The sequence below is a fragment of the Empidonax traillii genome, unplaced genomic scaffold, assembly GCF_003031625.1.
Source record: "Empidonax traillii isolate 1590-97213 ecotype Southwest subspecies unplaced genomic scaffold, ASM303162v1 scaffold713:size524338, whole genome shotgun sequence".
Lineage (NCBI taxonomy): Eukaryota > Metazoa > Chordata > Aves > Passeriformes > Tyrannidae > Empidonax > Empidonax traillii.
Window position 1 is genome coordinate 131,920 of NW_020955906.1, and position 60,432 is coordinate 192,351.

The 60,432-nt window shown below is 36.4% G+C and overlaps 1 protein-coding gene across 1 annotated transcript; it reads right to left on the reverse strand.

Moving 5' to 3' along the window:
• Nucleotides 1-3,092: 3,092 nt before the first annotated feature.
• Nucleotides 3,093-22,265, reverse strand: ATP6V0D2 (ATPase H+ transporting V0 subunit d2). Its single transcript, XM_027900161.1, has 8 exons — nucleotides 22,016-22,265; nucleotides 16,000-16,171; nucleotides 14,577-14,755; nucleotides 11,835-11,914; nucleotides 9,913-9,990; nucleotides 6,449-6,625; nucleotides 5,001-5,078; nucleotides 3,093-3,522 (listed from the first exon to the last, which is right to left on the reverse strand). The coding sequence occupies exons 1-8, from the start codon at nucleotides 22,143-22,145 to the stop codon at nucleotides 3,361-3,363; spliced, it is 1,056 nt and encodes a 351-aa protein (XP_027755962.1). The 5' UTR covers nucleotides 22,146-22,265; the 3' UTR covers nucleotides 3,093-3,360.
• Nucleotides 22,266-60,432: the final 38,167 nt, after the last annotated feature.

The following is a 60,432-nucleotide window of genomic DNA, read 5'->3' on the forward strand; positions in this document are numbered from 1 at the left end:
TTTTTTTTTTTTTTTTTTTTTTTCCCTATGATTTATCTTAAATTATTTTACTATAGTCTTTGGAAAATCAATCTAGCTGTCCAGCATGTCACTGGACTTTGTCTTATTTCTTTTTAAACTGTTAGAGTTATATTCATTCTAACAGCTTTATAAATCTGATGCAAATCCAAATACTGGCCAGCTATCTCTCCATTCATATACTATGAATCTGCTGTTTAGGTTTAAAGTAGTTATTGAAAAGTTAAATATACTCTAACTCAGGCTTACTTAGTAAAACCAGAAGTCATCATATTGTCATGTGTGAAAGAAATTTAAGTTACACAATATTAGCTTCTTTAATAACCATAAATGTGCAGAATGAAACAAGTATGATACTGGCTTATTCCTTGTGTTTCCTGAAAGTCATGACGAATGGACAGAACAAGAAATAAGAGTCTACTCTTATTTCTCTAATATGATTAATTCTGTAAATTCTCTAATATGATTAATTCTGTAAATCTTCACTTCCTAACATAGACACCTAGTGCAGTAATTTGTGTAGGAAGGAGGGATTGGGCATGGGAAGTGCTTCAAACACTGCAGCCCAGTCCATCCACAGCTCTGTGCTGCTCAGCTCTCTGTGAGCAGATGGCAAATACATCAAGCCTGGGATAGAGCCAATGACAAGAAAGAAAGAAAGATTCCCAGCTCTCAGAGCTCACCAGAAGCTCATTCCTGGTCCTGCTCTCCACCTCTCATTGAACACACAGGACAAGGGGCATAGTCAACACAATCATACTGAACAGATTAATGTGGATAGGCTTAGCCATTAGAGTGTGAACATGAGTTCCTATTGTTTAAGAGGTAAAAGGGAGAACAAGAAAAGTAGCTCATTGCCTCATGCTCCCCTCTCTTACAAGTTGACATCATCATTAAGAAGTTAATGATGCTTGTGGTAATGATTCTGTGATCTGGACTTCCACTATAAGACCTTGTTAGAGATGATATATGGCCTTTATATATACATACATATATATGTATACGCATATATATATATATATGAGGAGAGAGAGAGGGAGACCAACATGAAGACTACTAACAAGGGCATAGTATAAATTGTATTAATTACAGAAAAAGCTAGGTGTTTGAGAAATTATAAGTTTCAAGTCCTAACTTGCTTAACCTTAAGTTGGCTATAATTAGGGCCTGGTACCTCCTGTCCTCATTTAGCAAATATCTAGAAATTGTTTTGAAAAAAGATCAACACTGATGCTGTCCTTTCCAAAGTATAAAGACAAGTTCTGCTGACAATACAGTCATGTAAGCTGCAATTCCTGCTCATTTCTTTCTGAGCCAACAGTATCCAGACTGTAGCAATAGCAGCTGCATATCTTCCCTGGCACAGAATGATTTAGGGTGGAGAACAGATTCTTTCCCCTTCAAATCACTTCAGAAAATTCTTGGCAGGAATCCAGCTGATTTGTTTTGTTCAGCTAAGGAGGCTTGATTTATCAGTACAGAAAAAGTATTCATGCACTGTGCTGAATTGTTTTAATTCAGTTTTTGTGTCACAGACCCGCTGACTTTGTTATTCTGCTCCCAACAATTTTTTAATGCGATTACTAAAAACTATAGAAAAAAAATCTGAAAATTTGTGACAATATAGTTCTATTTCTTTCTCCATTGTTTTTTTTTTTTAAAGTTTACGATGCAGTTTGTGATATAGGTATGAACTGGAAAGCATTGGTCACAAATTAGCCTGGGAAATGCAAATTAAGTAGTCCAACATAAAAGCAGTGCAAGGAAGCAACTACACATGCCAAAATGAAACTGCAATCCAGAAATCTTCAGTTCCTTTTTTAATTTTTAGTTAAATTTTCTAACTTCCTACTAAATTACTTCTAAAGGAAACTATGAACATATTTTTAAGTAATAATATAAGGTCCTCTGATATTCACAATACAGTAAATAGTAAAACTTCTCAATTGTGCATCAAATGAGTATGCAACGTTCTGGGATATAACCCTCTGATGACAGTTACCATTTAAGAAATGTAGTTTTAGCTATAAGAAACCACAAAGTTTTCTAGTTTTTTATGTATGAATGCATGTTCACATGTACGTATTATAGAGAGCTGTATTATGTCTCAGTTCTTAAAACCACGATACCTACATGTTTTCCATAAGTCCGAGGTGTTGACATCAGATATATTTTATTTTTTTGTCTACTCAGCAGGAAGTGGATTGTATTTCTGTATCATATTACTGAAGGAACAGTCAGCTGAAGACTGAAATTTGCTGTTGTGCAGCCTGAAACTGAGGAGTCATGCAGAAAGCCAAGGTGCGGCCTATTTAAAAGATAAAAGGGTAAATTCTTTGAATGAAATAGGAAGGCAAAATGTTGATATGGCTTTCAAAATACTTCCTTTTTCTTCAGCAGAATTAATCTTGTCCTGCTAAAATCTGGCTTCAACTCTTCACTCTATTTTTAGTTACTGATCTTAGCCAGGTCCTCAAATAGCTCAGAGCTGGTGTTGTTTGTGTCTGATGTAAAACTGATACAGACTTGGTTGGTATTTTCATTCATGTTTCGTAATCTTCCCTAGTGCATACATAAAGACTGTGTCTTTGATGTGCTGGGTGGAGATATTTGTGTTGCTGTGGAGTAGATCAGAGGCCCACTGTTTGACCCTTACAGTGCACATCATTTGATCATAAAGGAATACATGAAAACTTCTCAATGAAATTGGAATTACTTATGATCTTGTGCAGGGCTAAGAGTTGGGCTCCGTGATCCTTGTGGGTCCCTTCCAGCTTGGCATATTCTGTGATTCTGTGATTTACATTTAGTTGCAGAGAGGTGTTACAGTTAGGTAGGGTCAAGAAGTTCCCTCTTGAGACTTGTTAAGGGAAATCTCAGACTTTCCCTCTTATTTGTGTATTAACTCCTTCATACAATCTTGTGTGCCATGAAAAAGACCCTAAGTGTGAGATAGTAGTGGTTTAATTGGCCCTTTGAGAAAGCCATTAATTCAAAAATAAGCTATTAAAGAGCTTTTCAAATGTCATTGATACAAAGCTTGCTTCCACAAAAGAGAAAGAATATGTATTTAAGACTTTGCATGAAGTTTTTATTGATCAATTAAATTAAAATAGGAGAGTGGGGAACAAATCTACCAACAAAACTATTAATATTACCATGAATATTTCCTTATGAAGTACTCATATCTCTAATTACAAGATTTTTTTTTCCTATACTGGTATATATAGGGAGGCTCATTAATACAATTTAAAACATCTGGTAAGAGCTAACTTTTGAAAAAGGATTTTTCCTATATTCTAAGAAATTATGCATCTTTTCAGGCATTATAGATTCTAAGATTTAAAAAATGGGAATGTAGTTGTTAATTTTGGTTCTGTGTCTCTGAGAAATACATTCAGCAATCCATACAATATTCCTGCATTCTTGTTCCTTTAACTTCACATAGGCATAAAATACTCCAAAATGAAACTGGTTGTTGAATGCAAGCACATTCATCTTTACCTGCAGAAAAGAGGAAACACATGTTATGTTTTTATTGATTTCATTTGTTGATGATTTAGATGAGGGGATTTGGTTTACCATTAGTAAATTTGCAGATGACACCAAGCTGGGGGGGAGTGTCGACCTATGGGAAAGCAGGAGGGCTCTGCAGAGGGACCTGGACAGACTGGAGAGTTGGGCTGATTCCAATGGAATGAGGTTCAACAAGGCCAAGTGACAGGTCCTGCACTTTGGCCACAACAACCCCCTGCAGCGCTACAGGCTGGGCACAGAGTGGCTGGAGAGCAGCCAGGCAGAAAGGGACCTTGGATTTTGGATCGACAGGAAGCTGAACATGAGCCAGCAGTGTGCCCAGGTGGCCAAGAAGGCCAATGGCATCCTGGCCTGCATCAGGAACAGTGTGGCCAGCAGGACGAGGGAAGTGATCCTTGCCCTGTACTCTGCATTGGTGAGGCCACACCTGGAGTGCTGTGTCCAGTTCTGGGCCCCTCAGTTCAGGAAAGATGTTGAGGTGCTGGAGCAGGTCCAGAGAAGAGCAATGAGGCTGGTGAAGGGACTGGAACATAAGTCCTATAAGGAGAGGCTGAGGGAGCTGAGATTGTTTAGCCTGGAGAAGAGGAGGCTCAGGGGTGATCTCATCACTCTCTACAACTCCCTGAAAGGAGGCTGTAGCCAGGTGGAGGTTGGTCTCTTTTCCCAGGCAACTATCAGTAAGACAAGAGGGCATGGTCTCAAGCTCTGCCAGGGGAGGTTTAGGTTGGATATTAGGAAGAAATTCTTTACGGAGAGGGTAATCAGGCATTGGAATGGGTTGCCCGGGGAGGTGGTGGATTCTCTGTCGCTGGAGGTTTTTAAGAAGAGACTGGATGTGGCACTTAGTGCCGCAGTCTAGTAACTGTGGTGGTAGTGGATCAAGGGTTGGACTTGATTATCTCAGAGGTCCTTTCCAACCCGTCTGATTCTATGATTCTAGGATAAAATATCAAAGAAAGCAAATGTGATTTTTTATGGTAGATTTTCTGATCAAGATTCCTATGTAACTTTGCAACCATGACTATATTTAGCAGTCTCTTGAGTATAGATGTAATTGGAATGTCATCTGTGAAATAATTTTGGAAATAGATTACAGCAGCTTTACAGGAAATAAAGGATAATGGTTAAATACCTTGTTCAGTGGACTACTTAAAAGAAATTTCATTAAGTGGATAATATGAGATGTCTTTTGGACAGATTCTCAGATTTGGCAACCCTATAGTCAGTCTTCAGAAGAATGTCCTAGGATTAATTTTATTTAAAAAGGTAAATCCTTGTATTTTGACTCAGCCATTTGTTGACAGCCATAGAAAATCCATATTCTTGAACACAAAGCTGAATGATGCATTATAGTAGAATCAAAGGCGTAGTACCTCATTCTTGTTTTAAATATTATTTCAGGTGGGTAACTTTCATTTTTTTATTTTAAGGTTAGAAGCTCTTACCTCATGTTCAAAAAATGCATCTTCCAGTGTCTTTTCTCCACTGCCACTCCCTACACCTTCAAACACAGCCTTGTATTCCTGAAAGCATAGAAAACCACCACATGGAAATAAGGTACTTCTGCATTCTGTGCAGCACAGATACCTTACATTACTTTATGAATTAATCTATGTTAAGTAATCCTTCTGTATAGAAAAACTCATGTATAGATTACAGTTCTTCATAAATCAAAAGTTAAAAGCATAGTCAGCAAAAGAAAGAAAATCACATTTGTTCTTGTATTTCTTACTGTCATTTCCTACAATTTAAAGTAATTTACTAAAGGCACTAAAAGAGACTTATTGTAGAAAGACACGTGACCTTTCACTCCTTTGGACAGAGAGCACTGAACTTCTTGTACAAATTGTACAAATAGCCAGAGCTGTAAATGGAGCCAAAACTATGAACTCTGATCCTCACATGGTTGCTCATTTTATTTCCGATAGTCAGCTGGACTTGCCTTACCTACATTAATATTTTCCCCAAATCCATTTGTCTGATATGACATCCTGGAACATCCTGTGCAGATATATTTGGCTTGATTTCTTGCATGTTACATTTCTGTGTAATTTCCTTCTCTGTGGGTTTGGTTTGTTGTTCCAATAAAGTAGAAGTGTGGTACAGGTCTAATAAAATCGTTTCCAAGTTAATCTAAATATCCCGCCATCACATGAATGGTCTTGTTTTGTACCAAATTGACATGGTAACTCATGATTCAAGTGCTCTGCTTATGCACAAGATCAGATGTACAGTTCCAGCTTTGTGGGGTTTTTATGGGAAAAAGCAGTTGACCAGACAACATTTTGTTTTGTGCTACTCCTTGGGGGTAGCACAAATGTTATAGGTAGGCAGAGTACAACAGTTGATTCATAGGTCAAGTGTTGTAGGTTGATTAATCTGTAGTAACAGTACTATTTGTATCAATATTAACAACTTCATCTACTTCTTTGAGTCAATTAGTAATTTAGAGAAAACTTTTCAGAAGGAAATTTTTACAGTAGAGTAGCAATAAATCAGCTTTGCACCATGTTAAGTGTTTGACCAGCTCACTTTGAAATGACTCATGCCGATGCTCCAAAATCTTGGAGGCAGCAGCTGTGAAGAGAAACTCAGTTTGGGGAGGGTAAACAGAGTAGAAAGACTTTGTTTATTAGGATGTGATTTGGTCTTATTTAAACATCACTGTAAGAGGATCTCTCTATTGCATGAAGGTAATAATATTTCTTATGTCTTCATATCAAAGACCTTTAATTCCATGTACATCTTGATGGGAACTTTAGTCTCTTTGCTGATTTTTTCCTCTCTCGAAAATGCTTTTAACTTGTGTGAATACTCTTTAAAATTTTGCTGACATCAAGAGATGTAAGTATTTGTGTTTTGGCCTTTTGTTTTATTAAATTAATTTACATACTGCATAGTATTCTGCAACACACTTCACTTGCTCGTAGTCATCTGCATTGGCCAACAGGTGTAAGCCTTCTGGATAGAGTTTTCCACAGGTTGGATACAGCTTCTCTCGGTCGTCTTTACTCAGCTCAGTGCCAAATGAATTAATGGTGATGATAAAGGCACGTCTGTCTGCCTCAAACTTAATATGCAAAACAAAGAATAAAGAAGTGTTTTATTAGGCATTTCATTCTAAATTAAGGTGTGGATGTTTTGTATTTTTTTAGTAAGTCAAACTATGAAAATTTAAAAAAAAAAAAGTCGACTCGAGAGCATTGGAAACCTACTTTATTTTAGAAACTGTAAATCCTTCTATGCAAGTATATGTTAAATTTTAACTAGGAAATCAAACAGGGTTTTGCAACCACAGCTTTTATTCTGTGATTTTTGTACTAAAAATATCATCTCTGCTGCTTGCTCATTTCCCTGCTTAGTTACCCAGATGTTGACAACAAAAAAATCTCCTCACACCCTCACATGTGACATAACACTCCTATAAATAATAATAGTACAGGAAAGGACTGAGAATCAATAGCAGTGTTCTGGGGTAACTCCAGGTGTTGTTGGTAGTAAAGGTTGAATGAAAATCCTGAAAAAAAAACAGTTTCTGAATGCACATATTTAAAATGCTAATTTAATATGGTGGAGGGAGCTGTTTACTTACCAAGTTAAAGTTTTAAGTGTTTCAAATACCAGTTAATTTTTAATACATAGAATCAAAGGCTATATTTCTTCTGCCAGGTTTAGATGGCTGTAGTATCTGTATTTGCAGTGCAGCAGTAGACTGAAAATCATTCCAATGTCTATACCTCAGGTTGTTCTTTTGCACCAGGCAAAATTTCACTTGCCATTCTTACAGTATGAATTAAAAATACAATAGTAAATAAAAATATCTTTCCTCCTTTCTCTCTGATTTAATTTTTTTCTTCTGTCTTGAGAACTAAATTGACTACGCTTTTGTTTGTTTCCTTTATTTCTTAGCTTCACATTGTAAGAACAGCAGAGTCCTTGCTAATTGCAGGGATTATGCAAGGAAAGTCTTCTAAGTATATACAGTATATGCATATTTTCGGCATCTTACAAAATTTCTTATGCTGTGAATATTTGAGCTATTTTAAGCAGAAATATACTCTTTTCTGTTGAATAATAAGGCTGCAGTTACAACACAAATCTACCACTTTAGCCATTAAATGCATATTCACAGATCTACTTCTGTGTACTGGCACAAACAATTACAGGAACCAGCCACCCCCTGGCACTGACTTTGGAGTAAGGAAAATGAGTAAACAATATAGAAGAAAATAAGTGTGCTTGAAAAGATTTCTAGCTAATGAATAACAGGGCCAAATTTCACTTTCCTGTTTAATATGATCAGACATATCAGTCCTAGTGAAACTGTTTTAGAAGGATACATACTCTCTTTTTTTTAACTCCATAAAGTCATGTAGAATCTAGGGGTTAAATCTGTAATATTTTTTTTGGTAAAAAACATTCTAGATGCAATTGCTAGCAGGTTTGGGTTCTGCTCCTGTTGGCTCCCAGTTTGAGAAAATTTGCAGGATCATTCCCATCCATGCAGACCTCTCAATTCATCAAATTATTAGCATGTGAGATTCTCCATAGTGAGTGAGGCCATGAGGCAGTTACTTGGCAACTTGCTGCAGGTAGAGGTGGGGTCAGAAGATGACCATTTACAAAGTGATTTAGTTTCCACACACGAGACAGAAGTAGAGTGTCTGCTAGTTCAGGATTAGCATGGGGCCCTGATAACAGGCACAGCACTGGCTGCAGTGCAGTCCTGCAGTTTCTTGACAGATTCAGAGTTAAACATGCAGTGTGTGTTGCTCAAGGTGGAAGAGAGTCAGGACTATTAATGTGGAAGGTTGGTATCGTGGCTGGTATCAAGGAGCTGGGGAGCTAAATACCTCAACCTCATTCTGATAGAGTCAGGTTGGTAGTCTTACATATAAGATTACAAAATAAATAGCAAGTATTCTTTTGAATAATTAAACTTTGGCTTTTTGTGAATCCAACCATTAGTGATCTGCTCTGCATGTGTCTTCAGATTATTAAAATGTTATAGAAAAGGAAATCTTCCATAGAAAAGTTTATCCTCCTGGCTGATTGACATTAGATAGGGATTTTAAAGAAGCTTATCATAGACTAAATTGTTACCACTGGTATAAAGATAGTTTTGCAACATGCTTAAACTAATGTTCGTGAATAATCTGCTCTCAGCACGAATTTCCAGCTAAAAATGAACTTTCTGAAAAATCTGAATCAACTGCAGGAAATACTTTTATCTCTGCCAGCCAATCTCTTGATTTTTATTTTTCAGAAAATAGTCAAAATGCTTAATTTCTGTACAATTTAACTTGATTAGGAATATTTTGTTTAGAGCATAAACTGAAACACTGTGACCTGGTTAAATAAAATATGAAATTGCAATCTGGTTTAGGATATTGTTCTGTAAAATGTAATTTAGAAATCATTCTTCCTTCAGGAATGAGCTCCCATGGTTATTAGCTCTCTCCTAAATTCAAACTTTCATTCTGATGTCATCAGAGCTCAGTGAATCTTGTTCAGCTTCCAGGGTGTAAATTTTGCTTATCCAGAAAAAAGACTCCTGGAAACAAGTGGGTGATCTGGCTCTCAACCTCTGCAAAGAATAGTGATAAAGCATGTGGGGAAAAAAAAAAAAAAAAAAAAAAGAGAGAAACAGGGAGCTGAATGCTGAGAACTCAGTTTTAGAAATCTCTGCATCTTTTATTGCAGTAACAGAGACAAAAATATCACTCATTATGATACGAGTATGCTTTAGGGAGAACAACATTAGGAATTTTGTATGTCATGGAAAAAATAAATATTAAATTTTTCTGAGTTGAGAGAAAAATGTATCATAGAATGTTGGACTTTTTTATATGACACTAGTTCCAAAGGTCACTCAACTTTAACTTCAACCCCTACTTTTAATAGGAGAGTAGACAAACATAACAGTACCACAAAGCTTAAGGATTATTGATTAGTAAATATACAGTAATACCAGCCCTTAACTATCTCAAATTTAATTTTGAGCTCTAGAAAGTGTAAGAATATATGACTTATTCAGTTTTTCTACATAATGCAGAAAAATGTTAAATGGCAACCATTTGAGATTAGTGAACCCATTACTCTGTTGTGCTCTTTATTATAGAAAAATATTAACTGAGATTGGCTCCTCCCTAGTAGTGGCCTATCTGTTTCTCTAGTCAAGAGGTAAAAGTCATCCTAGAACATATTACATGTTAGAAAAACAAGTATATTTAGAGGAGAAGTAAACACTTGACAGATAACTTTGTAAATGGAGAGAGAGGAACAGGAAAAACAAAATAAGATAAATATAACAACATTGTGGAATACTTTAATGTATAAAGACCAAATTTGTCTTACCTCGAGAATAGGTCTCATTATTTCTGCTGTAGTGCCACCTTGTTTTTCACAAAACTTATAAAATGCCTCAAGATAAGACTTCATGAAAGAAGAAGAAAAATATTTTAAACACTGCTTAAGATCTGGACCAGGATAGCACATAGTCATGAACCTCACTTTTAAATGCTTTTGTTAACTCTGATAATTCCACTTATGAGTTCACATTCAAGTATGTGCTTAATTACTTAGTTGAAAGTTGCAATATTAAAATTCAAATGTATTACTATTACAACTTGAGTTCAAATGTTTTCAAAAACTATAATAGGACAAATATTATGTTTTATTTGATCTCTAAAGAAGGAACTTTTTGAGCTCCATTGAGTTTCCACTGCATAATAAGCAGATGGCTGAAGGGAACTCTTCATTTATAGTGTGTGGAGGAGGGGATTTGGGCTTATGCCACGGCCGTTGGGCCAGCAGTATGAGGATACACAAATTAATCCCTACTGCTCTACCCTAAACCCTGGATTAGGACGGAACAGCAGACGAAGCTTCTGTAATACTGGTCGTCAGAGCCCTCTGATCTATTAAGGATTCTGGCATCTGCACCCATTTCAAACTACCTGTGCAGCAAAGACAGTAAATATCTCAGAGATGCTGTTCCTCCCACCTCTCCATCCCCCAATACTGTCTTAGGGAATATTTATGTTATAAAAATGTATTTGCTACAACTTTGCACAATCTTGTTAGAAGAGGTTGTCACTAACTATGCAGTTAAGTGAATTTTAAGCAGAGATCTCAAGGAGGATCTACTGCATGGAAATATAGTAGTAGAGCTGAAGCATAATTGATCATATTGACAGGTGAAGCAGAGGAGAAAGGATACATTAATAATTTAGATATGTTTGCAGAATGATCCCCCTAATACTTAGACGAGCAAGAAGAAAAATCAAAAAATAGATTTAATAAATGTAGATATATTAATGTAAATATCCACGCAGGATATAAGAATAAAATATGTATGTTATCAAATCAAAAAAGAGTGTCTAGTTTAGTAATATTGTGAAATAATTTAAATATATGAAAAAAATTAAAATGCTTGTGTATAATTGATGCTGTTTTGAATGAGAGAAGTAGCAAAATGTTTAACAATAAAGAATTGGCTTGGGAATTTATAAATATCATTTGTAAGACAAATAGAAGATTTTTTTCTTTCTCCCTAGTACAATCAGATCACTGTAAGAATATACTTCCTGCAGTCTGAGGCATCCACTGTGAAAGAACAATAACAAAGAATTTGGAGAAAATGTGCCAGGAGGAACCATTAGTGGAATGAAGTATGTATAGCCTTTAAAGAGACCAAAGAGTAGTGACCTGTGTGCTAATATTTGTAAAGTACTTTGAAAATGCAAGTCATGTTAGATGCATATCCTTACAGCATTGTACTGTAGCAGTGCTAAAGAGGATTTTAAAAGGGAGAAAATAATACAAAATCCTTAAGTAAAAATCATGTTAGCTAGATCCAAAACAATTAGACTTTTCCAAATCAAATCTTCCTTATAAAAATAAAAATAAATGTTAACCAAAGCCTGTCTAGGCTTGCTTAGGAGCTAACAGTTCTGTGGCATTTGGTGGATAACTGGGTTATTCATAAACAAATGGATCTGGAAATTAGCCTGATATCTAAAGCATTTTCATTAATGAGATATTAAACTAGAATTTGGATGCAGACCTACAATTTTAAAACTCCCCAAACATTGGAGTAGAAAGGAGAGGAGTTGGATTTGATTCCTGGACTTGAAATCAACCAGATGATCTCAGACAGCTTGCTTTATCTCACCATGCTTCTCTTTCCCCCTCCATAAAACAGGGTTAATGATCCTGACCTTTTCTGAGACGCTTTGAGAAACCCCAAATATTATTGTTATGTTGCAAACACTTGCCTTGTACAGTTTGTTGCGCATTATTTCAATGTTCATTTCGTCCAGGTCATTTTCAGACAAGCAGTCTTGAAAGAAAGCAGCTGAAAGCAGAGTTTACAATATTGTAGTAATAAATCTGCATACTGATAATATGCATCTCCTGTCTATTGCTCACCAGTGTGTGAACAAGGATCTGAGGTTCCTGTTGTACAAGAAAGAGTGATATAACAGAGAGGAAGAGAAATCCTCTTGATTTTGCCCTTATCCTCCTACTCCCTCCTATTTTAATGAGAATCAATCAGTGCTGCAGCCAGAGTCCACGTCTCCAGAACGAATCAGATGGGAATGCTAATGAAAGCCCTAATCTTCTCTGAAGTATATAGTTTGGGTATTATGGAGATTTTCAAGTGAGAGACATGAAAAACAATTTTGTCTTAAATCATGCAGGTATTCTTCAACTGTTAAGGAGAATCCTCTTTCCTACTTTCCCTCTTCTTCGAGTATGTCTGTAGCGGGGGAAAAGCAACAGGTTGCAACTGGTAAAGGGCACAAGCTTTGACCTCGACCATCTGTGCTTCCGGATGCTGCACAGAACTGAGTCGAGAGCAAGCTTTTGAGCAGGAAGAGAGTTGGACAAAGTACATTTGTGCAGCTGGACTGTTTAAAAATACTGTATTCATAACCAACAAACGTGTGCCAAACTCTTACCGTTCCTGAGCTCTGCCGGGGAGCAAAGCAGTGCTGCATGTCAGTGTTGTCTCAAACAGTGGCGATGGAAGATGGTATTTAAGGAGAGCATGTGACCCTGGCCATGTTCTGTGGTCTTCTCCCTTCCTACTCTTCCAGTATCCAGATTTTGGATGGAGAACACCAGGAGGTGTGGCCCTGAGAGTTCCTGGTAGTATCTCCTCATAGATCTATACCCTGTAGATTGGTCCCATTGTTTTAAAGATCTAATGCTTCTGTCATTTACAAACTTCTTTAGCAAAAAAAAAAAAAAAAAATTCAGAAATTTACTACTAGCTATGTTTAAAAAAAAAAAAAAAAGGTAGTTTACTTTAGTTTACCTCTTCTAAAACTGGTTTTCTGCTGGGATTTGGTCTTCTGAGGGATTTGGTAAGCAGTAGTTCGTAGCTTACTGTGGACAAACCTCTGCCCTTAGGACTCTAAACCTTGTCCTTATCTCTTTATCACCCTTATCCACTCCAAACTGGAGTCCGGCATTTTTGGTCTGTCCATGCATAGCAGCCCTGTTCATTCTAGCTGTCCTGCTCTGTCCCTTCTCTGATTTCACTGTACAGGATGCTGGTGCCCAAGTGCTCATGGGGGCGTGCTGCAGGGCATCCTCTGTGAGGGAAAGCCGGGGCTGCCCGTTGCTGGACACCATTGCTGGACACATCCAGCTCCAACAAGGATCCAGCACAGGGCACAGCTGAGCCTCTCAGCCAAGCAAGTGTATCTGATTGGGACTTTTTACAAGGGCATGATAGAACAAGAAGATGTGGCTTCAAACTGAAAGAGCATAAGTTTAGTTTGGATATTAGAAGAAATTCTTTACTGTGGGGGTGGTGAGATGTTGGAAGAGGTTGCCCAGAGAAGTTGTGACTTCCCCGCCCCTGGAATTGTTCAAGGCCATGTTGCATGGGGCTTTGAGCAACCTGGGCTAGCAGAAGGGTTTGGAACTAGGTGATCTTTCAAGCCCTTTTCAACCTAAACTGTTCTTTGATTCTATGACTCTAAGCTCCCCCCACTTCTTATGACACTCACTGCCTCTCTAGAGGGGTGAAGAGTAACTTGCAGTGATAATTAAGGGGGGAAAAGAAGAGCCTGGAATGAAGGAGTGGAAAAGGCTGGAGGAAAGATATTTTCCCAAGTGTCTAAATGTTTCATTCATTTCTGCTTTTTTCCTATTGTCTGGATCAGTAATTAATTACATTATATTCATATTAATCAATAATAAATCAAGCTAATTTCCCCAGGTTGAGTCTGCTTTACCTTCCACAATACTTTGTAGGTGATCTTAACTTGTGCTGGGAGTAGGGCATGAGCAAGTGGCTGGGTGGGAATCTGTTTTCTCTCTGGGGCCAACCTACCACACCTTCTTGAGAAGCAGAACCCAAAATCCCTCCTGGTCTGAAGATGAGGGCACATAATGGTTTCACATATGTTCAGATGCATCCAGTTCCATCTTATTCTCAGTACCCTTCACAGTAGTGCCCCACAGCTTGTTAGGTTTTGTTTGTATTGGCTGCAGCAGCACATTGAGCAGAGTTTCATCTTAATTTCATAATGTGACATTCCCAAACTTTTCTTTGTTTTGCTTTTAAATTTAGTTCTTCAAAATAGGACTTCTCTTTATATTTGAACCATGTCCAAACCTCAAGAGAGAATTTAGGTTCTACCACAATATCTAATACTAGTAGCTGTCTGCTTGATCTTTAGTGAGGATATACTTTGAAATTATAGACGTAGGTGTTGAAATAAAAGATCTAGATGCTCTAAATCAGTGACTACTTCAGATATAAAAGACATACACTACACTTCTTGAGTAGCGTGTTTTCTTGTGTCTGCTATCCAAGGTGGATATAGAAGCTGTTAATAAACACTACCATAATATGTCCTGAACACCACTTCAGAAGTGCTTGATCCATACTTCATGTTTTGTTTTAGCAAAACAACATATCCAGTAGGAAATATGTTATTCTTAAGAATACAGGATTAATAGTTTCAAGAAGAAAGTAAGAAAAAATTTAGTGTTTCTACCTAATGGTGTGTCAACCAAAATTGCGTTGAAGAGCTCGGTGGGGTTTGAGGCAATGCTGACTGCTTCCATTTGCTCAAAGCTTCCCAGTGGATGGCACTTGGGAACAAGTTCAGCTATGGGTCGCTGATGTAATGTGCCAGTTATTAAAAGAATTACGTTGTCAATCATATAGCTGTATCTGTATTTGAAAGAAAAAGTAAAAAAAAAAAAATTATCTTTATAATTTCTCATTTGAAAAAATACAAACCTAAGATTTTTGAAAATTAACAATAATACTAAAAAGTATTATTAGTGTGTATGTTCACTCAGTATGAACAGCTCATAAAAAACCAACAGAAGTTTTTAAACTTCTGCAGGTAAGTAACACCACATTAGTTTTAAACAACATGACTGTTTTGGAAAAGAGACTCAAAGCAGGGGGTACTGGACAGAGAAGTGTATGGTAATCTTTTTATTAAAACAGCAGAATTCATGCAGATGTCCAGTCTTAGGCCTTTCTTCTCACTCAACTTTAAACATCATCCCATGAGAAAATGAAGGACAGGTTCCCACAGATTTCTTCTCTATCACTATCACTTCTCTATCACTCTTTTCAGTAGAAGTTTTCTATCATCTTACTAGTTTTCTTGTCTAAGAGGCTGATAAGAGCTTTTGTCCGTGGCTTGGAAATGGGAATGCTATTCCCTTGGGATGTTTATGGCATTGGGCTAATCCATGTTGTTAAACTCTTATAAAGCAGATCCCTCTTCCTAAAGTTGTTTAAGCCAACCATTTACAACTTTCATCTGTTTATGATGGTATTGAGATTGGAGCTTTCTCTTCATCTAGCATCAAAAAGCAGTTGAACTTTTAAAAGTAGCTACTTGAACCTATGTATCTTGCAATACGCAACATAAAGTTCTGATCTTGATATTCAAATAGTATAAAAAGTATGGTAGGGTTGGGTGTGGTGTTGTTCCCCCTTTTAAAAAAGGCCTAGAACTTGCCACATGCTGAGGAATTAAATCACTGCCCTATACATCATGAAATTGTTAATCTTGCACGAATCATCACCCCAAACTTCAGTTTTGCAAGTTCTCTGACTTAAAAGTTGTTTGAAAATTATGACTGTTTTTCCCAATATCTAGTACTTCTCCTGCCACTGTACACATAAAGAATGTGCTTCTGATCTTCAAAATAAATAGTTACAAAGGCTATACATATAGTATATTTATATACAGATACAGATAGTATTTATACATATAAATGTATATGATGAACTTATATTTGCAAATAAAGTATGTAAGTGTTGCAGCATCAAAGGAATTTTGCTGGGTTTGAAGTTTAGTAGAAATTCCAACACATTGCACTTACACTATTTTAACTTTTAACTACTTTTTTATTTTGAGTCTGAGTGGTAAGCTATGTCATAATATTACTTACGTGATAAAATTCAGAAAAGTGGCAAGTGGTTCAAAAGCATGGTTTCTAAAGTAATGAAATTCCGTGAGCAGTTTTGCTTTCAGTTTATCATCAATGGTGGAAATAGTGAGAGGCCCAGTTTCGTTAGCCAAGAAGTTGCCATAGTCTGTGGTTTGTAGATGTAACTTCAGGTCTGGAATTAGATTCAGGGAAGATCATGAGAATAAACTGTTATTTTTTTTGTCTGCACACCAAATTTAAAAAATTAAATGTTAATTTCTTACATGGTTTCACACTAAACATCTGATCATCCTCTACTGAAAAGTTTTTTACATCGGTTTAGTATATAGTGTAAAAGTAAAATTAATGTAAATTTATACTGTGTTCTACCCGTAAGACTTACTGCTTGTAAGAAAGAACAGGAAAGAACAAATAATTTACACCTTTGTCAGAAGTTTCACCAGCAACTTTGCTTTTCAGCCATGCCACACAGAGTGTTACTTACTACTCCTCATCAGGTTTGTTCAATGTTTCGGTTTCACTGATTTTGCACCATCATAATACATTAGTTGTTTCATCTGCTGCACTCCTACAGGCTGTTATGCATCAATAGGAATCATATTTTACCTTCATTAAGATCTTAAATTTTTGTACGAAACTTTTAAACATCAGGTAAGATTATAATCTTCTGCTATCAGGCTACCTGAAGAAGAGGAGAGAACACATCTTGCCTAGCTCACGTTCTGGACTCCAAATGGCTTCTGCAGTGGAACACTTGAGAGGGCAGAGTTACACTCTTAGCATTTCTGGTTTGGCTTTGTATGATTTATGGCTCTGACTAGAAAATTCTAAGAAGCTGTTCCAAAAACTTGGGTTATTGTGACATATTCCATTTGAGCTCTCAACCCTGGTGACTGAGGAAAACAAGTTTGACCACAAAGTTGAAAGAAGCTTTCATGCTATCAAAGAATTTGTTTGACAAATTTTCTCTGCTATCCATTTTTTACCGTGAGCGAAAAGTAAGAATTTGAATCAGTTCTTAGTGTTCAAAGGAGTTTAACATTTCCTTTTAGAAAAGTTCCTGCTGCAATGGATAATTATGTTCAAATTCTATATTAAAACTACTGTAAATTATAGATTGGGATATTGTTACATGTTTTGAACATTCATAATAATTAGATTTCCATCTAAAATCTGAAGTGATAGTTATGGAAAAGGACAACAACCTCCCACTGACTGAAATAATGGTGTACCTGTAAGGGAAGTTAATTTGCAATTAGCAAACTTTTTGCAAATTAGCAAATTTGCAAATTAGCTACTTTTGCCTATTTTCTCATGCATATGCTTTCTTAGTATGCAATAAGGTTGCCTACACTGAGACTTAAAGCAATTAGTACATTGTGAATTCAAACCCCTACATCTAGCACTCTAGCTTACTGAGATAAACCTCAGAGTTTTCTATGCAAGTTGGCTGCCATTCAAGGTTGTTCAGAGCCTCATCCAAACTGGCCATGAATGTTTCCAGCCTCTCTGGGCAACCTCTTCCAGCATTTAACCACTCTTCTTGTAAACAATTTCTTCTTTATAACTAGTCTGAATTTGTTCTCTTTAGGTTTAAAACCATTACCCTTGACCTATTGCTACAGGCCCTACTAAAATGTTTGTCTCCATCTTTCATGTAAGCCCCCTATAGGTACTGAAAAGCCTCAATACAGTCTCCCTGGAGCCTTCTCCAGGCTCAACAATCCCAACTCTCTCAGTTTTTACTCATAGGAGAGGTGCTCTAGCTCATCAATCGTCTTCATGGACCTCCTCTGGACTTGCTCCAACAGGTCCATGTCCTTCCTATGTTGTGCACTACAGAGACAGATAAAGTACTCAAGGTGGTATCTCACAAGGGCAGAGTAGAGGGGAAAAATCACCTCCCTTAACCTGCTGGCCAAGCTTCTTTTGATACAGCCCAGGGCATAGTTGGTTTTATGGGCTGTGAGCACACGTTGTCAGCTCATGCCTGGATTTTCACCCAACAGTACTCCCAAGTCCTTTTCCACAAGTCTGCTCTCAATTCCTTCCTGTCTCAGCCTCTATTGATACAAGGATTTGCTCTGACCAAGGTGCAGGGCCTTACATTTGGCCAATTCTTGAGCTTTTCTAGATCCCTCTAAATGGCATCCCATTCCTCAGGTGTGTCAACTGCACCACTCACCTTGGTGTCATCTGCAAATTTGCTGATGGTGCACTCAATTCCACTGCCTATGTTATTGAAGGAGATGTTAAACAGTACTGGATCCAATACAGACCCCTGAGGGACACCACTTGTCATTGAGCTCCATCTGGACGCTGAGCCATTGACCACTACGCTCTGGATGCAACCACTCACCCATTTCTTATTCACCAAATAGTCTAACCATCAAAACAGTATCAGATCACATCAACACACTCTTACATAGGACAGCCTTACTCAGCTAGCACTTTGGATCTGTTCGGATTTCTCTGGATATTCCTTCAATAGACTGAAATTATGCTAGCAGTGTAAATCAGTTGCTTCTTAAAATTATAAAAGTGATCACAAAACTTTACAAAAGAAGGCAGAGGTAATTCGTCTCTCAGTAGTCAGAATCGGATTCTTGGAAATAATCGTAGTTTCAGCACAGGCTTTTGTGTAGGAAGAAGAAAGATAATCCAAATATGAACAAAAAGAAACCCTGCTAACTAAAGAAAGAAAGATAAGCAAGATTAAGATTTAAATAAAAACACAGAGTTATACCAAGAAATGAGTCTAAATGTGTAAGACTAATTTTTTTTAAATCAATAATATTTTGATTTCATATCCACATTTCCTGTGAAAATTATTCATTTTTACTTCCTCTTTTTTATTGCAAAGTATGTAAAAATACCTGGCATATGGTGAAATTAGATAAAATTACTTTATTACACAGAGAGAACTCCAACTTTCCTCAATTCCTTTTCAGATGAACCACAGATGAACCACAGTGTGAACTGCTGGTCTTAAATTATAGTTCTCTGTTGTTGGCATAAGTAAGATCTGGGGACTCTTTCATTCAGACACACTTTTGCTAGTAACGTGAGCTGGTGACCCAGCAGGATTAGATGGCTGAGCACTACAGGGATCTCAGACATTGCTGTTCACCAAAACTTTTTATTGATGGTATCTGTTCCTTTTCTTAGGCTCTCTTGGAGACTTAAAAATTCTCTGGGTTTTTCAGCATGTCAGCAAGATCCCTAGGAAAGAAAATTCCTGTATTTTAGCTGTCAGTATGATTGTCATCCACCTGTATTGCGTGTTTCCTCATACAATTATACAAAGGAAAATTATATATAGGAAAATTATGACTTTAGATAATGTGATTTTAAATCACATGATTTACTCACAATTGAACAGCAATCAAACACAATTAAGAGCATGAGTAAAGGGAATTAATGCACAGAGGGAAACTAATTTAAGATGACGCTGTTAAGACAGGAGTGATCCTGTTCAGAAAGAAAGACTATTGTGAGAACTTGAACAGTGTCAACCTGGTCTCTCAGCATCAAGTACATGGGAACTTGTCTAACTCCTCCCTTGATGGCCAAATTCCCAACTAGCTGCACTTTTCTTTGAGTTACACTGTTATTACAGCTGCCACATACTGGTGAGTACTGGCTCTGGCAAGTTAGGTAAACTTATTTCAGTGATAAGTTGGAAGAAGAGGTGGAATGTTTGTCCTATGACTCAGTTTCCTAGAGAACAGGAGTCTTTCCATCACACAAATAAGTAAGGCAGGAATAAAACACTTAATTTAACACACATCAGTACTCTACTTCAAAGACTACCAGCAAGATTGCTCTGGGAATCTCATTCCTTTGAAACAGATGATGACATAGGACCAAACTAGTAACATGCTGCTCACAGGGAAATTACAGTAATTCAATCAAGCCCAAAAGGATATCTAAGTTAACCTGGAAGCCTGTCTGTATGGCCCTGAATTGAGAAGACACGGGGGTATCATAAGTCAGTTAGCAGTCTCCTTTTTTTCTTTCCTTCTCACTGTTATACTTGCTCTGTGATTATCAAAAAGATGTAATGCATTAATCTACAGTTTTTCTTGTGGTACTTCTGTACTGACATTATGGTTTCCTCTCTAGAGATATCAAAACCACTTTGAAATTAAAAGATCCTTTTTATTCTATTTATGGGTTACTCTGAGTGGTTTTGATTTTTTTTTTCCTACTTTGTTTTAGCATATTTATAGTGATTTTAACTTAGGCCATTTTTTGTGGTGTGGTGCTATGCCACAGAATGCAGAATAGGCTAAATTTGTTACCTTTTAATTTGAAGACATGAACTGATGGCACTATTGACACACACCACAGTACTACATCACAAATCACTGCTGAATCTTTTCAATGGAAGCAAACGACAGTGTATGAAATTTACTTTAGAGGTAGGGGTCTGTGGTTTTGATGCACTGTACACTCTTGGTGCAAGTTCAATATTACAGTATCCAATACGTGCAGAGAGTTTAGTGTCATGTAGAAATCCAATATTTCTCTTATTTACATTATAAATAATGCATTTGGTAGGTAACTGTTAGGAATCTGTTAGCTGGCTAAGTTAGCTAAGATTCTTCTGGGAGGGGCATAGATAATCCTTTTTGTGTGTGTGTTTTTAAACCTGTATATTTTCTTTTTATTTAGAAGTAACTAGGAATTTTTTCTTTTTTTCGCTGCATGAAGATTTAGATAACATCATTTATCGAACTCCTCTGGAGGGAGAAGTGAAGTGAGAGCAAAGTTTAATAATCCCCCCATTCTGTCTTCTGTGTCTTTTACAGACGTTTGCTAACTCTGTTAGCTTTTCCTGAAGTCTGTATACTCGTGGAGCAGAACTTTTTGACTTAAACAACTAAATACAATATGAAGAGTGTCTGTGAAGTTTTTAAATTGCATAGATCACAAGTGCTGGAACATACAGGATACAGACATCGTTGATTTTGTCCAGCTGACATAAAGAATAGATTTCAGTTCCCAGAGTGATTTTATACATGTGTTCTCCATGTCTGAACTGACCCTGTATGAAATGGAGAGCTGATACAGCTCTTCAGGTTATCAGCTGAAGTAGGTACATGCACTTGGATGATTGATTATTGCCTAGATCACACTGATTTTACTGACAATGTCTTCTTTAACTATGAGAAGAATTTAATCCTGCTGACAGGTAAATATCTATGTGCATTTCTATGTGCAGTTGTTTGAATCTGCAAGATGAATCACAGCTTTCATTTTGGAGCCAGGGAAATGAACTTTATGTTCCTTTAGAAAGGTGATTTTTTTTTTCTGTTGCATTTTTTTCCTGCCAAGTGTCTAGAGGTATGTCATATGATTCTTTGTACAAGTCTGCCTTGAGCAGGCTGTGACCAGTCTTGGCCATGGAAAGCTGTTTTGGAAACTACTGTGTGTTCTCTTTATTACTGTGGCAAAGTCACCTTGAAAAGAGCTTGCTTTTATTTCCCCCCCCCCCTATTTTCCCAAGTTTTATCTCTGTGGAGTCGTGCTTTCTCTTACTGGTAAGCAGAACGTCTCTCATTATCCTAAAACACGTGAAGCAATAAATTACTAAAATTATATCTCTTTTATAGAGAAACTTAGAGCCAAATGGTAAGCTTTTAATAAGATTTTTGGAACTATTTTATCCAGTTGAAATGATATGAAACTTCAATACCTGAACTGTTCTACAGTATGGTTAAAATCTGTGAGAAGGTTACCAATCTCCGTAATAACTCCATGGATGAGATTTCGAAACCTCATCAGTAAACCAGAAAATCCCATCATCTGTATTGCTTTGTAAATCAAAGTCTGCACACAAATCACAGTCTATTGAAAGCTATTAGCTTAAATATAAGAACAGTTCTCAAAGGACATCAGGGTTATCTCTGGGTTTAAGATAAGCTCTCAATATTTCAGTCTTTTATATTGCTTTTTTCAAATTTCTAAGCAACAGTATTTCTTTCTAAATAAAATAAAACATCAAACTTACCTTCAAGTGTCTCACATTGTGCTAAATTGACATAGTCTGCACTTGTCAAGATCCCAGCTTTGAACCCTCGGACCAGACCCTCCAGGTAGCCATGGTCTACATTGAAATAAAACTCTGAGTATCCTGGCATGGAGAAAAAACAGATGAAATCTCTCTGCTGGATACTTGATGGTACTGAATATCTGCCACCAACTGTTTCTCTCCTCTTTAGAAGGAGTGACAAATAGTCACTGATTTCCTGCCAGCCTATGATTGTATTTTACCAACTGGTTTCTTCCTGTTTCTTGCTCCTATTGTAGTTCCAGTTTAGTTGATGCTTACTCAACAGCCAGCCAGAAAATCCAACTCCCTCCTGTCAGAGCCAGACAATGACCCTAGTATTGTTGAAAGAGAAGCCAAAAAGGAAGTACAAGTTTTAAGCACTGCTTACAAGGATACTCTGCACTGATTGAAGAACAAAAAAGCACATTAGAAAGCTTGAATAAAATTTTTGTATTTCTTAACTGTATTATAAACAGGAAGTTATCAGTGAGTATCTTATGAAAAAGTATTTCAGCACTGAAATAGAGGGCTGTGGCAGAACACAGTCTATTCATGGAGTTTAGGTTGTTTTTTAGTGTGTCTGCATACCTTTTGGTTTTTAACATTTTTGGGTTTTATATTTTTGCTTGCTGGAAATTTCCTGCTACTCATCTCTATAAAAAAATAAGTATACAAAGTATAAGAGCCTCCTAATAATTACTGTGAGCATTAGGTCATGCACATAGGTGAAAAGTCTTTGAAGGGTTTGACTTTCATTGTCCTTGAAAGTTAGTATCCAGAACTTGCCTCAAAACCATAGTTTGTCCAAGTTAAAATACTCTGGTTGTATTCAAATTTAGTGCTTTTTTAGACTTTCTGGTTTTGATTCAATTTAAATTCAAAATTGCTAAATCGATCATTTTTATACTGAACAATTAAGTCTCCTGCCTTTCAGATTTTGGTGCCCTGAAGGTGACAGTAAAAGTGGCTGCGCTTCTGTAATCAACACAGAAAGTCTATTTTCTCCTCGAATTCACTAGTGTATGAAATACATTTCTGTAAGCTTTGCTGGAAGGCAAATTCTTATGTCACACTAGGTACTATTTAAATACATAGTTAACTGGAGCTCGGGAAAGTTGCAATGCGGTGTCTGGAGGTTGCTGCATGGTTGGAGGGTTAACACCAGCAACATAAAACAGCAACAGCTGCCTGCCATCCACATCTCAACACACAGACTCGTTTTTCAGTGCTTTGAACATGTTTGGTGTATTGTGTCAGCTGAAGGCATACACCACAGCTTCTCTATTGATCTCTCGTGGTGAAATGTGGTTGCAGCAAGAATTACGAGCCAGCAGCCACTGAGACAAGGCTGTGACTATGAGACCTTCTTGCCTTTTCCCGCGAGGGGAGAGACTGGTGAGAGCTTGGTACTCACCAGGTGATTCCTGTCTATACCACCTTGCTCCTGGCACAGCAAGGCTTTGCAGATTACATGATGAGGCACAAAGGTGCCTGCATATTTGCTGTCCAAACCGCCACTCTGTCTTCTGGGAAGGTCACTGGCTGGCTGGCTTCTTGGCTGGCTGGCCAGGAGTTTCCAATGGGTAAGAAGGGGCCACGAGCCCCTTGGCAGCCAAGTTGAAAAGGAAGATACTGCACCTTGAGGGTCAAATTAAAATTGTCTCAGGCTGGTTATTACCCCACCTGTAACCAATGACAGGGGAAACAATGACAACATTTAGACATTTTGAAATATCACATGCTCAGATATTCAAACTCTAATTACTTGGGAGTTCAAGCAGTGCCTAGAGTATTGATGTTTGCTCCTTGTAAGCTGTGTTTACAGATTTAAGTTGGTCAGCTAAATAAGAATGAGAGAGACTAGGCCTATTAGACGATAGAAATAAAACATCTCCCTCCCCCACACAAACAATTTGGTTTTGTCTCCTAAGTCTGCATGCCATCAGTGCTCAAACCCTCCTCACGCAAGAAGTTTTCAGAAGAATTTTGTTGATGGTGTTTCAAAGGCCCGGGAGATTCTTCAGGATACATGACCACTGTCAGTGCCTCCTTACTGACACATGAAGATAACCACATTTTAACTTAAATCTGCTCTTTGGTTGCTGTTGTTTTTTTTTCTAGTGTGTTTTGCTTGACAGCCTCTGTTTTATTTCTTTTCAAAGAAAAGAAACAGGGACAGGTAATAATAATAATAATTGTGTACACTAAGAGCAATGTTTGATTTTAACCTACAGATCTCTAAAGTATGTGTTGCATAAACAAGTAACATCTCACAGCAGCTGAATTCAGGCCTCCCCCAGCTGCAATCACAGCATATCAGAATGTGGCACATATCCAGCTGGTGGCAATCCAAGGTTATGCTGCCGATGAGCTTTCAAAGCTTCAGACGGCACAGCCAGTGCAGAAGTGGCTTTGCAATAGACCCTAAATTTAGTAAGGTCATGTGAATACTGCCTGGCAGGTGCAAATACCACCACTGGTGATCCTTCAGTGAGAAAGCGTCACCATGGATCCATAAATACTGACGGGACCGCTTGAAGTATAATCACTCAGCAAAGTTTTTTGATGAAATTAGTGTCATTTTGAATGATTTCAGGAAACTGCAAAATCAGGATAAAGTCTTGAGTGATTTTATCTATTAAGGGATAAGGTGTCAGAGGATTTGATCTAAGCTGGTGAACTGCATTCAGCAACATCAGAAAATCCTCTGACTATTGTTGCAAGAAACATTGAGAAGAAGAGACAGCTTTAGTAACAATTTAAGCATTATACATATACTTAGGTAATGCATTAAAGTTTTACATAAAAATATATATTCAATATCTATTGTTGTAACCTGTCAATATAATGTTCGATATCTATTGTTCTAATTTCTTATAATGAGTGGCTAGCACTATATGGTTTCTTTTACGTTTGTAGTGTATAAGTTTTTATTTATATTATCATTCTATATGATGAATTTATTTACATAGACCTGTGATTTTGCTTTAACTAATTACCACGTGAGAAAATATGATACTCTCACCTGTTAAGTTTGTGGCGTCCAAAGGTTGAGATATTTTTAAAAGAATTTTTTAGCAGTGAGCTAAACAAATATTGATAGTGTGCTTGGGAGGAGACGTTGTTTCAGGTTAAGCAGCATTAGCAACACAAAACAGGTCAGATCTAAGAGCATAATTTAACCTTTGATACTGCAAGTTTTCAAGATACTTTGAGCCAATATGCATTTATTATTTAACCACAAGAGGTCATTGTAGCACTGCTCTAAGCCACCTTACTTCAGTTTTCACCTCCACTGAGATATAAACTTGGAAAAAAAACCACAAAAAAAGTTATGTTTTTTTTTAAATTTTTTTTCAGCTAATCTAATCAATGAAACTGACATATACTGATTACTCACTCAGGAGTGACAAACAAAATATTTCCCCTTTATTGGCATTTTTGCTATATGTGCAGGTTTTTCTCTGAGCTTCCTCTATTTTTTTTAACTGTTGACAGCTCCTAGCCACGAGGTTAATGCTAAAGAACAAATGACGAAGAATCAGCAGGAGAATGAGTAAGTGGTGTTTTATGAGTTGAATGTTCACTAAATCACATGAATTCAAGGTTACTCTTTTTTTTTTTTTCTTTTTTTTTGTTAGACATATGTAAAGGTGCTATTTTTCATCTTGGAATCTTATTTAGAAGTCTATTTATATCACCTTTTTGCAGGCAGATCTCTCCTTAAATTTTGCTTTTGCTTACGCAGAAACAAAATTCACGCAGAGCTTGACAATACAATTCCTTACAAGATAATTAGCATTTTGAGTGACATATTCACTCTTAGCAGTATATAATGCTACTTCAATGTGTAGGTGAAACAGATTTGTGTGTATATTGACTCTTTTGTTTGGCTATGGGAGATTTTTTAACCTAACACTGGCTCTATCCTTCCTATCCTGTCAGTGGAAAAGGCACATCCCTTACTTACAAATCAAAAGTGTTTTTAACAACATAACCTGTTTTTTTCAGATGTTTCTCCCCTCCCTCTCCCCAAATGGATTTTTTTTTTTAGATAGGCTAAGCAAAAATTACAAGGTTTGCACTATTCAGATTAAAATTATTTTAATTTTCTAACACAATAGTATCTAAACTGATTCGGAGACTTTTGGAATGCAGTGTTTCCAGTGGTTGTTTACATATCTTTTTGCTGGCACTGAAATGCAATTACATCAAAATTCTTGAAACTTTGTAAATTCTGGAATGCTCTCCTGAAAATTTCCGACGGGTGTGGCCCATTCCTAAAAATCTTTCTAGAACGTGATCTGCTGAAATACCTCAGTTTCTGAAATAATAATAGGAGAATTCTGATTGCAAGATGTAAGCTGAGATTCAAATTTTCTGAGGTGTTAAGTATCTGTAAGTCTCATAAAATGAGTATCAAACATATGGACCCTAGTACTCTACATAGCTACAAGTATGTTACCATGGGTAGCAGAAGTGTAGCTCAACTACAGCCAACACAATTATGTTTCTCCCAATTTCTGAGCTTGGTTCTACTGCTCTCAGCCATGAAGAAAAGTTAAAAGGTAATAAATAAATAAAATATGTTGTATTTTCATAAAATGTATGAAGATTGAGAACGATAGGCTACACCTGTATCGACACAATCCACCTACCGTGCTTTCTAGCTATTTTTAAATCATGACAAAGGTGCATTTACATGCAGATCATCTTGATAGCTAAGCCCTCTTGTGCCAAAAAAATGTTATGCTTAGCTGACACACCCAGTCCTAACCTGTACCCCAGCCAATTTTCTCTGTCTTTGATTAGAGAATTCACAGCAAACATGCATTCCTAACTTTCCTATCACCTAATCAGCTTTTGATTGAATGTACATAAAATACATCCTCTATTCCCGTTCCTTGTTAGCAATGTTATTTTGATATTGGGCTCACAAATGTCACTCACTAGTGTTATAAAATATCAAAGAGCTCCCTTTCCCCCTCCCTGGCATTCAGAAGATAATCTAGCAGCTTTTTAGGTCAGCAAGCCTTTTGGGTTTTTTGGTCTTTTCAAAGAATTACATGCCAGTGTAATAAAAAGGATTTTATCAGAGACTTAGAGTAGTAAGTCTGTGGAGACATGCCAGGAGAAAATCATTATCGGTAGATGTAAACCTAGAGAAGAGCAGATTTGAGCAAACTAACATAGCTCTGGAATGCTTTCAGAAGTGATGCTGGAATTTTACAAAGTTTAAACAGTCTCTTACAAAATTGGGCCACTTTGGTCTGAATAATTTGTACTTTTAGTCACTGATATTCTCAGCAGTCTTCAGCTCAGACTCATGTTCTGGCTAATTCTACTGAGAGTGGCAAGAATTCAGATCCCATGTTTGCCATGGGAGTCCTTAAGCCTTTCTCTGCAGACTGTCAGTACTTTTCTTTCAGTTATCCTAATTTTCAGTCCTCTTCTTGAAAAGATTTCATGCAGATGAGCACCCTTTTCTCTTCTTCATGGATCAGTTATTCACAAACTGTCACAAAATTCACAATCAACAGGTATATCATCTTTAAATTCCTTCAGGAATCATGAAAGTTATATCCTTGATACATCATGGAAACAAAATAAGGATAATAAAACTTTGGTATAAAAACTACAAGCAACTTAATGTGAAATGCAAATGGTCCATTATTTCCCCATTTACAGTTCTCTGGGGACCACAACTTGAATGGTTTCCTCTCACTGAACTGATTTCTATCATAGATGCAAATTCTGGTAGCTTTTTTCTCTGATAGACCAATTGGCAATAATATATCTCTTTTTGACCATTAACTTTATCTACTTCAGAAAACAGCCAGATGATACACATAACTAAAAAAAGTAGCATTTTTTAACGTAACACTAAATGATTACGGATTTTATCTTTTAAATCTGATTCCTTGTAATCTTCATTACAGTTCCATTTTCCATTTATGACTTCTCTCTCAAGAGGTTATGAATAAAGTCTTAAAACTGAAATTTACTCTAAAATCAGAACTCAGTTTCAACTGGGAGATGAATGGAATTTAACTTGAGGATTAATGTATTTTATTTGGCTCCGTGAATTGGATAGGTTCAAAAAGTATGTTGTTCAGCTTCAGACTTAAACCTGACATGTTACAAATTTTTCACTAGGTGGAGCAATAGTATCTTTGTTAAGATACTCTGAACTCCTGTGCCAGGAACTCAGAATATGCAAGGACTGAACGAAATCAGTATATATTGTAAATGGTGCATTTAACTTGGGAATATATTTTTCTTCAATTTAAATTTACTGGTTTTATTTCTGATTAGTGTTTTGCTACTTCTGATACCTCTTAAGAATTATTAAAGTGTGGAATTCTTAATTTTACTTCTTTTTTTAGCCTCATTTTCATGAATTTTATACAGCTTCTGGAAAAGGTAACATAGAAAGCAGTCCAGATAACAATTTAGTACTTGTTGTTGTTTGTTTGTTTGTTTAATGCATGTAGTACCAAAGAAAACCAAATTCTGGCTCATAGGTTACATAAATACTTGCCTAGTTAAAATCCTTCAAAATGTCTTTTCACAAGAATGCATATTTTTGCAATTGCTTCTTTACATTTTATGTTAAAACATTTTTTTCAAGGTAATTGCTTTAAAATATAAGGATGCTTACTTTAAGAAATAAACTAAGAAGCCTTTCAATCACTGTTCTTAAAATTATTCATTTGAGAAATATTGGTCCTGAGGTTTAGAATGTTTTAAGACATGACATTTTTGTTAGAGACTTTTCTCTTGATACCTGCATGAGTAATGAATCTTTATCAAAAGATTAATCTTTTTTACAGGACTATGTTTTCAGAAGAAAGATTACGTTATTTTGCAAAAAAAAAAAAAAAGTCAAGGTGATAGTTTTTAAATTTTTATTAAATTATATCTATTTTGTATTTTAATCCATACTTTTTAGTTCATGGCTTGATTTGCTCCTGTTATGCCATCAGGCCTAGAAAGTAACACCAGACCATGTCTTATTCTCATGATTTATGAAATTACTGTTATTAATTTCTTAATTTATAAAATTTATAAATTAATTTATAGAATTAAATCAATATGTCAGATTTTGATTTGCATTGAGGAAAAAATATAGTCTGATGATGCATTTGTTTACCTTATTTCCTCTACACATAGCAGAATCAAAATATGTTTGTTTAATTATGTAAAAGGATTAGAAAATAAATAACCATCAGATACAGTAAAGACAACTTAGGACTGCTTCTGGAAAGGCTGATAAAATAAATCATAATTGTAGAAAGAGAGCACATAGAAATCATATTCTGTTACATTTTAAGAAGTGCCTTAATAACTATTTAAGCTCTTTTGTTGATAGATTCCTCTCTCCATGACATGTTGGAGTCTCATTCATAAATTAATCTCAGTCTTTAGTAAAATATCAGAATTGGTTTCAAACATGAATTTTGTATTTTTGAAATTTGGGTATAGAGACCCTTTTTTAATTTCTAGTTTAAACAAAACCATACATCAGTACTGCAGCACCATGGGTGACTGAGCTGACAGAGTCCAGCATCAGAAGGACTTAAAACACCAGAAGAAATGCTATTCAGGGTAGTACTCAGGAATTCAAGTACTCAAGGTGTTCTGGTATTCAAGTACTACTCTGTTAGATAAAGTTCTTAATATCACATTTTCCCCACAAACATAAATGAGTACCAGAATCATAGGAAAGGTTATTTGAGAACAATAACTTCATTTTTTATCTTTTCTAATAAAGAGTCATACACTTTGGTCAAAAAATGGGGAAAAAATAATAGTAATAGTAATGCAAGTGCAGTAAATATTCTGACACTGAATCCTTTACTGAAAAAAATAGACGCTAAACCTTCTTTAATGCCAAGGCCTGATTACACATGTGTAGAGGGATCCATAGGGACAAGTGGGATAGACAGTAAAATAATTACACAGCAGTAGGATCTGATTTAGCATGAACAAGCACAAACTTGGATTTCTGTGGCTCCAGTGCTAGGAATATCAAATTAAATGTCCTGAGTTTTGCATCTCTGGCTCTCCTAATCCCAGACCTGTTGTCCTGAAACAGGTTCAGACCCAGTGCTTAAGAAAACATGGTATGATGAGTTATCACAATGTTCACAACTTTGTGGACGAGGTGAATGCCAGTAAACAGATCACAGTTTTCTCTGACTTTAGGTAGAGAAAGAAACTCTGAAACTTAGAGGTACTTCTCTCTTTCTAAATATCATAATTTTCTTACTCAATTGAATAAAGCAGCTGATTTTGTCACAGCAGTGGTTTGTAACAAATATGTATGAAAGCCTTTAAATATTTTGCAAGTAAAGGATCTTTTCCTCACTATGAAAAAAACAGCACATTCCTGCCTGCATATATAAAAGCAGATTCTCCAACCTCAGACTTTATAACAAAATACGATAATAATTTCATGCAGTCATAAAAGACAGATGAAGAACTTGTTTGAAAATAACACTGTGAAATGTCTGGTTAGTTCCCTAGTCTCCATATGCTCTATATCTTATCTTGAGCAAATTACATTTACAGTTCCTTGCCTTTGATTTTATGAAGAAAAAAAAATATAGTGAAGGTTTAAGCTGGTACTGTACAGTTTACCGTACAGTGTATTTTCACTCCAATTGGCACACATGTGTGAAAAAATGATTAGATAAGGAAAAAAAAACAAATACAGAAAAGATAATTTACTGGGGGGGGGGGGGAAGGCAAAGTTTGGCCTTTTCACTGCAAAAATTGCTTTAACTTATACTTCCCTACAACTTCTTCAACTTCAGTTTCAGATAAGTCTACTGATTCCAAATGAGTCACATAGAGTGCATAAATATGAAAAAAGTGTAACCAAAAGGTGCTGCTGAACAGCAACTGGCTATTGCCTTGAATTTAAAATTAAATTCATAGAAAATATAAAATTTTTCATCACCATTTGCTAAGTGTTATATTAGTCTGATGCATTAATTTTATTACCAAATTTTTAATTTAAAGAATTTATTTTGACTATTCCACAGAGAATTTTGAAATAATATTCACAAGATGATGCTTCTCAATGACTCAAAAACATTCAAGACTATAAAACAAGACATGATGCCAGAAATTACCACGATTAGTTTTTGAATTAATGTAATTTTTGCCTTTTTTTTTTTTTTTAATTTGATGTTTTCCTTGCCTTCTCCTGCAAAACAGATAAACCATAAGTATATATTGCTTCAGTACTTTACTTCTCAATTCATATTCTGTGGCAGACTTCTCTTCAGGGAGTTTCTTCTAATTCATGTTACTATGCATTAAGATGCATTAAGATTCTGTAGAGCTATCTTTCTATTCCTGCAATAGTTATACCACATCTGAGAGAGTTTATAATTATTTTAATTTTTAAATGTTCTTAAATGGTAGGGAATTTGTCCCGCTGTGTTTCGCTTGTGTAGTGTCTGCTCAGAGCTACCAAAGACATTGATACTATTCATTTTTAAGTAAATTTCCTTGGACATAACAATGCAGATGGACCTCCTTGCCAGATCATTAATTTCTTAACTCAGATTCAGTTCCAAAAATATTCAGCATTAGTGATATCTCAGAAGGCAAGTCGACAGAATATTTGTATATCTATAAAAATATTTCTTTGTGATCACACTAAAATTCTGGGTAGATTTTGCTGCAGGGCTTTCATTTTTAGATCAGATTCACCTCCTGGCAGGTTCTTTAAAAACTAAATTTTTCCCCTACAAGTTTTCATGAATGACAGCTCTCGAGAAAAGTACAATTAAAATGTGCAGGCAAACATGTTATTAATTAGAAAAATCCACACCTTTTCATAATGAAGTTTTTAGTATAATTATGTATTTTGAATACGTTATTTCATAATTTCATAATTTTCCTTTGCAACTAAAAAAAAGAACTTATTTATATTAAAGATACAAAAAAGTATTTTAAATAATCCCACTGAAGTTAGTGATTAGTGCACTGTATGTTTTCTGTAAATGATTTAAACCTATTTGCACACTAAAATAGTGAATTTGAATTTATGAGTAGGATATATATTTTTATTTATTAAACTACTGCTAGTAGTCTTGCCAGGAGTGCCATTAAAGATAAACATCAAAAAATGAGATGAGAAAAAATCTTAATTGTCATATGAATGCTGTGTGTTTGAGAATTAGCTGAATCATTTCCTGAAAAGAGAATTCCTGTTGTAATAGCAGCATAGTCATTGTACAGAGGTCAAGCACACCTACCATAAACTAACATCGCTACGCAAAACACACACACAAATAACATACATAAAATACTTCTGTAGAGGGAATCTATGCAAGTCCTGCAGGACTAGCTCAGAGGTAAGAATGGTTAATTTCTAAAGTTCTTGTTCTGTTCTTATTCTTCTGGCTCTGGAGTTAAGGTCACATTCTGCCCCTGTGGAGGTAGAAAAGTATTGCCTTCAGTTAACAAAAATACCAGCAAGATTCTTAAGTAAAATCTTTAATTGTTATTAAAAAAAAAAATACATTCAGGATTTTTTTTTAAGATTGTCATTTTTATGGGAAAATTTTGAGTTCAAAGGGGATAAGCACAGTTTGGTTGCATAGAATTGTGTAAAATAAAAGAAAAAAACCTAAGCTCAGGTATACCCAACCTTGACTGTCATCTGCAAATCAGCATATCTACTTGTCTGCCTTTTAGTCTCCTGATTGTCAGGACAACATTTTTCTTTGGTTAGAGTATGGTTTATGTATATGGCCTTCTTATGAAATGAAATGTATTCAGATCTCAAAACTAGGCTGATTTTGTGCTATACTCTGATTACCACAGAACTATCTGAAAAATGGAGAGCTCTCTTTTAAGCCTTTTTGGTACATAAGAGTCCTTTTAGTTTCCAGTTTGTCCAGTTAATGCTGGTTTTCCACAGTTGAGAAAGTCGGTTAAGGTTTTTGTGAGTTTGCTTTTGTTGCTTTTTTATTTTTTGGTTTGTTTGTTTGCTTGTTTGTTTGTTTGTTTAAGTAACACAAAATAAAGCACTCATCTTTTAGCATTATAGCTTTTAAAGAATGGCTTACATATTTAAGTATCTAGATGGGGAAAGAGAGCAAGTTATATTGTTATCTGACTTCTAAGATTCAAAGAAATGTCTTTAGTGAATGCAACTGAAATGGTGGCTGTGCAGTTTGTTTCCTTGCCTACTCTTCCCTTGTCTACCGTTCTGTACATTTGTTGATTAGTCTCTTAGGCCAAAATTGTGTTTAGTTACTAGGGTAGAGACCTGAGACTTCAGTTCCATCATGTATGTTTAATCCAGTTGCACAACAGGTAAAGTATGCTGAATTAACATTCTAAGACATTATCCCTTGTGTAGTGTTAGAAAAATAGCTGAAATAAACCCACATAGTACAAAATGTACTCATTTGTAACATTTCACCTTTTCATCAAATCTATGGAACGTTTACTAAGTACTCAAAAATTTTAGGACAGAGTATCAAATATATCTCTGCCACCATAATATTCCTTGCACACATCATTCCTTCTTCTGAAAATGCAAAGAATCACCTTTGATTAAATCATTATAAAGATTTATAGTGATAATTTATAATTATAAAAACATTCAAAACTGAATGCTTATTTTTTATGGAGTTGATAAAGTACTTCTATTTTACTCCAGAAAACACATCACCACATACCTGCATGCTCACAAAAATCCCTTTTGTATTGGTGCAGCAGAGCTGGAAGGAAGCTAGAAAGATCATCTGGACCCCTCCCTGTCTGTGGTAGGATTCAACTACTTGTGACTTCTGACATGTCTCTGCTTTATTCCTAAAATTTTCATAAGCTGTTTGCTGCAGTGCTTCACTGTTCATAATGAAACTCTCCACAGAAGCCTTGTCTTAATATCTAATACACATTCCCTTTCTGCAGTTTGAATTTATTGCTTATCTGGTACAGATATGTAGAATAAATATTAGTATTAATATTAAGGAATTATTTATATTTTATTGTAATAAATGTTTTTTAGACCTGTCATTGAAATTGATAATAAATCTAAATTAAATCAAAATCTGTATGCCTTTGTTCAGATTACAGGTTACAGAAAAAAAAAATCTGATGCTATCCTGTGTGGACATGAGGCATTACAAATGTTTTGCATAGTTGGATCTGGTACTGATGGAGGCCTAGGGAGACCACAGACCGTGTTCCTGGAGAGATAAAAATAATTCTCTGAAATGTTATTTTTCTATTTGCAGGAGTTGAATAGACTGTATTTCAGATTAATTTAAATGTATTTCAGATTAGTTACTTTCCTTAGCTCTCCACATCTCGTTATTTTGTCCACAGACTCAATCATGTATTGCAATATAAGTTGATTAAAAAATAAATAATTCTATTGCTTTAATTTATTGTAGTTACCAGATTTATTGATTCAAGTCATAGCTGCTTAGGTATAACACTTTTGATCCACTGTAAAACTCTTCTAGTGAAGCGTCTCTTTCCATATTCTTATTCTTATGGAAATTCCGTGGCTTATTGTGATTTGTCTTCAAAACTGCCTTTCCAGGTTAACTTTGCACATAAACTTGGCTTCATTAACTCAAGCAGAAAAAAATTCTATTATTTCTTGCTGTCAGCCTTGAGATTTAATGACAGAGATAGGGAAATATAGGGTATTTTGCCTAGAAATTTATACTTAGCAATTAAATGGCAACCTCAGTTTTCAAAACCAGTAAATGAACTTGTTATTTATTTCTCACAGTGTCACAGTAAAGTGAGTAACTATTAGCAACATTTATTTACAGTGAGAGAAAATACTTTGTAGGAAGCTTGATGAGGTCACATGGGAACAATTATCATATCTGCTGTATATAGGCTTCCTACCTGTAACCAGTTGACTATTTTGCTACCATCGTATGTGAGTAACCAAAATTCCATTACACAGTAAATTTTGAAAACATCTGAAAAACCTGACAGCTATAGTAGTCTAATATTTCTGGCTCTAATTGACTATTTCAGGAAGATGTATCTAAGTTAGTAACGCTTTCTATTGACATTTCAGCCTTTTGCAGCTGTAGAGAAACCAAAACCAGGCTCTTCTCAGAGGTACACAGTAAAAGGCAAGAGATAATGCTACAAATTACAGCTAGAGAAATTCTGCCTGGGTGTAAGAAGAAAAAAAAAAAAAAGGAAAAGCAACAATTTAAAAATGTAACAAAAATTACTGCAAAGGGGATCTTGACTGTAACTGCCCAGCTCTGGTTATGTTAATCCAGTATGAAGTGCAAAACAAAGAAGTACAGATGAACCTTGTTATGTAACTGCTGCTTAGCTTCGCACTTTCTGTAACATTTGGTAGCAGGAAACCAGAGGGGGAAGGAATCTCTGGGGACAATCAGTAATTGCTCTCAGATAAGGAGAAAGGCAGTGATTTGCCTGGGGCTATGTGATTAGCATGGCCACTGACAGCTTATGTTTGCAATCTAAATTAGAAAGCAATAAATATTTAAGACAGTGGTCCCTAGTGGCTGGGTAGAGGGAAATAGTATGAAAGGATGTCCCAAGATGCAAAAGGCAGAGCCTGAAGTGGAACAGTTATGACCAAGCTGCCATACTCCTAAAACTGAGTGGGCAGCAATTGCCTGTTCCCCCTGACTGGTGGTGCTGGCTGGCCCAGAGGAACTGGGACCTGATTTGTGAGTGTGTGATGAGTGTGTGTGGCAGAATAGAAATCTTCGAACAGAAATTATTGGTCAGCTTCTACATCTGTTTTGTTTGAAGAGTGCTTTTCAAGAGAGTGGAGTACTGATAATATTTTTCCCGTAATACCTTTATCTTTTACAAAGTCAAAAAGTTTTCTGCCTTACATTAGTAAGGTTATTTACACAGTAACCTCTGCCAAGTTTCTTCTTTGATGTCTCTGATCATCCACTCTGGGCTCTTTCATATTGGAGGGAAATGTAGGTACACATACATTGGTACTGTATTGGCAAAATAGTACCAGGACTTGGGAACACAGAGAGTGGATCCAGCACATCTTGGATATGCACATAAACTGCCAAAAGAATCTGATATGTTGTATGTGTGTTCAACTTAGTCCTTACATAAAGGTGACAGATGCTCAGTAAGTCCAGAGAAGTCTGAGCCTGGGATGCAGCATCATCACAGGTCTTTGACTGTCTATTAATCTAAGATTTTTAACTACTTTGTAGCACCATCAGACAAAACTGCTCCAATCTGTGGTGTCTGGTTTTCCTGACATATGAAGTCGTCTTATTTTGTGCTCAGACAAAATTCTCAGATGGAACCAAAAAGGAACCATCTGAAGAAAACTGCTTGCACATCCTTCATCTATTTATTTCATATTCTGAGAGTGAGTAAAAGGTCAGTGTATGCATCCTCCCCATTAACTCAAAACCAACATGGTTCTTGGAATACTTAGAGTAGTGGAGTACTTGTCTAGACATTACCATATAATCTGTTCCAGAGCTTCCAGGAGTACATGAATTTTGCTGAATTCTAACATGGAGCTTGGCTGAAGGCCTGTGCATCCCTAACACAGTCTTTGAAGTTCTTTATTAATGAATCCTTCTGATAGTTTTTACTTGAATTTTGACTTGGTGATCATCTACAGTAACTTCTCCAGTGGAAGGACCTCTAAAGCAAGGATGAAATCCAACAGTCATACTGTTTTTCTTTGTGCTTTGATTTTCTCTCAGCTAAAATTTCTACCATTCTCTGCACTTTGCTTCATAACATAAGAAGTAGCCGTCTCTCTTTTATTTCTACCCAATTGTTACTAAAAGACAGTAAATATCTGGCAAAGAAAAAGAACTAGAAAAGGAAAAATAGGTGATTTCTGATCCTTTTTGGTTATGGCTGATCAGAAGACAAAACAAGACATAAAAACTAGGAAATAGGAGTAATATGGGTGATATAATTTTATTGTTAGGCCAATCCCTCTCTGTGTGAGATCAGGAAACTCTTCATGAGGCAGTGTCCAGAAACTTGCATGAATGACAACAAAAAAGGACACGAAATATCCAGCTGTGCAGATCAGTGTTTAAGCCATCAGTGGCCCTGTGACCTCTTGGTGTCATGTTTTCCCGGTTAGAGAGGCTGTTGATGACCTGGGGCATTTTTTAATAACTATTTGCCCCATTTTGCCTCCTGCAGTGACATTATGGTAAAAAAAAAAAAAAAAAAAAAAAAGTCGTATACATCAGTGTCTGATTCAAGAATATTTCTAAATAGTCTGTGAACCACTTCCAAGACAAACCTAATACCAGAAATGAACCATGATGAGGGTAAGATTTAGAAGAAATTTCCAAGTGATATATACTTAATGAGTCTTGATAAGAATGAATATTCTATGAAATGAATTAAAAGGCTTGTGGGATGATTAAGTATCGTTACTGGCAACAGAAATTTTAGAGTGTCATGCTATATGCAGTATTTAATTAATTGTATGGCAGATTATGTATATATTGTTTCCTTCATCTTTGAAAGAAGATGAGTTACATTTTAGAGGGAAATGTTGACTGTGTTGCTTTGAAGTCCTACTTTCAGATGTTTATCTTAACCTTGGCCTTCCTATCACTTTTTTTTTTTTTTTTTTTTTACTATGTTATGTTCATGTTGCTATGGGCTTTTTTATGGTACTGAATTATATTAGTAAAAATGTTATCTTCCCACACTATCTTCCCCTACAGTTTAGGTTCATATAGGAATGTGTGTTGCATAAAAGATTTTATTAAGTGATTTTTCCAAAATCCCAAAAGATAAATTTGCTTCTGCCACTAGTCAGCTAAGAGAATATGAATAACTATGGATCCAAAATCCAAAGACGAAGTGACTGGTTAGAAAAAAAGACTTATTTTAGACTCCATGCATGTTAATACTCTAGCAAAGCATAATGTCACGTAGCTGTGGAAAGTTTTCAAGTAAACAACCTAAGTCAATATTAAGTCTATTTTAAAAGATCTCTATTGTTTGGTCAGCTGCTTTACAGCAAAATTACTAATTTCTGGTCCCAATTATGCCCAAGTGCTGACAACACTGCTGCCTGTGAGATAAAAGTATCTTGTTATTAGAAGATCTATCCACTGTGAATGATTCAATTTTCTGCTCCTGAAATCATCTTAAATTAAGTTGTTCATAAGAAGGTGACTGCAGACAGAGGGCTATTATCTAGACAAGCCTCTATGAATGAAAATTCAGTGGACAGACTCTCATTTGTCTGCCTAAAGATGTTGTTATATTTTATGTTCATTTCATTTTGAAAAGTTTGATGGTAACAGAGAAGGACAGTCTTCACTGGAGCTTGTCTGGTGTAAGAAGGTCCAAGATCCATCTCCTTCATCTAACCTAAAAGAGAAAAATGCCAAATCCTACCGAACAATGGCAATATTGAGCTTCAGTGCAGAGAGACTTTAAATAGGGCCTTCACAAAATTGTAATGAAAGTGCCTCATGCCTGACCGGTGTTCAACTGCTTTGCAAGCTGCTGGTGGGCCCTTCACCAACATACATCTGATTTTGGTTCCTACATGTTTCTTTTCTATTGTGTCAGGAAAACCTTTAGTACAGACTTAGTTGTTCATTCTTCGGTGGTGAGTGCTGAACTCAGCTTTTCAGAAATGGACATCTCTGAAAGCAGAAAGTGTGCTTCAAAGGTTAAAAGCAGCAAGCTTTTATCTGCTGTTGGAACCCATGAACCTACAAAGGGATGGTTTGGGGAAAATATAGTTGAGGCTGGAGCTGTGCAGGCACTAGTTCTGCAAACCACATGTGAGTTTACTAGGACACATGACTTTTATGCATTTGGTCATATAAAGCAACCAGGCAAAGTTTTGAGCTACTGTTACAGATATAAACTAATAGCTGGAGACTAAGTCTTCCCAGATCCTCTGTATGTGTACTTGATCTATTTGTGATGGAATACCATTTTTATGCTAAAGGAGAAGAAGAAAAGATACCAAATGCTTCTCAAATACTTGCCACAGAATGCTTTCAAAAGTCATTTATTAGAAAGAATTAAGAAATGAGGAAACTATAACCTACGTTTAATGCCTTATACAAAAAAATATAGTTTGGAAAGCTTGGATGAAATTAATACTTATACATTATATGGTAGCAAATATTTAGGCAGAAATAATGCGTATAGAATAGTAATAACCTTTGGTTGTTTTTAACACACTGAAACTAGTTAAACATATTAGCAAGGATTAATACTAACACTTCAATTTTTGGGCATCTTCAAACAGCAGACTTCATTTTCTGGGCTTCTAGATTGCTGCAAAAGGGCAGACTGCTGCCTGAGCCAGAGCAGTAGGAATCAGTGCTAACACTGTGTAGGTTGCTGTTCAAAACAGAGGAAGGGGTCAATGTCATTGACAATTTGCCATCAGTTTGACTTTGTATTAAGACCTATGGGTGGCACTGAATTATTTTTTGACAAGCAGTAATTCATAATATTCTGCCCTAGAAACAAGGATCTTCCTGCCTAATGCTGTTTAGGAGATTTATGTTGTCTGGCATTGCAACTGGATGTTGTGTACCTTTTGCATGTTAAAGAATGCATAAAGGCTGTGTTTCTTCAATATTTGAGATAGCCAATGTACACCTATTAATGGCAATTTATATTTCCTATGGCTTTTGCTAAGAGGCGTTTTGAATCTTTTAGGATTCCCTCTTTATTAATTTATTTCTAGTAATCATTACTGAGGCATCATCACTTTTTTTTTTTTTATTGAACAGAAACCTACAAACAAATGATATATTGTTTAAAACAGAAAACAAGAACAGTCATTCTTAGTGTGACATCAGTTTAAGAAGTTTCATCTAATTTCCTTCATTCATCTGTGGTGTCACTCCAAAGCAGCTCCTAAGCGGGAATGTACGTGCTGTTCATCACACAGTGTTGTGCAGTTGCAGTATCTAGGTCTCTGAAACATGTGACTCTAGTGAGCACTGCACGGGTCAGTTGGTATTTAATTTCTGTTTCACTAATAATCATAAAGAATGCCATAGGCGATTTTAGCACGCAGCAATAAAACAGGGCCTTTTGAAAATCACCTCTCAAATCTGAATGAAAACGTCTGATAAATGAATTTAGCTATCTCAAATCTTGGCTTGGGTTTCCTGTGTTTTCCTAGTGACATTCCTCCATGCTTCCAATAACATGACAATTTCTATAGAGTGTGTTTGTGTGTGCAGGCAGACAGCTCCCTGATGACACTTCTCTTTTGTCCCTCCAATACAAAGAGGGATATATTACTCTACTGAATACAAAGGACTAATTCTACTAAATCAGCTTGTGTGCTCATTAGTGGACATAGCAGTTTGCAAAATTTAATCAACAAAGATTCATAATCACTTTTACTAAATATTAGTAACTGCTAGTTTTCTTTCTTATAATCCATTTTACATCTGTCTAACTGCTACAAATACATGTGTTTGTAGAATACATGGTTTTCATTATGATTACTTTAATATGAAGGATGCAGTGATGGTAGATCTTCTGAATAACTTTTCAGAATAATTTCCTTTCATATGGATTCGTAGAGTTTGTTATCACAATTCAATGACATTCTTTTAATGAGCAAAATACATGGTTTTAGGAACATGAACACATACACACTTTTCATACACTATACTAATTTAAGAATATCAATAGCTAATATTATTAACAACTTATTACAAAATTGTGAAGAGAAAGCAGAAATGGTAATAAAATAATTACAATATTCCTAGTAAAGCAGTGAAGTGGTAAACTATTTAGGATTCATAGTACACTGACTCCAGCTACTGCCTGGTGTATAAACTAATTGTATATAAGTGCTCTTCTATCAAAAGTGAGATAAAAGCTACTGAATATGTTTCTATACAGCATACCAGTGAGCCTAACTCTGTAAAAAACAAAGTACTTCAGATGTTTTGGATATTTGAAAAAAAAAATCCAGATGGCAAGTGTTTAAAAACTGTGCCTGAGACATGGTGCATGGGATAGGCAAGACAGAGTATCACTTTGGGATGGAGAAAAGTTCAAAACATAAATGTATTTGCAGTATATATTAAAAGATTTTTATGTTTGTGACTTGCAAAGTCCTCAAGGAGAGCTATCACACTCCAATGTTCATATCCCATTTTGGAAATAACCTGGTTGCTTAAATCAGAGTTGGACCTTCTGAATAAGTTTTAGAATGGAAACCCAAACGCTTTGCAGATTACAAACTCCTCACCAAGATGTTTGCCAGATTTTCCTGTCTACAGCATGATGTTGCAGCTCATGGTCTCCTGTGAGTATCTGGCTTTGCAAAGTGATACCTATACATAGGCAAAATATATATTTAATATTTGTTAGTTTTCATTACAAATGTCGTTTATACACCTTTGAAACTGATGATGACTGATGATAAAATTCTTGACTGACTTTTGAATAAATAATTTTTTTAATATATTCTGTTGTCCATCAGTCTTTTTTATAATTTAATCCTCCATACTAACACATATTTCCTAAAATGTTTTTCACTAAGGTAGTTGTATGTCACTGCTTGCCTGTTCATGCAGTTCCAAGTAAAAAGAAATCGCTTTCGTTAGAGTAAGGCCCCCAAGGTTGGTTTAGTAATTGTACCTGAAGGCCCAATGTTACAATTTATGGCTCAAAGCAGAGGGCACAGATGTGCAGAACCACTCAAGCTTGCACCTGGACATTGTCAGTTCCAAAAGCACATGAAAATAAAAATGCATGTCCAAATTATTTTGATAAAAAATTATTTTGATCAAAATTCTTTTACCTCCTACTTACTGTTTACATTAACTGTGATAAATGTCCTTCATTCACAGAGCAGGCCTTAGGGCATACCCATGTTACTGAATCAAAATAATCTGGCATAATCCCAGCTCCAGTTTCTTGCCTCTGGTTATTTCCCAGACTGCTCTGAACATAGTAGACTATATTTTTCCATTATGGAAACATTATTGCAACTTCCAAATTTTCTTCAGAAAACGCTTTAAGTTTGTATAAGAGTTTAAGACCTTCTCAGGGGCCTTTCCTTGATAAGAAATGTTATTTTGCTGTAGAAATAGATTTTTACAGTGAGTGTTATTCAGTGTGTTCATAATTTTTAAAAATTTTATTTATTTACCCTTTATTAATATTTTTATTATTAATAATTATTAATATTAATATATTTAAATAGTAACTCTTAATAAAATATTATATGTTTACACATACTCAGCACTTCAGTGTCTTTCACAGTGAAATAAATCAATTAAAAATTAATTAAAAGGGAAACAAAATAAGGCCACTGCTGAAAATATTTTCAAACTTGAGCTATAATGTCTGAGCACTTTTATCTTTCAAATCGGTGTTACTGGAATAACTGACAGAAATGACAGAACATGAGGGAGCAGTCAAAGAGTCTATTTTAAGCCTAAACTCATTTGAATTTCTCCTGTTCAGATCCAAACTGACTAAGAATTTCCAAAGTACTAATGGGACTTGGACCTCTGGTTTTATTTGATATTAGTAACTCTGGATTCTTTTTCTCTGCTTCTCTCCTCTTTCTAGACTAGAAACTTGATAATATTCATGGTACAAAGCCAGCACCAAGTTTTGCTGCTGTGGGAAGGGCAGCATGATGAACCAGGGCAGCACACTCAAACCAAACTGCCTCAGTGAATCTACAACATAAATTATGTGGGGACGGAAGAGAAAGACTGAAAATTTGTCTGAACTTCCCCTCCTACACAAGTCCAACCAGATGCCGGTGGTTAGTGTGAAATCATGGAGTGTGCAGTGCCACTTCCCGATTTTAGCTATTGGAAATGTTGTGCATTTAAATGTAATATATTCCAAGTCTTGCTAACATATCTGCTGCAAAAAAATTTTATTCTATAAATGTACATCTTCCAGTTCTGCCTTCACACTCTTAGGCAAAGAAGCACACCAAGGAATCCAGTAAAATGGGAAGAGGTAGGAATGTAAGTTTATCCTGTGGTTTTATATTTCACAGCATTAAAAAAGAACAGGTTTCTTCAATGACTTCAAATTATTGAAGTTTTAGCATGTTGTGTGACTATTTTAATGTGGAATTTCCACTAATTGTAATGTACTTACTAACACAGGAAATTAAACATGTATTCAATTCCTATGGCTGGATGGGGCGTTGAGAAACCTTATCTAGTGGAAAGTATCCCTGTTTATGGTGTGTGGGGTTAGAAGTAGATGATCTTTAAGGTCCCTTCCAACCCAAACCATTCTCTGACTCTAATTCTTAAGGAGTAAGATACTGCATAGGGGTGCACATGCACAAATCCTCCTGGATGTTGCACCACTTGGTCATTGCTGATAGCACAGGTGGCTGGCTGGAAAGGCAGCCAGTCTGTGTGTGTTTGTAAGGAGCCAGACTAAGAGGACTGTGAGGAACTCAAAGGGGGAAGCTGCTCCTGCCTGGAAGGGGTTGCAGACAGGGGAAGACACAGCCTCCCATGGGCATGACTCACTGCTGCTCTGTATCTTTGCTCTTGTTCAAGCTTAGATAGAGTGTTTTTTGCTTTGAATATTTTTTTTTGGCCAGTCTCTTCGCGAACGAAGAACCGGGGAAGGTCTTTACACCTTCCAGCCTGCGCATTGGATTTTTTAGGTGAGACACAGTGTGCGCGGAACTGAGCCCACCCTTTAATCCTGAGGTTCATCTGCCAGGGCCAAGCACACTTGGACGGTGGCAGCGAGGTCCTCAGGACGTAGATGGATTGCCTTAAGGGCTAGCGAGCTCCATCTGCCCGGGGAGGGGCCCCGACCGGGAATCGAACTCGGGTCTCTGCAGTGACAGTGCAGTGTATTTTCCCCTGGACCACCGGGGGCTCCCTGATTGAATATGACTTTGCGTCCTACCTCCATTCCACTCAAGTACAAATAACTTGTATAAAGTATAATATCACTCAGCTGTAGGAAATTTATTTCTACATGAAGTCTGCAATGAACAGACTTTTCCATAAGCCATGGTAGTCAAAAAATGTAGAAACATAAAAAAAAAACAGTATTTAATAATATTTTACAAATCATAGGCATGCTGTTGAATAGCTTGTTTTCTGATAATTTTTTATTCAAAAGAAATAATTCCTCTGAACCAAAATTTTGACTCAGAGCTCTGTCTTTAATCAGTAGCACACAGTCTCACTCATAATGAGAGCTATTATTACAGTGAAGTTAAAATAAAGTCATAAAAATCTTGTAGAAAAGTTCTTGAGCATCAGTCATGATGGCAGTAGGTGGGATGAGCTAAGTTGCAGGATATGGGTGGTGCTAAAAAATTCTGTCCATATTGGGCAAAAAGTTCAGTGGTGGCATTACTGCCAATTTTTTTTTGTTTGTGGTTTGTTTGTTGGTTTTTTTTTTTTTTCCTTTTTTGTGTGTATGTGTTGGTCTTGTGATTTTCATACCATTCATTTTCTTCATCACTGGAAAAAGACATCATTCTGATGGTACACATTTTTAGTACTGTGTTTGTGCCACACTAATGGAATAGCATGTTGCAGGTACATTCTGGTTTTTATATCTTAATTTTAAGTTCATGGATAAGTACAAGAAGAAATCAGTGCAAAACATTTTATGAAGTGCTCAGATATTTGGGTTCTACATTTGCTGCTGAAACAGGGGCTGTTCAGATCAGTCACAATAACCCTGTTGTGCTGTGAAATTCCCTCACACTGTATTTGTATTTTGAATCAATAGCTGCCCTGTAGCCAAGATTACTGTGAAGCATCACCAAAGCCCATGGAAAGGCAGAAACTCAGGACTGAAGTTTGTTAAAAACTGTTTAGACTTGAGGTGCATCACCTACCATGGGATAATCAACAACATGATGTGCATGTGCGCGTCTGTAAAAGAAAATAGGGATGAAAATGTGATGTGTAAGATTCAGGCATAGATAGGAAAGGGTAGCACTAATCACATTGCTAGTTTTGATCTGTTTTTTCTTTCAGGATTTTTTTTCTTACTCATATTTGCTCCCTACCATTCTCTTCATATTCTGCTCTTGGTCCCTTCTTCTGTGCAGATTCCCAAGGCTACCTGAGGCTTTGTTGCTTTCAGTATGTCATTGTTGAACCTCTCAGGACATTGTGTTTCTGATGCTTTTTTAGCAACTGAAACAACTCAATGTTCAGATTAACAGCTACTTCTCGGTACCACCATGTCACACAACCCTTTTCATTGCCAGAGTTCCAGACTGGTTTACCCCCAGACAGTCCTATTGCTCTTTCATTCTTGAGACCATGAGTGACAGTGGTAGTATTTTTGTTCAAAAGAATTACCTACCCTAAACTCTTGAAAACTTTGCATTAATGTTTCTGCCTTCTCAAGAGGTAGGGCTGGAGTTTTTTGTGTGACCACTGAAATAGGTTTTCAACAGATTTCATTTTATATTGAACATGGACTCAATAAATGCTGATTGATTTCCAGGCTGGGATGTTCAAAATAATTCTTGGTAACTTTTCAATATGACATTTCAATTCAGTACTTATATTTTTTCGAAAGCAGAAGCAGATTTCTCTGGAAGTAGACTGTTACATGTTAGAAGAGTTTGGATGACAGATTTTTTTTTCTTCTGGTGGAACATGTGGTGCAAAACCATTCAGAAGCTTTTTAGAAACATCATGAAGATAATTTTAATTCTTTTTTGTCAGAGTTTTTGGAAAAACATCTCCTTCATTATGAGATCACTTCTACGGTAATTTCATACTAATTTTTCCCAATCATTGATATTTTCTTTCAATTACAATTTTTTTTTTTACCTGATTCTTGGAGGATGCAGAGGAATGAATGACACAAAAAAGATCACCTTAACTGTGTACCCTGATAGTGTATGAGACAGAAAGAAGGAATATCAAAAATCTTGGTATCTTTGAGCTTGACTGAATGAAGACTGTCACTCAAACTGTTCCAAAGAATTGCTTCGATATCAGGTGTAGGTGGTAGAAATGACCACTCATTGATCAGATAAATTTCTGACCTTGGAATCTAGTTTTCAGCTATAGTAATTTCTTTTTGGCTGTTAAAAGATGCCAAAGAATGACAGCAGGGACTTTAATCTGATTTTTATTTCTCAGTTTTTGATAGCTGTTGAAAAACAGTGAAGTTCTGTATCACATGGGGATCACTGTGTGTGTGTGTGTGTGATGTTATTTTTATTTATTTATTTAATTTATTCATTTTACTGAGGAAGATAGACATGCATGAGAAGTATGTATCTTTATCTGAAACCATGTAAATATAGAACACCTAGTTATATCTTAATCCTTCCAAAAGGCTGTTGGATTCAAGCAGCTTGTAAAACTTCTGATGTGCTAGAAGACCTGACAAAAGATTGGTATGGTTTTGACCGTGGGAATGGAATGACAGTGGCACTGGTTGCTTAAGTTCATCTGTAAATTTTGGTTTTAGAAATGTTTATTTATAATTGTACTGAGTTTTCAAAACTATCAGGGCCAGGGATTATGTTTTGTGCATCCTTGTTGGTATACAACATTTGAAAGTACATATTGAAGTATACCAGATATTTTTATCCCTTTGAATAAAGGAAGTATGTAGTAGAAATATTAATTTTTATCTTAACAAGATAGGCCTGAAAACTGGCAGAAAGGCAATCATTAAGTATACTGTTCTCCAAGGTCTAACTATATTTTTGCTTCTTGTCTGCTGTGACACAGTTGTTCCCAGCCCTAGACCTGTATGATTGCAGAACAACCCACAGGGGCATTGCAGAAAGTGCATTGAGAGTTCACTCCCTCACCAGTAAGGAGTGGCACTTGTAAACAAAAGGTTTTTTTAAAAAGTCTCATTCTCGTTCATATTTCACGGGACTTCCTTGTAAATTTCTCCCAGTCAGCATCTTCAATGATCTCATTCTCAAATCCAAACCGAGAAATGAGTTAGTAATAATACTGGAATGTATTTCCAAATATCTTTGTTTTTTCATATAACTCTGACTTGCTATTTTATTTGTAGTCCACTTATTTATTTTGACAAAACAATCACATTTTATGGTGTCCACCAACAGAGTAATGAACAATTTCCTATACCTACCAACATGCTAGGAACTTTTATGTAAAGAATTGTGGACATAAGTGATTTGACTTATCAGGTATTAGGAGAAAGTTCTTCAAGTGCTGAGAGCTGCAAAGGGTTTTACAGCCATAACAAACACCCTGCAGATATGAGAAAAAAAATGTCTTTACCCTACACTGATGTTTGTAGTTAGTGTTGTGACTTCTGTAACTTCTAAATCTTTTCTCAATTAAAAAAGTGGGGACTTTTTGCCACAAAGCAAACAAAAATCATCAGTTGAGATCATGCTTGGTTTAGTTCCTTGAGCCAAGAAACAAGGTCTCCATCTTATTTTCAGATTAAATTGTATATGTAGAAATATTAATGGCTTTTTTCCTTTGCTCCCTATTGTAAACTTTAATCACATTAAATATACTTTTCAGGCTAGACTACTTAGAGAAATGTTGAGTACATAAAAGCATATAAGAAAAAAATCATAACTGTGATTTGATGCAGCCATCATCTAAATTTCAAATCTTTTCTCTCATGGGACTTATCTATTGTATGTGCTGTTCCATTTGGCTGGAAGTGTGATTGCAAGTGAAACTAGACAAAATGATTTAAAGTATTATTGTATCCTCAGCTGGAAGCTTCAACCCCTTCAGTCTGCGAATTCTGAGGTTCATCTAAAAAACAGTAAATGACTGAGCGTCTGCTTCCAAAATAAGGTAGGTCAGGTTCATCTCAAACACTGTGGGAAAAAGACACAGTGGTATCTCAAGTCCCTCTACCACGACAAGAAGTATTTGGCACATCATGTGCAGCTACAGGATGTGAATGCTTGATTGAATTCAGCTTGATTAAGTTCAGGGATTCAAAAAGACAACAGATGTAATTTGGAGAACATCATTATTTTAGTTTCTGCATTTGGCCCATTTTCAAGGAAGTATGCAGAGTGTGAAGTATGTAAAATATCATATGGTGAGGTAATATGAAAAAATGATTTTTTTTTTTTTGAACCACCCACCAAACACATTCAAGACTTCAAAGTTTTATTATGTAGGCCATCCCATGCTCCTTCCAACTAAGTATACATATGTGCCTATAAGAAAAGTAATCTGTTATTTTTGAATGTCACAAAATTTTGGAGCAAGATCTAAGCAGTAGTTGATTATTCTCTGCATATGAGTAAAAAAAAAATCTTATTAATTTGTTCCATACAGTCAGTCTTGTCTAGACCCTATAGTGCCATGATAAATGCATTCTTGTCAGCAACTAATTGTAAACCATATCTCTTTGATACTTAATCTGTTTAAAGCCACTAAAATTAAACTTTAGTAGAACACAAGTACACAAATTGTGTGGATTTGTCTGTTTCAACAATTTCAAGTCTAGTTTGGAGCATTAAAGTTCCTTTGTTAGGTCCTGCAGTGATGCACCCAGCAACTTTGCCTCTATTTCTACTCTTGCATCTCCTTCTTCTCATTATTATCTTTAGGAACTGGAAAGACTTCCAGCTTTCCAGGAGCTGAGAAAGACCACTGTGACCACAATGGTTTAGTGCGCTGCCACCCAGCCTTCAAAAAATCTTCAGGCAATACATCTTCTATTTTAGGAGATACCAATTCATCTCGGATTAAGAAGAAAAACATTTTTGACAGATTGAGGATGTCAGTACACCAGCAGGAATAGAGCAACAAAAACAGCTGCAAGCAGAGGTACTCTCTGAAGGAACTGGGACAGCCATACCAGGATGGCTCCTCTGAAGGGGATACACACTAAGGTTTTTTTCTCTGCTGTGTAGAAGAGCAGTCTGAAAGTCACTAAAGGCAAAGAGTTCTAGAGCAAAAAAAATAAGGAAACAGATGCAGAAACCAGCTTTATATCCATAATTTTAATGACTAATAACTGATTTAAATTCAACTGTGCTAAGGAAGTGCATATGAAATTATTTCCAGTATGCCAATGCCTACGTACGTTTATACATGTAAAATAGAGCTACATATATTCATTAGTTGTTTTTAAAGCCAAAGGCATGATGTACCAGATGATGCATTCTGTGAAAAAGGTCAGTGCCTCTGAAGTGCATTTCTTGAAATGAAAAGGCAAGGCTTGGCATTGGGGCCAGTCCTGTTTAATATCTTTATTGATGATCTGGATGAGGGAATTGAGTGCACCTTCAGGAATTTCACAGAGGACACCAAGTTGGGTTGGAGTGTTGTTCTGCTGGAGGATAGGAAGGCTCTGTAGAGGGATCTGAACAGGATGGATCAATGGACCGAAGTCAATTATATGGAGTTCAACAAGGCTGAGTGTCAGGTCCTGCACTTGAGTCACAACAACCCCATGTAGTGCTACAGGCTTGGGAAAGAGTGACTGGAAAGCTGCCCAGTGGAAAAGGACCTGGGAGTGCTGGTTGACGGCAGCTGAACATGAGCCAGCAGTGTGCCCAGGTGGCCAAGAAGGTCATTGCCATCCAGGCCTGTATTAGAAACAGTGTGGTCAGCAGGATGAAGGCAATGATTGTCACCCTGTATTTGGCACTGGTGAGGCCACACCTCAAGTGCTACGTCCAATGTGGGGTCCCTCAAGAAGGAAGGAAGAACTGGACACAGCATTGAGTGCTATCTGTGGCGTAGTTGACAAGATGGTTTTCGGTCAAAGACTGGACTTGATGACTTTGTAGGTCTTTTCCAACCTAAATAATTCTATGATTCTAACAGTTAAGGAAGAAAGTGTTATTTTCTTCTCCCAAGTTGCTAATCTCTCCTTTAGTAACCTGATGCCAGAACTTCTTCTGCTCATGATGCATCTGCTCAGCTTCAGCTATTTCACCCGGAGGCAGCAGATGGCACTTTTCAGCCACTTTATTTGGCTGCTTCTCAGAGCAGACACGATAGAAAAAAACCCACTTTGCTTATAGAAAACAAGTGTTAATATTATTATGAAAATACGTGACAAATAGAGGGGATTAGAAAAAAATTTCTTTGTACTTTACTTTCAAATCAACACCATCACAGCAGACTGAGGTCTGGAAAGAATATAAAAGTTTTATTTGGGTATTGTTTTTTCTCACAGAAAAATTTCTACATAAATGAAAACTGAAAAAGGTCCCTCAAAACACAAATAAAATAACCACCTAATCTGCTTTCATTAAGAAAATTGTATCATTATTTAAACCTCCCCAATTCTATTCTATTTCATGTACAACAGTGACTCCATACAGAAAACCTGCTCATGTTGAATTGCTACCAGTACACTCATCTGGAAGTGCTTTTTAAGATAAGGGATAGCAGAAAACTTATTTGTTCAATGTAAAGAATAACAGTGATATGTTATTACCTATTTGAAAACAGTTTGGAGTGGGGGGAAAGGAAGGAAAAGAAGAAAAAGAAGAAAAACAAAGGTGCACTTTGTTCCTAGTTCTAGTTACCAGTGTGTGGAATATTAGGTCTACACAAATCTTCTGGGGAAAAGAAAAAGGGAGGGAGAGGGGGATGTTAAATGTCAGGTTTTATTTTTAGGATGTCGGGAATACCATGTTTTCAGATTATTCACTTTCTGAAAGTGAGTAGCTTCGATCTAAATGTGTTCTATTTATGTATGCAAGTTTAAATACCTGTTAAAAATATACTCCTTAGGAAGGTAATGGTAAGTAGCATTGGTTTGTAAATCCTTGGTGCTACACTGGAAGAAATATTCTCTATTATATTCAGGTTAATTAGATCGTTCCCTAAATACTATGTTGTTGAGTACTGGTTGTTCCCATGCAGCACATTAGAAACATTATCTTAATTGAAATATTTTGTAATGCGTAACTTCGAGATGAAATCAAACAGACTTTAATGTTCACTCCATTTCTTCCAGGCTCATCCTGCTTCCACAGGATATCTTTGTATAGGACATCCGGCACTGTACTGGGAAATAGACTTTGTAGTTCAGCAAGTGATGATTTTTCATCTCAGAGAGTAGGGATTTCCTGAATGGAACTGGCAAAACTATTGAGAGAGGTACCACTCCATCCTCCCCTGCACAGTCAGATTGTTATCACTGTAGCACTTCTGCTGTGATTTCCCTATGACTCAAGAACTGGAGGCTAAATATGGCTCCTATTCTTTTGCTTTAGGGTCACAGAGGACTGTCTCTCACAAGCCACTTTTGGAAATCATGTTGTTTATTGCCATTGCTTTAAGAAGGGAAGAAAGAATAGTTCAACCAAGCATGTGCTAGGTAAGGTAATACTTCACAGGTTTTACTGGAATATAAGGGTAAGATAACTCTGGTGATTCAGCCTCATGCTGCCATGCCTAGACTCAGGACTCAGTTCTAACCAGCTGAGTTGGGTACTCATTGTGAATTCTGTTACCAGTATTTGCCCAACAGTAAATATCATGTAGGCTGAGAAATCATATAACTGAGATACTGTGAAATAACCACCCAGCTGTAACACGGTAAACCATTTGCACATCAATCCCCACGATCACCCAGATTCATGTTGCTTTTGATATTTGACTTGTTACAGCGTTTTTTAAACAAAGCATTTATCAGTGAATTTGATTTTATTTGATCAGGCTTTTCTCCAGTAAGAAACACTGAGACAACTAATGCATTATAAACACTGTGACATAAAATCTTGCATTATACAGAAAAAACACAACATCTCTTAACTGCTTCTAGTCCTCGTGGGAGACATGAGACAACTTCCACAGATGAATCTAGGAAGAAAAAAACATTATTCTGATTGGATTCAAAATCAGAGAGAAGAGTTATGGCTCCTATGGCACATCTTAGCCTCCCCATCTCCTGTCTGCCCACAACACTTCAAGGTTCCACTGAAGATCACTATTTTTAACTCTTTCTCCTCTTTCTTGTCTTAAACAAGTCCCTATTCTCTATGGATGTCAGCATTTTCTCTTTCAGATTGTCTACCTCATTACCATAACCTAGTTAAACTCAGTGCAGGGGTTTGTTTTTTTTTTTTTTTTTTCAATAATCTGTGCTAAATTGAAGGTTACAGTTTTGCCTGAAGTATACCTGTTTAGTTGATTGGATTTTTTTCTCCCATTTATATCAGTCATCTAAAAAGACAGATACCTGTCTTCAAATCATGCTTTGCTAATGTAGTCACAACAATTTGTTGTCTTCTGGTAGAAGAGTCACAGAGCCACTAATGAAAATGATAACATTATTATTAGCACGCTAGTCTGTATTAACACTACACCTTTTATTCTTGAGAGTTTGCTTTATGTTACCACAAGTTATTTAAAGAGGGTTAAGAACAAACTTTTTTAAGAAATATTTTTTGCACGTGTAATTTCAGTTAAAGCTGTGAAACTGTGTGAAATAGCTGGTCCTTTGGTTCTGTAAACATGGCCAAATCTAATATATCACAGAAATAGTTATTACCTCTTTAAGCTGTATCTTACTTTTCTTCTCTCTGTAAGTTTTAGCTACCTAGAGTTAGACATCACCAGCATCCTCCCTTTAACCTAGAGAAAATCTAGGTTAAGTGCAGTTTACTCAAAGCTGAATGTTGGTGTGGATCTCAGGTTTTGTGGAATTTTAACTTGTTCTTAGGAGCGATAAGTGTAAAATGTCTATATTGTTATTTACAGATCTAACTATAGTTCTTCCTATTCAGAGGAGAGATTTTGGAAAGACTGCAGGGCAGCAGACCAGAGATTGCTGTATTCTGAAGGCTTTTCCACTTCGATACAAGAGGTACAAGTGTTTGTCAGCAGAAGTTTCTCTGTTAGCACTAGCACCCAGCTGCACCATGCTGCTGCCCACCCAGCCAGCCCTTCCTGGTCCCACTGCAAAGCTGTGCTATGTCAGCTCTCTGCTAAATGCATCATGCAAATTTGTAGCATTGTATGAACGTTTTGTACTTGCCAGCACCTTCTCCTATGTTTCAGTTTTTCTCTCTTCATAGCTGAGAGTGTCTCGAGTGATTGCATTTTGTCTTCACATTAGATAAGAGTACCTCACCTCTCTTAAAATTGCTGAACATCTTTTATTACACTTACTGGAGCATTTCCAGAGAGGGAGAAGGAAAAAGTGAGGTAAGTAAATCTGGAAGTATAACACAGCCCAAAGAACAGGTTATTACTGTAACCCTTTACCAAAGTTCACTGTAGCCAAAACAAGGTATGTAATAAACTTTTACTGGAATTTTGTTTGTTCTTCTGTTCTTACCACACGCCTACATCTTCAGCATACATGGGCCTAAACCATGGACTTCGGAACAAGAACTAAGCCTCCCTCACTGCACATGCTTGTTGTGTGCCATGGGGCATGGTTGGAGGTGGTGGATTTTAGTATCATAAAAAAGGGTATAATTTCTTTTGGCACATGCACATTTTGATCATATGAAGATATTTGAATGAGTTAAAAAACATAATTGAGCAAAGTCTCTTATGCTTGATAAAGAGAAATATTAAATTATCTTTTGTGGAAATATTTCTAGTCATCTGTAATTACTTGCCAATAGGAAGACTGAACACAGAAATTATTCTATTCTGATTCACTGTATAGTCCTTCCTTCCTCCTTCCCTCTCTTCCTCCCTGTGCCTCTTGCCATCGATCTTTATTTTTAAGCAGCAGAAACCTGGCAATGAGCTATAGCTACTTCTGAATTTTTAACACGTAACAAAAAATTATGAGTAGGATTGGAGCTCTGAACATACAGTACATTTTCACCACTGTTTATATCTCTGGTGTCTAGATACATGAAGATACATAAAGTAGGGTAAGCTGCTGCTCAGTACTTTCTGGACTGTGGTACTGAAGTGTGTGTCTGCAGGAATATATCTGAAGCGTGGTAAGCAATCTGGATTTTAATTTTCCAAGGCTATTGGTGAACATTAGTGTTCAAAGTAACAGAATTAATTTTTACTGGACACAAGGCATGGGAGTGGTTGACAAATTTCTTCAAAGTCTTCAGGTCTTGGACTAATATTTCACTTCTCCCAGTGAAACTATGTATTGATTGAGTTTATTTAAACTGAACTCTCATTACACCATGCAATATTGGAATTATTCAGGCAGTTGATTTCATGGGTCACTGCTGCAAATAATGTAGGTTATATAAAGTATAAGAGATGTTCTGTTAAAATGAATGTCTACGGCACTCTTTTGAAAGGGGTCACTGTCAACCTGAGAAGGTAAGGAGTAAATAATAGAAATACATACTATTAAATAATATGTATTAGGTTCCAGAAACTAATGCATAATTATTTTAAGCCATAAAAATCTCATCAATGCTAAGAGAGCATTTGGTATGCTCTCACACAGAAAAATAATAATAATAATAATAATAAAAAAAAAAGAGCAGGGAGCCTTTGCTGTACTCTTGCAACTTAGAAAATTATCTGAGTATATATTTGGTGTCCAGCACTCCTCAGGATTGGCTGGGCAATGCTGCTGATTTCACTATGTGGCATACTGGAGAACATGGGAACAAAGCACAGACCCAGTTAGCTCAGCTGCTAGGGCAGCCAACAAGTTACAAGCCCTTTAGGTATGGAGTAAAAAAACAAACCAAATGACCTTGAGGCTGTACCTGTGAATGCACACATGGTTGTTGGTGTGCATGTGTTGTCTGTTAACGTTTTCTTTAAAACCTTGTTGAATAATATTTGCAGCCACCATTATGGAGAGCTGTGCAAGTTCATTGTCATAATTAGAAGGCCAAATACAAACCTTTTTGAGAGTTATCTTCAGTGTTTGTCATTTAAGTGATGACTGGTTTTGCAAATTACAACTAAACCAGATTAATATTCCATTAGAGGGAAAGCCATACAGTTTAGGGAAGTGATAGAAAGATTAGAAGGTGATCTGCACTTGCAAGTAATGTGGTCAAACTAGTTATTTTTGTTCTGCTGAGTTTGACATCTGTCTTCAGCATTGTGTTTTAATTAGACCCTTGTTCTCACTAACTTTTCACTCCATTACATACTCTAAAATCTTCCCCCTCTCCTGATTAACACTGATGGGCTCATTTCTCACTAAGGCTGCAATATTTGCACCTAAGAGAATTTTTTTTAAATAAATGTCTCCAAATTAATTTCAACTTGGTGAAGAGAATGTTAGAGCAAGGAATGGGTAGGATAACTAATAACTCAGTCTATTGTGACTCTATTGCAACTTAATTGGACAACAAAGACAAGACTGTTGAAAAGGCTCTGTATTTAAACAAGATGAAGCCCTTCACGTGATGATAAATCAGAATAGCAGAATTGCATTGGCAAAAAGTGGCCTGTTTCACAAAGCCATAGATGCTTGTCAGAGAACTCACTGTGATTATTATGATCTCTCCAAGTTTCCTTCTGTGCACTAAGGACCCATATAAGACCAAAAAGAACTTTATTTTTAACTTTTTTTAATTTAAGCAGTCTTTTTCTCATTGTCAGACACATCATTTTTGGTTTTGTTCTTCATCCTGCAGTTTAAACATGTTCTATGGAGTTTTATATCCTTGCTTTTCCCCTTCACAGGTGCATACACACCCTGGTATTTCTTGATACTTCTTTCAAACCTTTAGAGCCCTTTATGGACAAATGAATCAAAAGCCATTACAAACCCAGTCAGACATTCAAGGCAGGTCTAGAACCCATCTCATCCTTCTGACTTGCAGGAAATTTAGCACACTGATTTGAATTTAGGAACTTCACAGCTTACAAAAAAAATACTATAGTCAGTTTTGCAAATGCAAGTACAAAGCAGTATCACTGCCGTCCAGAGACTGAATCTTTTAACAATGTGGATGAACCTGAGAGACTGTAAGATTGGGGTATCCTTTTGGAGTTCCCTTCCCCAGCAAAAGGCTTTGGAGTTGCAGATGGGCTTCAGGAGCAAGAATTAAGACTGAGCTTTTAAGAGTAGGAAAAAATGGCGGGACACAGTCATGTCATTTCATATTGCTTATCATTCATTAACAAAGCTATTCGAACAGTAATGGAATCCTTGCTTAGTACTACTTTTGATGAGAATCTGATAAGACATAAAGCTATCAAAGTCAGGCTTCTTTAAAGATCACAGTTCACTGAGCAACTTAAAAGCTTCAGTAGAACAAAGCACATGCAGCCTTCTGTTCTGGTGTTCTGCACAAGATAAACTTCAAATAGTGTCTGCAGAACTAATGGCTTATTATAACAACTATTCACATCTAGTCACTGGACAATATTGTAGCTAAAGTAAAATACAAAATGTTTTATTTGTGGAGAGAAAACTTAACAATTAGCTTTGTCAAGTCAGCTGGTTCAGAACCTCATTAAAGGGAAGTGTGTGTTTGATGAAAGGTTCAGCTCCCACACACAGATACTGAGGACATGTGTGTGTTTGTCCTGACAGAAAGCTGAATGCCCAAGTCTAGGAAGCATGTGAGTCCTGGCATGGCATTTCTTTTGCTTAGATGGATGAAAACACAACCTAAAAATACACAATTTCTAGAACACCTAGAACACAGAGCAGATGTTTGAATTCAAACCACAATATGGTACATGCAGATGGTATTTAATTGGCAAATACTTAAAGGCCAAAACACCTCCTGAAAATGTGTGTTTTACTGATTCACAATTAAACTGTTGGAAAAAATGCAGTGTAGGTTAATAGATGTGATCAATAGTGTTGTCTGTTACAACATGTGAGTCATCTCCAGTATCTGCTGTCATGCCTCACAGCTGCAGAGGTCTTACTGGGATCAGACTGAGATATTCAATTCACAACCCAGATTAAAAAGGCAAGTGGCCAAAAGGATGTGTTTGGTGCTTTGTAACTTTTAAATCTGTGGAGACTTCCAACGGACAGCACTGGGTGAATAATCAGATGAGAATGGTTGAAGAGAAGTGGGTGCAAAGGGGAATTCCATGTGTAAGTATTGGCCTAGGAAAACACTAAATAATGTTCAATTAGGTTTAAGAGGAGGATATATCAGTCTCAGTATCTCCAGAATGGATAAATAGGCACTGTAATACAGATGTGGTTGGGAGCATCTTGTGCTATTACTACTTAGGAAATTGCACAGAAATGAAGTCACGGTACAAACACAGGGTTGGTTCATGCAGTGTGAGTGGGGTTGAATCCTGTAGGCATCATCTTGTTTTCTGCTGCTGATGTCCTGTAGTAAAAGTAGCAAATTTTGGTGAATAAAATCTAGAAAAACTCTGATATTCCAGGAAAGTGAGAAAACTATACTTACATATAGTTTTGCTCCACTAGTCAGCGTTCAATATTATTTCTCTTTAAATCAAGGAAATATATCTACACTTAGGTAAATGCTATATGCATATAGCATTTACCTACAATGTTTATTTAAAAGTCATTCAGAACTGCAAAAGTTAATTTTTTTCTTATATACTATTATAATCCAGACATACATTAAAGACTTTAATTGGCCAGTCTCTTCGCGAACGAAGAACCGGGGAAGGTCTTTACACCTTCCAGCCTGCGCATTGGATTTTTTTTTTTTTTTTTAGGTGAGACACAGTGTGCGCGGAACTGAGCCCACCCTTTAATCCTAAGGTTCATCTGCCGGGGCCAAGCACGCCTGGACGGTGGCAGCGAGGTCCTCAGGACGTAGATGGATTGCCTTATGGGCTAACGAGCTCCATCTGCCCGGGGAGGGGCCCCAACCGGGAAACGAACCCGGGTCTCTGCAGTGACAGTGCAGTGTGTTTTCCTCTACACCACCGGGGGCTCCAAAAGACTTTAATTACATTAAAGACATTAACAACATTAAAGAATGTTGTTCCCTAATTTACTTTTGTGCTACTCTGTTACGGTTTTGTGCAGGTTTGGGCATAACCTTACATCAAAGAAGGTGTCACTGCTGGTGATGTAAGTATAAGCCGTCATCAAAGCGTGGGATATTGTAGCCACTAGGCAATAACTGGGATCTGAATGGATGGTAATATTAGATATAAGGCAGAGAGATAAAAGGCTTTTTATTATCTGCTCAGTTCTTTTAAAGCAGTTTTGTTACCTTTAAGTCCTCAGTCATGTTGACATCTTTTGACTATGTATATTCAGAATCTACAGTACTGCCCTTGTAGTTTTGCCATCAGTTTAACAAACGATTTTTCTTCCACAACAGCTGATTACCTTCTAGAATCATATCATCAGTTACAATCCAATAATACTGTTTCACATTCCAGAAGGTACCATTTAAATACTGTTTTGCTGGAGGAAAGAACAAATATAAAATACAGAAAAGTCACCAATTTAACAGCAGATTCTATATTTTCTGGTAATCTGCCTGAAAGTCTGAGAAGAAAAGATTAGATCAAAAGGGTTGGGAGACCAAACTACTCTTTACCCCTTTCTCTAAGGTGAGCTAATCTCTACAGGTCAAAGTTCAGCACTGTGGTGCAGCAGGAAGGAGTTGCTGATGGAGTGATAAGGCAGGCAGTCATATTGTGAGGTCTGAGTGTGCTAACAAATATGTGGTGGTAAATGCAAATATCTAGCAGAAGGAAATGAAATTATACTCGTGCTCTTCAACATCAACAACACAAAGAAGTATTAAAAGAGTGATTCCTGTACTTCTCCCTCAACTAGGTTTGCTTCTGCATTACTTTTTTAATAAATATATGGAGGATAATTAGCCATTTGTAATGCATTAAATACTGGAAAAAAAGCTCAGTTTCTGTTGAAGTAATTGAGCAAATTTTTCAGCAAAGGGAAGAGCATACTACTAATTGATAAAAATATTTAAATGTCAACATATCTTACTATTAACATATATTACTAAGTTAGTATTAATAGAGATAAGCATAATGGAGAGAAAATCTTACATTCATCACTTTAAATGCAGGTCATCAAGCCAGAGAAAGTCTTCAATTCACCTATGTCTTCAAGAAGATTGCTAACCCTGAGATTCTTAGTATCATCAGTTGTGTTAAACTATAAAACATAACAGACTAGAAAATTAAGAATATATTTTAATATTTAAACCCAAACATATATTATCAGTAAAATGAAAAGACAGATATATACCATACAAATCTGTCCAAGCTGAAAGTGAGCTTTCATTTAGAAAAGAATGGCTGCTGTATTGCGTGATATACTTAAGAAGTCCTCCAGTTCAGATATGCCTCCTTCCTGCCTGTCCTCCTCTGCTTTCTCAATCTCTTAAAGGTACCTGAACAATTCTGGAGCTATGCCAAAGCTGAAGTTGGGGATGCCATAGAATGGCATGATAGACCCAGTGCAGTCTCTGGTCACACAAGGAGAAGATCCAGACACCATAATAAACATAAACCAAATACCATGAAATTGTATCTTTTTTTTTGTTTGTTTGTTTTGTTTTTGTGTTTTTTTTAAACTGCCTTCTAAATTCCTTTCAAAAGCATGAAAGATGTCAGAAAAATAAAATAACATTTTTACTTGGCATATGAGACAAGTCAGTCACTGGATAAACATCATAGAGATAAAATTGAACTAATTTTTTGAATGAGATGAACAGAAATAAGATGGAGAGAGGTGATTAGGGTTTCAGCCCCTTCAAACTAGGGCAGAGGTGGTGGAAGCTTTTGGGGAGTACAAGGGAGAAATGTGTCATGGAGAATGAAGGAAGACTTGATGCCATAATACGTGTTTGTCACTCTAGCTGTCATGCTGCTATGGATGCAGTTGAGTTCTGACCTTGTTGCAGAAGTATCCTTAGGGGTTTTGGTCAAAATAGTTTCAGTGGGCTATGAGAGACAACTTCACGCTTTTGCACAGGAGTTCAGGAACTGCTCAAAACACAGTGGGAAGAGAAGTACTCACCAATCACGCTCAACCACTTCACTAAGTTCTAAATTTAAATGTATTTGTGCTTTTGTTTCACACAGGTCTAAAGAGCAATACACAGTTTTCTTGAGAAGCAAGTAGCCTAAAGTTAATTCATGCTCCTCCCGAAGTTCTCTGTAGGCAAAGCCTCCCTGCCCCAACATGACTTGAATTAAGTAACCTCATATAACTACCATTTGTCAGGGGAATAACTCCTTCCTAGTCCAGGAGTAGCCTCACTGGCAGGTCAGAACAGAAATCACTTCAAAGAGTACCAAGGTTTGACTGACAGCAGAAACATTCTTGGATTTTGAATTAACAATCCCATGAAGAGTAGTATGGGAATTCGTGAAAGGGATTGGGGTTTTTTGAGGATTACATTAGATTAGTATAAAGCAAGAGGCAGGGTAGATATGGCACGGCAGCAGACAGCAGTAGAATTCAGGATAAGAACAAGACTAAGCATAGCTTTGGCTGACAGGAAAAAGACAATGATCAGATCTCAGTTGCAATAAGCCTAGGTTTGGGAATAGCTGTGG

Excerpts from the sequence above, each read along its gene's own strand:
- ATP6V0D2 (XM_027900161.1), bottom strand. The coding sequence starts at position 22,145 with ATGCCAGGATACTCAGAGTTTTATTTCAATGTAGACCATGGCTACCTG. Across the intron at positions 16,172-22,015 it reads ACAATGTGAGACACTTGAAG|ACCTGAAGTTACATCTACAA; the intron begins GTAAGTTTGATG and ends ATCTAATTCCAG. Across the intron at positions 9,991-11,834 it reads TGCGCAACAAACTGTACAAG|TCTTATCTTGAGGCATTTTA; the intron begins GCAAGTGTTTGC and ends TCTTTCATGAAG.